This window comes from Cupressus sempervirens, chromosome 4 (genome assembly GCF_028749045.1).
Source record: "Cupressus sempervirens isolate cs-2001-9-10 chromosome 4, ASM2874904v1, whole genome shotgun sequence".
NCBI lineage: Eukaryota > Viridiplantae > Streptophyta > Pinopsida > Cupressales > Cupressaceae > Cupressus > Cupressus sempervirens.
This window is the reverse complement of record NC_143121.1, coordinates 373,830,121-373,902,209: the sequence shown is the minus strand read 5'-3', so window position 1 is coordinate 373,902,209 and position 72,089 is coordinate 373,830,121. Positions and strand designations below refer to the sequence as shown.

Sequence of the window (72,089 nt, the reverse complement as noted above, 5' to 3'; positions counted from 1 at the left end):
GGGAACGATGAAGTTGAGTTACTTACATCTTCTATCAGATCATGACCATCTTCTTAGCCTTGTCAGAGACTATTCAGATGCCTTGAGGAGGAAGGAGGAGGAAGTTGATAGGCTTTCTCGTGAGCTTGAGGACACTTGAGCTTCTTTGGTGAATACTCCATTGGCATTACAGGACTGGGAGCGACATGGGGATAGGCATGGCATGGAGTTGAGTTTAGTTTCATCTTGTACTCCTGATACTCATCTTTCTGTAGCACGTAAATCATATGTGGTCGTTGATAATGTTATGAATTCATCTTGCATTCACATCCAAGATACAGGGACAATGTCAGACAGGTATGTGGAGTTAGTTGGTATTGGTCATATTACTCAGCTGAGGAGTTTGCTTGAGTTACCAACTGATTCTAGTTTACGGATATGGACTCGAGATTGTTTCATTGGCGTTTGGGATTCAGTTGACCGGAGATCTTTAACACTTTTTGGTAACACTTTTTGGAGATCTTTAACACTTTTTGGGTGCTATCATGGATTTGACTAGCAGATTACACGGTGTTGTCTTTTCTTGTGCCAACAGCTCGTCCGATGTTGGTATTAGTTTTTATACACCGGTGTTGGGCTTTATTCATATCTCCAGTCAACCATTCTTGTTGGAATGTGTTGATGATCTTTCATATTTGGCAGTGTGCACAGATGAGTCCCAGGATCATATTGGCATTGATGACATCCAGGAGGATGCAGTGGGCAGTTTTGAAGACTTAGTTTCCTTGGCAGTTTCTTTTGGTACAGAGGAGTTGGATAGCGGTGCTACAGTTTTTGATACTCTGTATGTTGATATGAGCTTTGGAGTTGATTCGCAGGATATGGATGGTAATACTGTGGAGAACAGTAACTTTGAGGATACTCTTTTAGACAGTGCGTCAGAGGAGGTTGGTAGGACATAGTCTAGCCAGTACCATCATGTGTCTAGTCAGTTGAGAGTTAGTGAGCAAGACATTGCTATAGCTTGCCAGCATTTCGATGCTGCTCGTCAGATGTTAGCAGTTTATGGATGGGGTTCTCCTACTAGTGATGAGTAGGGAGGCAATTATCTTTCCTTGACAGAGATCCACTCTTTATGGGAGGCTATTCGGATTCTGAGACAAAATTATATGCAGTTGGTAGTCGACAGAGATTATCTTATGGAGTGGGGGAGTACATCATACGATGCATTATTGGCCAAGGAAGATGAGGTGAGTGAGCTTACTCAGCAGCTCGAGGTGACTTCTGAGATTCTTGAGAGTACACAGTTGGCTTTCGAGGAGTCACAGTTTCATTTGGCTAAGGTGAACATGGAGTTAGAGCGACTACAGTCTTTACCAGATTCTGTACAGTCACAAGCTGTGGTGTCTGGTGATCCGAGGATGTCCATGGTCGAGATTATCAGAGACAGTGGAGATGGGGATGCATCCATCCTTGATACTAACATTGGCATATCAGGTTCGTTCCCACTAGAGTCAAGTTCAGTTGAGTTGGGTGCTGCAGCAAATTGTTGTATGCCTGACATGGTGGTGGCCTCTAGTACTGATGGCACAGAGACTAGAGATGTTATATCAAAGATCATGTGTGATGTTGGTGAGCCAGTAGTTGGCATGGTTCCTGCTAGTAATACTACTCCCTTGGTGATATCTTCGGAGGTAGTAGTCAGTTCCAACATGGTTAATGATCGATTGCAGTTAGTTTCATTTGGATTGCAGTCTGAGCCACTGACTAAGATTGGCGCATTCTATCGGCATTACACTGTGAGGTATGCTCATCAATTTACCTTTGATGAGATGATGATACAGAGATGTACTTTGGTTCCTAGTGCTTGTCATCAGTTATGGGATGGTTTGATGCCTCGGGATGAGAGTTGTGATGGGCATGACACAGCGATAGGTTCTGTGGTTGATAGCTTGATAATACATGACTTAGAGCAGGAGTTTGAGAGTGATGCTTCAGCGGTTGTTGTTATTGATTCTACTCCTTTGGCTATGACATCTCCTGACTTAGCTGGTGATTTGTCACAGTGGGTTGTATCACTTGTTCATGGTGAGCTGTTGACTTAGGTTGGTTCTTTTTATCAACATTATACTGCAGGGTATGTACATCAGTTAGCATTTGATCCTTGTGTTAAGGAGTTGATGGCAAAAAAATTTGGTTTGGGTTCCATTTCTTGCTGTTTATCTTGTAATGTCTTTTCACCATCAGCAGTGCATGGGAGTTATGGTTATGAGATAGTGGTCGGTGATCTGTAGAGTTGTATTGACTGCAGGAGTTGTACAGTGTGTGGATTCTCCATACTTGGTACAGTTTCATTCGGGAGCGTTCACCATTGTTGTAGAGTTGGATTGTACATTCCGTATAGGCCAGTGGGATGCATTGATGGTATTTACTGTGTTGGCAGTTTGATTTGTCCACTTTACTTGGGTTTTGATTTTCTAAGAGTTTGTGTCTCATGGGTTTCTGACTGTGGCAGTTGTGATTTTGGAGTTTGGTTGAGCTGTAATTGTCAGTTTGATTATGGATTCCTCTTGGTTATATTGCAGAGGATATTACAGGAGCCTGTGTTAATTGACAGTAGTATAGTTCATGACGACATTTGGGATCCAGGTGGATTGATTGATTTATTGTTCAGCCATTGGTTGGGGACAAGCAATTTCAGGAAGGGCAGACTGTCATGTCCCCATTTTGGAGGCAATTTGATTTAATTAATTTAATTAATTAGGTTATCTAAAATAATGAATATTTTATGAGGATGACTAATTAATTATTTGAATTAAATAAATAAGTGGTATTAAGTTAATTATTTATAAAGTTATCAAATAAATAAATATTAAAAGGTAACTTTATATTTAATTAATTTAATAAAGTGACTTGAATTATAAAATATTTTATAAAGTCACTTAATAGATAAAATAAAATAATGTTCTAGAAGCTTCTGGAGAAAGTGGAGAAAAAAGAATAAATAGGCACCTCGGGCTTCATTCTAATCATCTAGTTGTTTATTTCTCTCTTGACATCAAATTGTGATTCAGTCACATAGTCTATTGTGGAGCTAAGTGGTTTTAGCTAGTCAGTTGATCTTTGGGAACGAAAACTCCCTTGGATTTGCATAACTGAGGAAGTGAAATATCTTTTGAAGGGTTGCACATTTGGAGGTGATACTTCGGTCACTTCAACTAGGGCATCATTGGGCCTAAAGCCATTTTCAACATTTCAGCATTTCAGGAGGCAATTTCGGCAGGGCCGAAATTATTGGAGGTCATTTCTAGCAGGTCTGAAATTATAGGAAGCTATTTTAAAGCAGAACCGAAAAAGCAGGCCGAAAAAGCAGAACCTAAAAAGCAGGCTGAAAAAGCAGTCCGAAAAAGAAGCTCCGAAAAAAGCAATCTGAAAAGAAGCAGTTCAAAAAAGCAGATCTGAAAAAGGAAGCGGATCTTAAAAAAAACAGTTTGAAAAAGCAAAACGAAAAAAGCAAATCCGAAAAAAGCAAGTGGAAAAAGCAGATCGAAGAAAAGCAAAGCAGAAGGGGCAACATTGAAGAAAATTATTACAGCCATCTACAATCAGGTTCTTCACTTCTCATTTGGCATATTTTCTGAGAAATGTAGGTTTTCAGCTGACTACAAAATATAGCTTCAGCACTTCACTATTTCACATTGTACTTGTCTTTGTTTGCCATTTAGCATTATTGGTATCAAAGGAAGGCTAGGATTTTGCATTTGAAAGAGCATTGTAATTTTTAGACTATCTATGTTGCAACCCTAGAGTTGATGATCAGCTTATTAGTTTGCATTCCAATTGTTTGACAAAATATCAATTGGCTGCAAGTTCTCTTTTTGGCATAAATAATGTTATAATTTTGCATATTAAGTGTTTATATTAATGACACTTGGTTGTAAATGCATTAATGTCATCTTAGGTTGCATCCAACGTATTTGTCATAATTACTAATTGTTGTAGCTCCATATTGCAAGTAGTTTAAGTCACATATTTGTATTGACTATTGTCAAAATTAGTTGCACATTCATGTTAGGTCATTGTTTAGACAATCTGGAGTCTTTTTGTAAGCATTCTCTTTGATGCAAATCGAAACAAGAGTCATTGCAGCAATCTGAAAAGTTATATCAGTCATATGACCCCTTGTATGCAAAGTGTTTGACAAAATTTTTCGAGCCTTCAATTAGCATTTTAAGGTCGGATTTGAGTAGAGTCATTACAGTGGTATCAAAGCTTGCTTGCAAAGTGTTTGACGAAATGTCAAACAACTGAAGTATAAAGATTTTTGGTGTTTGAAGGAGTTATAACCTATTGGGGTTATTACAAATGTTGGCTTCAGCACACAATGCCAAACTTCCAAACACTACCAGTGAATATACAGCCTTAGAAATTAATGGTGTCCTCCAACATTCAGATTTCACAAATCACAAGGAAAATCTGATCACCACAATTTTAGACGCCCACAACCAGTCTCTTGTTAGTCACAGGATTACAGTAGTAGACCAAGCACTATACAACAACAATTTGCCACAATACTCAGAGATGAATCCTAGAGTTATAACACCAATCTCCAAGACACAAATAATGACAGTTAGGAGATTTGACCAGTGAAGCCACTATACCTCAGTAGAGACTTCAAATATTAGAAACTCAGAGACCCTTATACTTCAACAAGGGCTCACAATTCAGACTTAAGGAAAATGCCACAAAGGCAACAAAAACAATTATATTTTCAAGCATTCTTTTCCAATGAAATGAACTCTCATTTATAATCTTTCATTGGCTAAATTTTCCTTAAAAACTCCACTTTAAAAATTGTATAAGTTTACTAAAAGAACTCAACACTTGAAACTTTCCAACACACTTTTTAGAAATATCTCTTAAAGTCATTATTATAATAATATAAATATTATTATAATAATGCAACTTAATAATTAATAAATAAGAGCTCATGCAATTATTAAAGTTATTTACTATAGGTGACAACCAATTGCCAAGCCACCCACTATATTGCCAAGAATAGTAGCTGCCGAAAATAGACTTACAAGAAATAACAATTCCACAAGTGAGACCCCAGAAATGCCTTGTCAACTCACAAGGGTCACTATAATGAGCTAACTCCATCAACTACGTAGACTTGCCAAAATGGGGACATTATAATCCTCCCTCCCCAAGATGGCTTGTCCTCAAGCAATCCGACATCATATGAAAACCTCCACAGGGATCCCATAAGAAGGAAGTGATGTCCCTATCCTCACTGAACCAACAGAATGCCAATACCATCAACAAAACCAATAACATGACCTGCAATATAAAACTGAACACTTGTGCCAAAGTGTCACCTGTAGTTAGATCCATAGGTCCCAGTATGTCCTCTGCACTAACGTAGTCATTTCGCTAATCATTGGACTTAGGTACAAACAATCTCTGCACAACATACAAATCCTGCAAAAATCTGAAGTAGTACAGACTCCCCATAAAATATACCTCACTACATTCCTCACTAGAATCCTGATCATCTCTAGTAACCCTTGTAAAAGATGAAGCCACAAGAGAGCTAGGTGTAGTATGTGGTTCTGTGTAGCTCTCAACAAATGCACTTGCCTCCATTGTATCCAAAATGCCCATGTCCTCATCATAATCGACAAATATACAAACACCACCAACTGCCACTATAGGAAATTGAATTGTATCTGTAGATGGTGTTAATTGAGCATAGCTCCACTTAGGTGAGTGATCATCATCAACCTCAAAATTAATAATTTGCATCTATCAACTGAACACACCTGAACATCTAAGGTACTACTACTAAGTGCCTCACTAGATGGCTCATTTATCACAGAAGTAGTTGTAGATATATTATCGCATAGACTTACCCCCATCACCACTGTATCCCTAGGCAAAGAAGTATGCCCTCTATGAGTATAATATCTACCTAGAATGGATCTTCTATCAGCATCCATAATGCCGGTAACCAAATCAGAAAATAAATTTGAAATTTTTCAAAGTCAGCACCGATCAAAATAATAACTGAGCCCAATTCTTGCAGGCTCGTAGGAAACCACTCTGATACCATTGTAAAAGCCCCTAGCCGGTTAAAGTTCAACAATTAAGCCTTGACACATCAACTACCTTAGCTAATTAGAAATTTGACATTTCGTCAAATAGTTGGCAGACAAACTATTAACAATCTATAAATAATGTTATAAATCTTAGCTACCATAACAGAAGTTGCACAACCACTCACAACTTTAGATTGATTTTGGCCTTACGTATCAACAACTTTAAGAAATTTAAAATGCCAATATGAGAAATTGGACTATAGTTGGAAATCAAAACCACATTGCGCTTTATTTAGTATTATCAGAATTACATATTATTAAATGAATCCTAGATTGTAATATATATTTGACAAGTCGTCTTATTGAATTTTGCTATCAACGTTAGCTCTTCTCTATCAACTCCTAGCTGTAGGCAATGATTGCTTCCTCACCTTGAATCACGCCACCAAAATCACTGCTCGATAGCCAAATGGAGAAATGCAGGTCAGCCACGTATACAAGTATTGAGTGCAGATGCGTGAGCCCTTGAATTTGCTGCCGTACGTGCCAATATGCAGGTCTTAAAGTAAGGCATCTATTGTTCCCTAGTGCAATGTTGGCTTCAACACACAATGCCAAAGCTTCCAAACACTACCAGTGAATATGCAACCTTAGAAATTAATGGCATCCTCCAACATTCAGATTTCGCAGATCACAAGGAAAATCCAATCACCACAATTGTAAATGCCCACAACTAGTCTCTCCTCAGTCACAAGATTATAGTAGGAGATCAAGTAAATTGCTATACAGAAGCAATAATTTGCCACAATACTTAGAGATGAATCCCAGAATTATAATGCCAATCTCCTAGACACAGATAATGACAGTTAGGAGATTTGACCAATGAAGCCACTATACTTCAGCAGAGACTTCAAACATCAGAAACTCAGAGACCCTTATACTTCAACAAGGGCTCACAACTCAGACTTCAAGAAAAAGCCAAAAAGGAAACAAAAGCAATTATATTTTCAAGCATTCCTTTCCCAATGAAATGAGCTCTCATTTATAATATTTCGTTGGTCAAAGTTTCCTAGAAAACTCCACTCCACAATTTGTGGAAGTTTCCCAAAAGAACTCAACACTTAAAACTTTCCAACACATTTTTTAGAAATATCTCTTAAAGTCATTATTATATATTATTATAATAATGCAACTTAATAATTAATAAATAAGAGCTCATGCAATTATTAAACTTATTTACTGTAGGTGGCGACCAACTGCCAAGCCACCCACCACACTGCCAAAAATAGCAACTGCTAAAAGTAGACTTATAAAAATAGTAAGTCCACAACTGAGAAGCCCAAAATGCCCTGTCCTCTATGAGGGTCACTATGATGCACTAACTCCATCAACTACGTAGACCTACCAAAATGGGGACATTACATCTCCATACTAGTTATATCAAACTTAGTACAAACAAAACTACATATCGGTAGTGAGTGTGTGTTCCATTGGTATCTTGATCTCATGGATACGGGTGTGTAGGTAGCCTGGAAGGTGAAGGATACCTCTAGAGCACAAATACCTTGGACATTGATTTTGTGGCTACTTACCCTTGTCAAGTTATTAATTTTTAAAACCAAATAAAACTTGAAGATGAAATTAAGGATTCTCTAAAAGGTACCTATACCTGGCCTGATGCCGAAATCTAAGAGGGGTTATAGGACTTAAGAAACTCTTGGTAGTCTTGCACCTGGCTGATAGCCCGAAAACCAAGGAATGGTGCAGATCTATGGGTAAAAATAATAAACCTTCCAAAGAACCTTAATTCAGTCTTGGCTAGACTGTGTAATTACTTGCAAGCCACTTGAACCCCGATTGGTCACAAAGGGTGAAAGACTCATATCAAAGTATGGTCTATTCTTGTCCCCTATAATAACCCATCTCAGTAAGATGGAGATACAGATTCTAGGTCACTTGTTATTGTTAGCCTACCCCGTATGGGTAGAGGTATGACCTAAGAAGGCCGCATATGTGTTCATCAGGTACTTATTCCCAGATGGATGGAGGTATAGAATCTCGGTCACTTGTTAGCCTACCCTGTATGGGTAGAGGTATGACCAAAGATAGCTGCTTAAAATGCTTAAGTACCTATCTAGGTAAGATAGAGCATTAGTCCAATAGACTAACTAGTTGGATCATGATAGAAGAGCCTAGATTGGCTAATTAATATTAAGTCCTATGTAGACAAAATGAAGATGAAAATCTCCTGAGCAATCTAGTAAGAAAAAAAAATGGCTTGTAAATTTGTGCTAATGAAATAGGTTAAATTTCTAAATGTTTTATATTTTATTTTAAGGATCAAATAATTCTTGCATGTGGTATCAGAGCCAGGTTCAAACACTTGGCCTGAAGGCTTACTACTTAGCTTTTGACTTCTTAAGCTCATGAAAATGAATGTACAAATGAAGAGAATTAATAATTGAATAAATATGATGTATTTAGAGGGACTTCTAACAATTTTTAAATAATGTCATAGAATGGCCGAAAAGGTATATGTGCGAAGGAGGAGAAAACCTCTACAGTTACAATACCCAAACCTTGAGTGCAACAAGAGGATGTCCCTTCACCACCACATATAGGCATTTTGGAAACAAATAAGAACAAGGGGGCTGAAGTAAGGCGGACACGAAGAGCAATAAAACCTTCTGCTATGTGGGATTTTCCATATGGAACAGGATGCAATGCCCCTACTATTAGTAAGGAAATAATGGAGCATTATGAACAAGTGCATCTAGGGAATGTGCTCGTTGTTTTCAACTCCAAGGAGGAACCAGAAGAGGAAGGGGAAGCAGAGTAGGTTCTCTATTGAGAAGACTTGTATAAATATGTAAAGTGTAAAGAGTTGTGTATAAAAATGTAAAGTGCAAAGAATTGTGTGCAATTTTAAAATACATAGCAGTGAAATCTATACCTATAACTTGTATCTTTGTAACATTTTGTATAAAAAAAATATAAAATAAAGATGACTCTACAAAAAGTTGTACTTTGTTGTTTACTTAACAAGTATGTTCCTTGGTAGTTGAAACATTCAATAGATAAAAGAGGGATTGAAAAGTTGAAATATTACATATTAATGGATAGTCGTTATTGGCATGTATATTTTAGAATACAGATGGCCCGAACTAGGGGTTTGCATGGTAGAAGGGGAGGTCGAGCTACAACCTCTACTCAGGAGCAAAATCCAAGTGAGCAAGTTGAAACGGGATAGAGATTCTCATCAACTTGTTAACGGAGCAACGAGATCAAATTCATAACCTCCAACAAACTATGAATGACCTTGTTAACCGACAAGGGCAGCTTGAGAATATTATGGAGAACTCGAAGATAAATGAGGAGCACCATCATCATAGAGTTGATCGGGAAATTACACCACTCACAAATGTTCCCCCTAAATAGAACACAAGCGACAAACCCAACAAATCCGGAATGGTATTTGATCCTTCCAAGAATATACAAAAGATCGCCCCGCCTAAATTTGATGGAAAACATGTTGGGGATGCTCCAAAAGATTGGTTGACAAAGATGGAGAAGTACTTTGAATTGAAAGATTACTCAGCTAGCATGAAGGCCATATGGGGAGCTTATCAACTTACATGTGAAGCAGCTAGTTGGTGGACCAATATTAAGGAGCAATTAAATTATACTAAAGTCACCTTGAGCTGGGAACAATTTGTAGAGCACTTTCAAGAATGATTGCTTCCTCAGCTTTACTATGATGAAAAAATGATAGAATTCATGAACCTGAGGCAGGGTTAGTTGTCCGTGAAACAATATTGGGATGGATTTGCTAAATTGATGAAGTTTGTCATCATTTATCAGAAGGATGAACAAGCTCAAGCAGGAAAGTTCATTTTGGGTTTGAACACGGAGATTGGAGCTGAAGTGGATATGTTTATTCTTAAAGGGATGAATCAAGTGTTAGAAAAGGCTTGCAAGTAGGAAAGTAAACTTCAATCTTTAGTAGCTGCTAGGTGCTCTCTCCAGGATAAGAAACCTTCCTTCAAAAGTAGAGTAGAACACAGGGACTTTGGAGGACAAAATGATAGCAACAAGAGAGGGTTTACAGGGCCAACACCAAATTGGAATCAAGGAAGTAATTATAATGGGAATGCACAGTAGAATAGGACAAACATATAACCCCAAGCTCCTACCCGACCTACTAGAGGATGCACTACATGCGGGGGAGACCATTTTGCTAGGGACTATCCAGGGGATCGAGAGCAGCTCCTAAGCCATTACCTTTACAACACCAAATCTATGCTGCAGTAAGAAACCGCCAAATCCGCCATCAAAATACACCCTTGGAGGCCACAGGTACACTTTTTGATAAACCTATTTGCATCTTGATAGATATTAGTTTGTCAGAAAATTTTATTTCTCCAGAATTAGTTAAAAGGATATTATTACCAGTAACAAAAATGGAGGCATCATGGACAATCCAATATGAGCATAAGGTTGTGAGGACAGTTGAAATGTCTAAAGGATGCACTGGTTGAGTTTCCTAGGATAAGCACTAGGGTGGATTTATATGTTTCCCCCTTGGGAACCTATGATGTGATCCTAGGAATTAACTAGCGAATTGAGCATAAAGCCATAGTAGATTGTCTCCATAAGATAGTATATTGTGTAGATGATGAAGGGTACTAGATTTATGGCACATATAAACCCATAATCATAGGGACTATTTCTGCTATGCAATTGAAGAAGGCAAAGCTGAAAAGGGGAAACCAAATTTTTATGGTGACCTTAAACAAAAATGAGGAGAAGGAAACTCCTACTTTTGAAAATAACCCCTTCCTCCTTGAGTATGGGGATGTATTCCCTGATGAATTACTAGGGATGCCACCTAAAAGAGAATTTGATTTCTACATACAATTAATGCCAGGAACAGCTCTAGTATCTAAAGTCCCTTATAGAATGAATACTACAGAGCTGCAGGAACTAAAAATACAATTGCAAGAACTATTGGATAAAGGGCTCATTAGACCCAGTGTATCCCCATGGGGTGTTCCATTAATATTCGTTAGAAAGAAAGACGAAACCTTGAGACTATGCATTGATTATAGAATGCTGAATAAGGGTACCATCAAGAATAGGTATTCTTTACCCCGAATCAATGACTTGTTTGATCAAATGAAAGAGGCGATGGTGTTCTCAAAAATTGATTTGCAATCAAGATGCCATCAATTAAGAATAAAGGATGAAGAGATACCGAAGACAACATTCCGAACTAGATATGGCCACTATGAATTCACAGTAGTGCCTTTTGGGCTAACTCATGCATCTACTACCTTTATGAATCTAATGAATAGTGTATTTCATGATTACCTAGATAAATTTGTGATAGTATTTCTAGATGACATTTTGATTTACTCTAGAAGTGAAGAAAATTTAGTCCACCTGCAATTAGTAATGCGAAGGCTTCATAAACATCAGTTATATGGGAAGTTATCCAAGTGTGCCTTCTTTGAAAAGAAGATCCATTACCTAGGGCACATTATATCTGCCGAAGGCATCTTTGTGGATCCCGATAAGGTCAAAGTTATAACAGAATGACCGATTCCCAAGAATGTATCTAAAGTAAGGAGTTTTATGGGTTTAGCTGGGTATTATAGAAGGTTTGTCAAGGACTTCTCGAGAAAAGCCAATCCTATCACCGCATTGCAAAAGAAGAATAAAAGATTTATGTGAACAGAAAAATGTGAAAGAGCATTCCAAATTTTAAAAGAAAGATTAACGTCATCACCTATTCTGATGCTATCTGACCCTAATGGCCACTTTACGGTAGTCACAGACACATCTATTGAAGGTTTTGGGGTAGTCCTGATGCAAGATGAAGGTGTAGTTGCTTATGAATCTCGAAAGCTGAAAATTCATGAAGTAAACTACGCTCCACATGATCTTGAATTGGCTGCCATAGTGCATGCTCAACAAAAATGGAAGCAATTTTTGTTGGGAAAACTTTTGTGAGTTGAAAACTGACGATCAAGGATTACAGTACATTTTTACTCAACCTCACTTAAATGCAAGGCAAAGAAGATGGTTAGAATTTTTAAGTGAGTATGATTTTGAAATTGAGTATATCAAGGAGAAAGAAAAATGGGTAGTTGATGCTCTCAGTAGAATAGGGCATATATTGATGATCTCTACCTTACAAGTAGAAATGGAGCAAGTTAAGGATCCATGGTATCTATTGAGTATCGTAAGAAGCTCATTGTATGGGGAGGGGTCAGAAGGAAGGGATGAACTTATGCTGCAAAAAGAGTCTTCTTTTTTATACAGGTTAAGGATGCACTTGAAAATTCTATTGAACCCAAGTACGAAGGATACACATTGGAACCTTATGGGATGATGAAATATCAAAGCTGGATATATGTTCCCAATCTTAGAGGATTAAGAGAAACTATTTTAATTGAAGCCCATAGTGCTCCCTACTTGGGACACCTTGGAGTGAACAAGATGTATGTTGATCTTAAGAAACTCTACTATTGACCAGGTATGAAAAAGGACATAGTCACAACAACTAAATGTCTTGAATGTCAATGGATAAAAGCTGAACACCTACACCTTGCAGGATTACTTTAAACACATAGTGTGCCACAATATAAATGGGAAGTTATCAACATGGATTTTGTTTAGGGGTTACCTATGACATCCCATAGACATAATTGCATTCTGGTAATTGTAGACAAGCTTACCAAGGCATCCCATTTTATCGCAGGAAATTTGACAGATGATTCTCTAGCTATAGCTCAAAAATTTATTAAAGGAATTTTTAGGCTACATGGCATACCATAAAAGATTATTTCAGATAGGGATGCTAAATTCACATTCAAGTTCTGGACCACCTTACAAGATGCCTTGGGAACACAACTAAACTTTAGTACATCATACCATCCAGAAACTGATGGGCAAATTGAGAAAACTAATCAAGTTTTAGAAGATCTACTCCCTATGTATTGTATGGATCAGCAGACCAACTGGGAGGAATATTTACCATTAGTGGAATTTGCCTATAATAATTCCTTTTAGGCTACTATTGGTATTTCTCCCATTTGAAGCACTTTATGGAAAGAAGAGTCAGACACCCTTAAGTTGGGACAAATTGGAGGATAGAGTCGTAATTGGGCCTGAGATGTTGCAGGACATGGATAATCAAGTACAACTAATCAGGCATAGAATGAAGGAAGCAACTGACAAGCAGAAAAGTTATGCAGATAAAAATAGAACTTGGTGGAATTTTCAGATCGGTGAGAAAGTGTTTCTGTAATGACCCTGCTCAAATCTGATCTTAAAATGTTGTTTGAAGGCTCAAAGAATTTTGTCAAACACTTCACATACAAGGGTCATATGACTGATATAACATTTTAGTTTGCTTTAATGACTCTTTTCTTCAATTAGCATCAATGAGAATGTTTACAAATGACTATAAATTGACTAAACAATGACTTAACATGAATATGCAACTTATTTTGACTATATTCAATGCATATATGTGACTGAAACTACTTGCAATATGCAGCTACAAAAACTAGTAATTATGAGAAACATTTTGGATGCAACCTAAGATGACATTTATGCACTTACAGCCAAGTGGTATTTTAACAAACATTTGGTATGCATAATTATAACATTATTTATGCCAAAAAAGAGAACCTACAACCAATTGACATTTTGACAAACAATTGGCATGCAAACTAATAAGTTGATCATGAATGGCAATAACATATTCAATTACAATAGTAGTTGACCAACAACTTATATCTCCTTCTTTGCAATAAAATGTCTACTACAATGATGCTATGAATTGGTCAAGACTCTTGGCTTACAATTGTTTGACAATAGTGTCAAATTTGATTTTCAGAGTATTTACTTACAGTAGCAATTAAAATGCCTATGATGACAATGCAAACTAGTTAGTGAATGCAAGAAGAACCTGGTAATGATGACACCTAGTGTTGTAGATGAAGAAACAATAAAAATCAATGTGATAAGCACCTTCCAAGCTCAAATCGAAATACTCAAGTTGCTGCCTCTGTTCTTATCTGGCAAAAGTTTAGATAATTAATTGCAGCACCAAATGCCTTCTAATTTGCCCCTAAAACAATTGTCTTGACAATAGGAATTGAATGCAACAATACCCAGAATGATTGGCCTCCTCAATCGAAAGGTATGAGCAAAGACATGAGACTCACATAAGCTGATCAACCTCCATGACAGCAGATTATGAAGATCTATAATGATCTTTCTCAATAACATAATCAATCTAAGCAATACATCAGCTACTGAAGTAACTTCTCCATCAAATGCAACAATACATCAGCTACTGAAGTAACTTCTCCATCAAATGCAACAATACATCAGCTGTTGCAAGTACAATAATACATCACCTATTGTACTCAAATAATCTCTACCGTGAAGCACAAGATTGGACTTCTGAAGTAAAGCCCACAATCTGCAATAATTCAGTTGGTATCTCATAGCCTCAAAATTGCGTAACCAATGAGGGTTTTCATCCTCAAAGGGTCCTCCAATGGCTGAAACCCTAGCTAGCTTCTCCACCACCAAAAATTCATCAATTCAAACAACAATTCCTGGATGATGAGAATGAGGTCCATGATGTCTATTTATACATTTTCCTCAAAAGGTTGGCCCAAAATCTAGAAGCTTCCAGAAATTATTTTATTTTTATTAAGTGACTTTATGATATATTATTTTATTTAAGTCACTTTATTAAATTAATTAAATATAAAGTTACCTTTTAATATTTATTTATTTGATAACTTTATAAATAATTAACTTAATACCACTTATTTATTTAATTAAAATAATTAATTAGTCATCCTCATAAAATATTCATTATTTTGGACAACTTAATTAATTTAATTAATTAAATCAAATTACCTCCAAAATGGGGACATTATAGTTTCTTGGAGTTCGTCCTCATAAGAGCTCCATGTCTTTTGGAAGGAAATCCAAATTAGCCCCACGCTTTGTTGGACCTTTTGAAGTTCTAGAAGAGATTAATCTAGTGGCTTATCGCTTAGCTTTGCCTCCGACATTGAGCTGTATTCATGATGTGTTCCATGTATCCTTGCTAAAAAGGTATAAACCTGATCCTAAACACATTTTGAACTAGAATGCACTGTAGGTAGAAGAACCAGGAACTATAACAATCCAACCATACCAAATCATAGAGAGGCGATAGTACCAGTCGTGCAACAGAATGGTGGATCAATGTAAAGTCCAATGGGATCAGTATTCAACAAAAAATGCAACCTCGGAAGATACCGCAAAAATGGAGAAACATTACCCATTTTTATTTTGAGAACTAAAAACAAGTTATAAACTTACCAATTTTGATGTTATTTTGGATAAACTCCACGAAGGCTTAAATATTTTGTTAGTTGATATTTTGATACACTTTACGAGGAATTGATGCTTGTTAGCATAGAAATTGACATTTGATATAAGATGTTTTGAACACTTTATGAGGAATGTCAACAGGATTGGTAGGATTTGACTCTAAAGATAATTGAATGATTTTATGCATAAAATTAGTTACTTTTTGTAGATCACTAATGACTTTATATGCACAAATTTGATATGCATACCTTGTTTATGATGTTGTCTCTAGATATCAAGGATGATTTAACAAGTGTGACATGTTACATTCATATCATTTTGTCTTACATAAGGTTAATTTCTTAAAGGAAATCTATTTTAATATTTCATGAGTATGTAAATTATTTTATTTTTTCTAAGGTTATTAAAAGCATTCGAGCAAATTGTCTTATTTGAGTTTATTTTAACTTCTTAGAAGTTATCTAATTAATTATCTTGCGATTATTTAACTTGTGTATTGGTTCCTTGAGCATTGTTATTATTTATTTTATTTTTATAAAAAAATGTGTAAGTCCTAATGTGATTTTTGGATATGTTTTTATCTAAATGTTTTGTGATAATTTAGTAAGTCTCTTAACCATTATTTAGTTATCCCTCTATTAGTAAATTCATAAATATAAACAAATTTAAAATTCTTGCAATAACATTAATTTATAAGATTTAATGTTCGCTAGATATTTAAAAACATGAGAATTTTATTATTAAAAAAAAAACTTGACTAGAATGTTCACCAAATATTTAAGGCATGAGAATTCAACTATTAAAATTTAACTAGTCATGTAGCCAATAGGAAGAAAATTAAAATACAATAATAAAAAAATATTACATCTCATGATTTTAATAAATATCCCATGATATATATATATTGATGCATCTTATAAAAATGTTTCTTGTGCCACCCAAGCAAATAAATACAGACCAAAACCATATGAATGGCAAATAAAAAAAATTGGAGTAGAATTCGCAAAAACAAGTCTAGCTCTGAATGGAGAAGTAACGGTAGGCAAAGACATGGCTGGAGGAGAAGAGATTGGTGATGTGCAGACCTGTGTGGAGGAATTGTAACACAATAAAATCAGATCCTTTCCTTGAGTCACAAGCGAGCTATGAAATACAATATTTTTTTCTTTGGCACCGCCTGGGGCTGCATATATAGGGGTTTCTCCATTCATTGTGCAGGGGAGTGTGGACTGTGAAATCCTCTCTTGTAAAAAGAGCTATTAGCACCCAAAGCCTTCCTATTTTTTGTTAGTCCAGGACGAATTTGCAGCAGGGTTATAAATTTGGGCACATTCCACAAATCACAGGCTATCCAGGCAAAGTCATTGCCAATCTTTCCAAGTATTTTACCAAGACCAGGTATGTACCTGTTGCACCTGTTCATAATAGTCTCTATTAATAGCAAAAAAAAAATGTAAGAGAAGTAAAGGACTCATGTATACTTTCTGGAAATGTTTGAAATTTTATGTTATATTATGATCTGGAATTCTACTTTAGGAAATAAAACTTGAATGGAATAGTGAAGTCAAAATTTTAATTAGATAAATTTGGAATCTGTGTTCCCTTACAGTTGAAAATGAGGGGATATATGCATTGATGTATGGTTTTCCTTTGTTAAGTTTAAGAAAATAAGGGTTAGCAATTTTCAGTTGTTATTAGCTCTAATGGGAGCCTGTAATGTTCTTAAAAATAAGTGTCAATTTCAGAACTAAGTTAAATGGGTTAAAACTTCCACTCTTACACAATCTATTGCTATGAAAGTTTGGCTGGAAGTTATGAATATTACCCTGTGCACTTCTATACCTTTATCTGTTCTGAACTAGCTTGCTAGAAACATCCTGCATCCGGTCACCCTTGAGAAAGGATTGATATAGAATGGGAGATAATATGCTTGCTGCTGTAAGCTATTTGCTGGGAGCTATTAAAACAAAAACTGGGCATCCCTACCCCATTCATTCAGTAAACCTGCTAGTTAGGAGTGATTTAAGACTGAATTTTGCGGTCCTATACCCTTGCTGTTATGAATCTGGTTGCTGGGAAAAGTTTAAACATTAACACAAAAAAAAGAGGCCCTCAAAAGATGTTTGTTATAAATTTTTCAATAAGGACTATGGTCACAGAATAGAAATCAGTCTGAAAGAAAAAATCAAAACAAAACATAAGTCTGCTAAAGTCCAATGATAATACTTATAAAATTTCATTTTGGTGGTGCTATGGTTTCTTTTCTTTACTCTGTTTATAGGTTGTACAAGATATGAGTCTGATTTTGGTTAATGCTTTATCAGTTTGTAATATATATCAAACTAGTTCTGGATATAACCTCTCATATAGGAAATTTAAGGAAAATCTCGAAAGAAACTCTTTAGAATGAATAGAATATTAGTTTGTTTTCAGACTTTAGTATTATTGAACCTATGATCAGTATGACACTGAATGGATAAAGCTTTCCACTTGGATCAAAATAACATATATTGTCTTACCTTAAGCATAACAAAAACTGTCATTCGTTAAACTTTGAATAACCATTTACTAAACATGATGTTGAACTACTAAGTAAATTTAGGAAAGAATAAGTTTTGAGAAAAGATAATGGAGAGGAGTAGGTCATGTGCACATAGGTAAACTCTTCACACAAGTTTAACTATTTTTTCAGAAAACCAGAGTTTAGCTAAAGCTAGAGAAGATAGTATGGGTTACTACCTCATTTGCCCAAGTGAGTTTATGATGATAAAAACTACTTGGAAACAAAACAAGCCCCAAGGGGCTGTCTCCGCATAGTTACATCAAACTTAGTACAAATAGAACTACATATCGCTAAAGAGTGTGTGTTCCATTGGTATCTTGATCATGTGAATATTGGTATGTAGGCAGCATGGAAGGTGAAGGATACCTCTAGAGCACAAGTACCGTGGACATAGATTTTGTGGCTGCTTGCCCTCATCAAGTTATAAATTTCTAAAACCAAAGAAAACTTGAAGACAAAATTAAGGATTCTCTGGAAGGTACATATACTTGGCCAGATGCCGAAATCTGAGAGGGGGTATAGGACTTAAGAAACTCTCGGTAGTCTTTCTCCTGGCTGATAGCCCGAAAACCAAGGAAGAGTGTAGATCTATGGGTAAAAATAATAAACCTTGCAAAGAACCTTGGCTTAGTCTTAGGTAGACTGTGTAATTTCTTACAAGCCACCTAGACTTGGATTGGTCTCAAAGGGTGAAAGACTCCAATCAAAACATTGTCTATTCCTGTCTCCTATAATAATCCATCTCGATAAGATTGAGGTACAGATTCCAGGTCATTTACTTGTTATTGTTAGCCTATCCCATATGGGTAGAGGTATGACTTGAGAAGGCCGCTTATGTGTTCATCGCGTACCCATCCTGAATGGATGGAGGTACGGAATCTCGGTCAGTTACTTGTTAGCCTACCCCGTATGGGTAGAGATATGACCAAAGATGGCCGCTTAAAATGCTTAAGTACCTATCTCGATAAGATAGAGCATTAGTCCAATAGACTGACTAGGTGGCCCATGACAGAAGAGCCTGGATTGGCTAATTAATATTTCCTGTGCGGACAACATGAAGATGAAAATCTCTGGAACAATCTAGTAAGAAAAAAATGGCTTGTAAATTGTGCTAATGAGATGGGATAACTTTCTAAATGTTTCATATTTTATTTTAAGGATCAGATGGTCCTTACATTGGAGTAGCACGATTGTGCTGAACAACACGGGTACACAGAACAATTTGGGTACTCAAAACAACGCAGGTGTGCAACAAGTACAAAAAACAAGGAAGAAGTTAACAATGGAAGTGCCAAAAGAAAAACTACCAAAATTCAATGGCAATGGGACAGTCGCTCCAGTTCGACATTATAAAATGTGTGAAAGAATATGACTGCGAATGGTGTAACAGACTAAGATTACTGAATCCAATAGTTTCTAGCTACCCTACATGGTGTAGCCATCGATTGGTTTTTAGATATCGACCCGAAGAAGCTAACTACATGGGCGGAGGTCAAGAAAAAATTTATAGCAGATGTCCGACTACATAGGGATCACAATGATATCGTAGCAAAAAAAATTTATAGTACAAGGCAAGGGAAGAATGAAACAATCGACATATATGCAAGGAGACTGAAGGAGCTGGTAGGAAAGATGGAAAGCCCACCTGCAAACAAGTTGAAGAAAAAATGGTTTGTCGAAGGGCTATGACCGACACTAAGGAAATAGATTAAAATAGTACCTCCAACATCATTCATTGATGCATATAGCTGCAAAATGGACGTAGAGAAGGAACACAAAATTGACAAAAAGAGGAAAGATAGATTTTTAGATTCTAAAGACTCATCCTCCAAAAGCAACGATGAGGAATCAAGTAAAAAGGTATAGGCATTATAGAAAGATATGCTATGTATGATGAAAGAATTTGAAAATATAAAAAGGAGCCTTGGCCAAAACAGGGAAGGGGAACTATGGTGTATAGATTGCAAGGAAGAGGGTGATGCAAAGGGCTCTTGCCCTAAGAACCAATTTTGTGATATCTGCCAGATTGTGGGACATTCCATCAAGGAATGCCCATTCAATATGAAAATAAAAGGACACGAGCAAGTACTACTAATGCAAAAAGTGTCCACCTTGGGATCAGGAACAAATACGAATAATAACGTGGAAAATTTAGGAGGATATTGAAACAACTAACATGGAAGAGGCGGAAACAACAATATTGACAACAATAAACGGGGCTATAGCTGGACACAATACGATCCAACCAGACAACCAATGATACAATGTTGTGCATGCAACCTTTGGGACTTCACCAGAGATTGTACTACGAAGGGAACACTGTAACTATTGTATAGATGGTGTGGTACTGGAGACCATGATGACTCGAAATGCCCTAAGCCCAGGGTGAACCTGTAGACCATAGAAAGATGTGTGAAAGAAATATTAGCAATCACTCACACACAAGCAAACAAGGCATCATACCAGATCCAGAAAAGGAAAAGAAAAGGACGCAATAGGCAAAAAAAAAAATAGAAAAAGAGATGGGGGCCAAAAAAAATGCAAATGAAGGACATTATTGGTGCCTCAAGGAGGAACCAGGCAGAACAAAGCATCATATCGCAAGTAATGCAAGTTGAGGTGCCTATGAAACTAAACGACCTTCTTGCAATGCCTCAGTTACGGAAAACAATCTTAAACATGACACCATCTTTGAATGCAGTGGACGAGCCAGGGAAGACTACACATGGTAGAAGAAGAACTACGACGTTAGACCTAATGCTACTCATGCTGAATACAGGAAGACACCCTACAGTAGTTGAGATGGGTATTCTTGGAAACATCCTCACAGACACCATCGTGGATGGAGGGTCGGGCACGAATGTATTGCCTAAGGAAATGTGGAAGAAATTGGGACAATCAACCCTATGGCCATCTATATTCCAACAGCTTGCCACTGATCAACATGGAATCAAACCCCTCGGAACTCTAATGGCGCAGACCGTAATGATCAGGACACAACCCTTCTTACTCGACTTTGTGGTTATTCCATTGAAAAGGAAAGGTTACAACACCATGCTCGAAAGGGCTTGGCTGGTAATAGAAAAAGGTGAAACATGATTGGAAAAGGAACCTTCTATCCACGGAAAGAGGAGGTCGTAGGTTCATAGTTGACCTACACACCTAGACGGTAGGGGAAGAGGTGGCATCCTTAGAATCCAAAGTTGAGGAAGGAGAAGATGAAGGGACAAAAGAAATGGAACCAAACAAAGAAAGCATCCTAAAACTAGGAGGATCTGACGATGACAACTTGGACTCAGTAAACAGCCTACTCCTTTGGCAAATGGAGTACTATGAACTCTTTTCGAGTTGCCACATATTAGGGATGGAAGAAGATGAAAAGAACGACTTTCCAACAGAATATAGCGAAGTCAAAGAAGGGGAGGCGACAAAAGATGAAACACCTGTGCATATATTCAGCAATGAGAAACCTATTAAATATGAGGAACCCATAGTGAAGATAGTGAACTTAGGAGACAAGGGAAACCCTAAGAATATTCTTGTAGGAGATGATTGGAATTCGGTACTTAAAGCGGCAACATTTAAGATATTTATGGAGTGTAAGGACGTTTTCGTGTGGACATACAAAGACTTTGAAAGGGGTGCTGCCTGAATTGTGTGTCCACTGCATCCCATTCATACAAGGAGCAGTACCCATATGAGAATGACCATACTGCATGAATAAAAAGTATGTCGCACGAGTCACAAACAAGATTAATCAGAGGCTTGATGCAGGCATTATCTTTCAGGTACAAACAAGTGAGTGAGCATCCTGAATTGTGATATCACTTAATTAGGACAACATTTAAATAAGAATATGCATAGATTTTCGCTCTCTGAATGCAGTAACAGTTAAAGATCTATTTCCAATACCATTTTGACAATATTTTGGAGGACGTGACCTGGCATGAAATAGATTCATTCTTGGATGGATTTTTCAGCTACAATCAAATATCCATTGCTGAAGAAGATAAGCTCAAAACAACCTTTGTGGTGGAAGATGGAGTCTATGCCTGCAACAGGATGCCATTCAGTTTGTGCAACACCTTGGCATAGTTTTAGAGAATCATCCTGCACGTCTTTGACAAGATATCAGTACAAAACTTTAAAGCCTTCTTGGACGATTGATCATTTTTCAGTGCAGAGGAGAAGCATTTGACTGCACTCAAGGAGTGTATTGAAAGATGTAGACAAGAACGATTAGCACTAAACCCTAAGAAGTGCAGATTCATGGTACCCCAGGGAAAACTATTAGGACACATTGTTGCAAGATAGGGTTGAAGGCAGATCTAGATAAAGTCCAAGTGATTCTAGAAATGCCACCTTTAACAAATGTGACTGAAGTGAAATTATTCCTAGGACACATAGGGTACTACCGGAGGTTTATCAAAAACTTTGCCAAAATATCATATCCTCTCGATAAGCTAACTTGCAAAGGAGAACCCTACAAATGGGAAACAACACAAGATGAAGCCTTTCATGGATTGAAAACATGACTAGCCACAACACCTATTCTAGTTTACCCAAACTGAGACAAGAAGTTCCATGTACATGTTAATGCATCAAATTTCGCAATCGGAGCAACACTGACGCAAACAGGTGATCATGGATTGAACCACCTGATGTACTTTGCAAGTAGACTATTGTCAAAAGCAGAAAAGAAGTATAGCATGACAGAGCAGGAGGCTCTCGGAATGGTATATGTTGTATAGAAGTTCAAGCACTACCTACTGGCGACCCCATTCGTGTTCTACGTAGACCATTAGGCCTTTGTATATCTGGTGAATAAACCGATCATTCAAGGACAGATAAGAAGATGGTTACTTCTCTTGCAAGAGTTCACATTTAAAATTGTGGTATGGCCCGAGAAAAGCCACGTGAGCGCAGATCATCTATCTAGGATCAAGTTGGGAGAACCTCCAAAGGGAGTCAATGAAAACATTCCAGACAATTATTTTAGATCGCCGAACTACCTCGTTGGTACACGAGTATCGAAGAGTATCTTTCAACAAGGCAACTCCCTAGGGAGATGCAACCAAATGAGAGGAAACTTATGCTAAGAAGTCAAACGTTCCAGTTGATCAACAGGCTATTGCACAAGATGGGACCTGATCAAATTCTACAACAGTGTGTTCTTAAAGAAGAAATACCCAAAGTACTTAAGGAAGCACACGACGGGCCTACAGGCGAACATATGGTTCCAGACACAATTGTGTCAAAGGTATTGCTTGTAGGGCTATGGTGGTCGACAATGTACAATGATGTCAGGGAGTGGGTCATTGGATGTGATACATGCCAAAGGGTCGAGAAATCATTGAAGAGGGATTTTATGCCCTTTAACCCTTCACAAGTGTATGAACATTTGAAATGATGGGGGATGGACTTTGTTAGACCTCTGAAGGCAAGCAAAGCCTGGAGATGTAGATACATTGTTGTAGCAACTGAGTAACTTACAATGTGGGTACAGGCACAAGCCTTATTGGATAACTCTACATTGAGTACAACAAAATTTATTTATGAATAGATCATTACAAGGTACGAAATCTCAATACAACTGACAAGCAACCGTGGAGGACATTTTGTCAGCCATGTCATTTGAATACTCACCACAAAATTCAATATCTACCATTCCCTATCGAGCTCGTACTACCTGAGAGCAAATAGGCAGGCAAAATCTACAAATGAAATCTTAGTTGTAGTAATTTATAAATCTTGCACAGTAAAAGGTGAAGATTGGGAAGAAAAGTTTCCATTAGGTTATGAGCTTACCATACTTCATACAAAGTCACTACTGGACACACTCCATTTTAGTTGGTGTATGGTCAAGAGGCCTTAGTGCCAATAGAATTCATGGTACCGAGCTTATGAATAGCCATCGAGAACAAATTAGGAGACATGCAGAGTCCTAGGGAAAGGTTGTACAATTTGAACAAGCTCGAGGAGAGAAGATTATAAGCACAATTGGCTATAGAGGTTTCACAACTTAGGCGAAAGGTCTGACATGGCAAACACTTGAAGCTAAACAACTTCTGACCAGTGCAATTGGTATTGAAATATAACTGATGGAATGAGATCAAGCCTGAGAAATTCAAAGTAAAGTGGGTTGGACCATACAAGATTCATGAAGTGGGTGATAACAAAACAATCAAATTGTGGATGTTGGACAAGAAGGAGGTGACCGATGCACTAAATGGGTCAAAATTAAAAATCTAATATCAGAGGAATGGAAACTGAGAAGATTATGGCACTGGAATGAATGATTAACAAAGAAACAAAAAGATAAAAAATAAAAAATATATATACATATAATAAAATTTTAAAATTAATTAATTTTATTAGTATGTAATTGACAATGACTATAGGCATCAGGAGAATCATTGAATTCATGTGATGTTAATATTAGTCTATGGAAGGATTATTAAAGGAAATTAAAATGTAGTTTGTAAATAGTACATCACAATCAATTCATTTGACGAACCTCTTTAATAATATAATGAAAATGTAATGAACCGAATTAATAAATGAACTTAGTAGTAGATCGTATGGCCTACCAGGAGGTAAGCATCATATCGTACGGTATCCTCGCCACAATCTAAACAATGTTGCTACCATACGATTTAGAAAAGGAAAGAAATGCAAGTTTTTTGTACTGTACAACGTCCCAGACAATGACTCATCGGAGCAGTTACCACACGAAGAATATAGGGAAGCACATTGCCAAGTAATCCCGCCGTGTGATCATATGGAATAAAAGGAAGATAAACCAAAAAAAATAACACCGTACAATTTTTGGGAGAATGCAATACTGTGCGGTAGCGAAAGAAAACAAAGGAACAATACTAATCGATAGCTATTCGGAGCAACAATGGTACCGTACAGGCATGGCACCACCATAAAATTATAATGTGGAGGAACTTGTTCATCACGAGCAGAACTGTGCTCCAAATCAACATTTTCTAGAATGGGATTATAGTGGAGGATGTGGCATCAAGTTGCCGAGTATAAGGAAGGCGATCATCCGTCACACCTGGAGGATCATGGAAAAGGTCTCTTGTTGGATTGATAGGGAATCCAAGCCATCAGATTTGGCTGAAAGGAGCTATAAGGAACTGTACGAAGGAGTTGCAATTGGAGCAGAAGAAAATTCATTGTGTACGAACAGGCCCTAGGTATGGTAGTTTTGAAACGGTTTCAACCATTCATGGCAAAAAGAGGGAGAGTTATGGAGACGGTAGGGAGGAGAGCTTGGAAGAAAAAGTTAGATGAAGATTCAGCTATCAGTAAGAGAATGCATCGAAATGTGAAGACATTGCCTTCATGCATTCGTGTTGCAAGAGGGCCAACCACGAATAAAAAGAAGGGTAAACAACTAGCATAGGCAGCAGCTGCACCAGTGTAGCTCACACCAAAAAAAATCCTTTCAAAGACTTGAATGGAGTCGAGTGCTATATACACCCGAAGACCATCCAATGAAGAATAGCATTCGAAAGTGTAAAAACCCTCAACAGGCTATATCCTTAACAAACATCAATTTGCTTTTGCTAATCAACAATTTGATATTTTGTCAAACATTTGGTAGGCAAATTAATATCGATTTTAAATTCATAGTCATCTGCTCACAATTTTAATTGATTAAGTCTTTATCAATTTGGACAAATTAACACCACTAAACAATTCAGAAGTAATTCTATAATTGATGGCAATGCTACTAATATCCAATTTAAAAAATTGACTTCTGAAAATTTACAAGAATGCAATAATGAATCTGGAAATTGACTTCTAATAGATGAAATATGGATTGCAGCTCTCAAGAAATAATCCAATTTACTCGCAGGTTTAGAAATACATGCTCCTCGCTTATGATTGCAGGTGCTCTAAAACTCGATTGCTGCCCTCCAATAATTGATTGCAGCCTTCCACAATGTCTGAAATTGCTGCCAAATATAGGGATGATAGCCACAATACATTCCTCTTTAACCACACCAAACAACAAACAATAATGGCGTTCCAAATCACAAATTCTCCAGCCACAATGAAATTTTCAGGTACAGTACATAACAGTTGGGAAATACTATAATTTAATTAAGAAAATTCTTAGAATTAATTCACAATACCTCAACTATGAATTACCAGGCACTTCTTAATTCCAAACTCTTATACTTCAGCAAGGGCAAAGAAATTGGTAAACTTAGAAACTCATCATAGGCAACAAAAGAAAATAATCAATCTGATGCTTTACTCATCAAATGGGCTCATATTTATAATCTCCAAATGGCACAAAGTTTCTCAAATGAACTTCACTTAAGAAGCGTCCCACACACAACATTAAAATACAATAAAGTGCAATTATAATATGATTTATTAATTGCTTTTGGCTCCGAAATTGACCTTTTCCACCATAACTTAAAATTCTGACACGTAAGGCCATTGTTTCTTGTTCTCATGATTTAAAACTTTTCCTCCTGGCTCCAACAAACTATGATACTAAAGTGACCAACCAACAACACTATCAAAAATAGCAATCTTAGTATATTTATATGAATAATAATAATTCACCTGTCTTGCGAAAATAACTTAAGAGGCATCAAAATCAAAATCTGACAACACCAAATTGATCTTGATGATGAATGAAATTGATGGGATGACTTACTATAAATTGACGCTCCCTCCAAGATTCTTGGAGCTCAAACTAGAAGCTCGAAAAAAATGAGAGTATCCTCTAACTCAACTGAGCTCATTAGAAACAACAAATTGACTTACTATAAATAGTAAGTCCCTCAAATAGAGCCAAAACACACCATAGGCTGTTGGAAAGCCTATAACCACACAACTAAGACCCTCAAATCCCATTGTTAGCTCACGAGGGTCGTGATGGTGAATTGACCTAGCCAACTGTAGGAACCTGCTAAAAATGGGGACATTACAGTCCTCCCTCCCTAAGATTGCTTGTCCCCAAGCAATCGCAGAGAAAAATGTACATCACAATCCCCCTGGATCCCAAAGGTAGAACTTTGTACTATCCCTGCTGTGTACAAGAACCTCGTATAGCATCAACACCCAGGTAATTGATATGAATGACAAAATCATCTGAAAACTGACAATAGATGCTGATGGTGATGACAACTCATCGAAACTCAATCCAACTGAAATACCAACTCTGTCCACACCCAAGTCCCCATTAAACTGATACTCACGCCCAACTGCACTGTGGCGATGGTAACAACCATAGGTACCTGAAACACTACCACCAAGTCCAACCTCTACCAAACTGTCCTGGGTGTGGAGATAGTGCAAGGGGTTTAATTTGCAATTGTCAATCCCATCTGCAAAAGATGGTGCTAACAATCCATCCTATAATGGATGGTATAAAACTGGAGCCAACCCACATCGACGTGAAACCAAATCCTCTACCTGTGGGTCAAAATAAAAGTGATGAGCACTCCTCATAGTGTAATGTCGATAAAAACTCTCAATCTTTATCAAGGGCTCATCAGTATCAGTTTGGGAATCAAAAGATGGCTCCAATCTTTGACTTTGAACTATTGGTCGGGTAGGATCTTGGGCAATCCTCTCAACAAACCCAACCTCGAAATCCCTGTGGGGAAACATAGTAGATAGAGTCTCTACAATCTTTCCCACCAACCTCTAAATGGCACAAAAGCCTCGGATGAGAGTACCCTCAGACACTCTATATGAATTCTCCTACATTTCTGAACTCTCCAAAAGATACTCCATGAAAGATTGTGTGCAATAGAAATTATGTGGAAGCATCAACCTGCTTCCCAATGACCCACAACTGATCCCACTAAAAATGTGGCACTACTATCTATCAAATGGTGCCAACTGTATGAAATGAAGAAATAGATCTGCTTCCGGTAGAAGAAAGAAAATCACCATGAGAGCTCATCTTCATTGATGCTATAATGTCCCCTTTCAAGATATCTATTTATTTTTCTTTTTATTCGTATGATTCTTATAATATCTCTAACTACCCCCTTTTCATTATATGATATCATATATATATATATGTGTGTGTATCTCCAAGAGTCATGCCCTTTCATTATTAATATTAATTATATTATATATTATTATATTAAATATGATTATATATTATATTAATTATATAAATCATATTCCTTGTAATTAATAATACTATTTTTTATAAGTAATTAAGATGTAATTGTCAGTAGTTGATTTATGTGTATATATATTAATTATTTATATTTAATAATATAGTATTTTAATATATATTAAGTATGTATATTGTATACATGTATAGTTATATGATAATATTTATGATAATTTATATTTTCAATTTATATACATTACTAATCATTTTAATAATATATAATACTTATTTATTATTAAATTATATCAAAATGGGGATATCACGGTCCTCCCCTCTTGGATTTGCTTGTCCTAAAGCAATTGATTTGATCCTCATTAATTCATAGTCTGGATCCATTCTCTTTCCTAGATATGTGTTAGACACTTTGCAAAGTAAACATGTTAGTATATAATAGCATGTACAAGAACATATGAATGAAGACACAAAGTAGACACATTGATACATGAAGACTTGATGCAAACATGAGGTAGACACACGAATGTATGAAGACACGAAGCAGGCATATTAATGCATGAAGATACGATGTAGACACATAGTATACATGTTATAATCTTGCTTACAATTTGAAATAAGAAAAAGGTAAAGAAATGTTTTACCACTTTGATCATGAATGTCGTGCTTCTTTCCCCTGTCTCAAAAACAAAAGTTTTTGAAGATGCATATTTTTAACAACTTTCCTATAGCTAGTAATATAATAGGGTGTATAATTCCATAGTGGATGGTAGGTTTGCTACTACTTGAGTTTGGACACGCTCAGCTTGGGGCTCCCTTAGATCTTAATCCATATTGAGATTCTCTTGCCCCAAGGCAACCGATTTACTCCTGCCTTGGTGCACACTCCCTACCCACGGAACATGTTTGATTTTGATGTGGATGGTAGATTTACTGCTCCTCGAGTATGGACACATCAGCTTGAGGCTCCCTCAGATTCTAATCCATATTGGGATTTTCTTGCCCCAACACAACTGATTTACTCCTCACCTTGTGCACACTCCCTACCCACTATGTACATGTTTTGTTTCATTATGGATGGAAGGTTTATTGCTGCTCAAGTTTGGACATGCTCAACTTGGGGCTCCTTCAGATCTTAAAATCCATATTGGGATCCCTATACCCCAATGCAACCGATCTATTCCTCCCCCTATGCGCACTCCTTATCCACTATACATTTGGTGAGAAAATAAAGATATCCTTTAAAAGTTACCTTCCAAAAAGGTACTCTCCACATATCAAAATGACTCTTTCTTTGCAAGACTTTATCATTTTTCTAATTGTTGTTCTTCCTATATTCCATGGTCGATATCATATACAGTGGAACTGTTTCAATATCTTATTTCTATTAGCCTTGTCTTGCTGGATAGTAGCGTATTTGATTACAAAAAAAAATCTTCACACTGATTTGCTTTGTGCGTAAATCCTTCAGTGCGCCTCTATTTTTATTGGTCATTGTTCCCTTCACTATTATTTTTAATGGTTGATATTCATATTCTTCAGCAACAATATATTATGTTGGAGTTTCCCTTTATTGGCTCGCTTAAGAGTTATGCAATTTTATACCTTCAATTCCAATAACATAATTCTTCCTATTTTCGATGCCTACCTTCAAGTCAGACCCATTATATTTACCTCTGACCATAATTGATGACTCACTTGGTCAGTATAGGGTTTCCTTACGACTCACATTTCAAGGTATCCATGTGAGTAGTCGTGTCAAGATGGGTAACTCCATTCAAAGCATCTTTATAGATGGATCTCATTGTCACTTTTAATACCTTTACCTCTCTTTCCATATGGGAATTACCGATCTAGATCATAGATTTTTTGGCTAGCAATCTATTATGCAAGGATGACTATATTATCGAGGATGACCATATTACCAATTTTCATTATCCCTCGTCAAATGCCTTCACTGTCACTTATAGTGATAATAGGATGATGCTATGTCTGATATAAATGATGTTTGTGTAGCCAGCTCATATGTCATAAATGATTTGGTCTAACTCATATGCCAACTCAAATATGAAAATATATTGGTACGGCTAAGAATTATTGTTTCATATCAATACAACTTTCGATTTTGTCCTTTGTGATTGGTCTTCGATTTACATGATCAAGATGTCCTCTCGGTCCAATGTATAGCTTGCAAACAGTCTTTTTAAATGGTGCCCAACATATAATTGCAAATCCATATCATGCCAATAAAATAGCATAAATCACAAAATTAATACATCATCTTTGCATTACATGAACAGTTGCAGCCAATATTGTCAATGTGAAGAGAAATACGTTGGAAAAATTATATCTAGAACTTCATGGTACAAAACCCGCCATATTCAATGCAAAAAAAAGATGATGATTTACTGAAAAGGTATGATGGTAATGATTCGCTGATCTTGGCAGATTAATGCTTATTGATTACTATAAAATTTGGTAGGTAAAGTACAACATGCAATTGTTGAATACTAAAAGAAAATACAACACATGACATTAAATCTTCTTGCATTCACTCAGCGTTAAGCTCTGAAAACAATTTTGATGTCCGCTTTGAGAAAGAAGGTGAGCCAATTGAATGAGAGGATTGATGTTGCCTTGTACAAGAAATGGTGCCAGGACGACATGTAGAGAATCTGAAATTTAGCCGTTATGTTATTAAATTATTATATCAAAATGGGGATATCATAAATACTTTCACCTCCTCTACACCTACTGCACCCATATACTAGACGGATGTGTCGGCTACATCATCATGTCCCTCATCCCCAACCGTGGAAGCAAACTCACCACCAACCACAATATGTAACTGAACAGGGTCTAGGGTTGGTGTCGACTATACCCACTCCAACTCCAGGATAACCTCATCCAATTGTGACTGTGACTCTTGAAGAGCCAACTAAATATACTGAAGAGAGTGCACAGTTACCTCAAGCTCCTAGGTAAGCTCAACTACCTCCTCTTTCCCTAACAATGTCTCATAACAGGTGCTACCCCACTCCAAAAGGTAATCCCTGTCAGCAACTAAGTGAGAGTAACTATGCTTCAAGATCCTGATAGCCTCTTGAAAAATATGAACCTCTACTAGGGAAAGACTACTATCACCGTGCTCATCTAACACAGGAGCACCCAAACTAGATGTAGCTAGCATCTAACGAATGGCATCATAATGATCAAGAGCTGAAGAAATGCCACTATCACTCACCTTCAGCTGATAAATTACATGATGCCTTTGTAACCCTTACCTCCTATGCGAGCTCTCTGTCTCACTAACTGAATTGTGATAGGAAACTAAATCAGAACTGCCCACCACAAGATCACTCATTGCATGTGTGTTATTGACCTTGCACAACTTTGCATTCGAGATACAACTACTATGTACCCCAATCAACTCCTCATCTAAAGAAATGGAAGTCCTCACAATATCAATGTCCCCACATGTCTCACCTTCCACCTCAAAGGATAGATCCTGTAAACACAAATCCTGGGACCCAACCAAAACCTCCTTGGAGTCAACAACTGATACCTGGCAAGGGATATCATATCCGGTACAACTCATAGCATCATCAAATGTATCATCAGATGTGTCCATACTATCTGCAACCACATCTCTTAATAAAGCCTCAATTGCTGACACTTGACTCTACACACATGACTCAACGTCAACCTGTGAATCAATAATGCTAGAGTATGAACCCACATCTACTGACTCCATTGTATCACCCAAATCACCAACATCAAAGCTAGGTAACTTCATACATGCATCAGTCCCACCTGAGGAAGCAGCTGCCTCTTGCACTAGAGCAACACTATGACAGCTCACATACAAATTTCCAATAATAATCCCCTCCTCAAGAGAGTGTGAAGTATCAGTAGTAACAATTGCATCAATGGTCTCTATACTAACTGCAACAACAACTCTAGGAGCCTCAACCTGTTGAAGCTTAGTGCTGCTGTCCTCTGCTACTGACACAACCACATGTCCTTGTGAAATAAGTCCCTCATCAACACTGTGGATAGGACTAGTAGGTGTCGTACTAAATAGAGGTCCATCTGCATCATGGACACCTATTGGGGAAAACTCACGCCTCCTTCCCATTGACCTTCTATAGGCGGAAACCATATATCTCGCAGCTCTCTCAACTATCTTAGGATCCGACAAGCTTTCTGCCAACCTTTGCTGATGAAGCTTAAGTTTGTCCATACTCTCTCTCAAGGCATTTAAGTTTTTGCTATCTTCCTCACTACTCTACCAGCTCCTAGAACTACTAGGCCTCATTTATCTGTCCATAGTTGGAAATAACAAGAGTGCTGATCACTCCAATCACAACAACAAATCTAAAATAAATAATATTTTCCTCTCGCACAAGATGGCAGGAAACTGCTCTGATACCACTGTAAAAACCCTCAACAAGCTATATCCTTAACAAACATCAATTTGCTTTTGCTAAACAACAATTTGATATTTTGTCAAACATTTGGCAGGCAAATTAATATCGCTTTAAATTCATAGCCAACTGCTCACAATTTTAATTGATTAAGTCTTTATCAATTTGGATAAATGAACACCATTAAACAATTCAGAAGTAATTCTATAATTGATAGCAATACTACTAATATCCAATTTAAACATTGACTTCTAGAAATTTACAAGAATGCAATAATGAACCTAGAAATTGACTTCTAATAGATGAAATATGGATTGCACAAGAAATAATCTAATTTACTCGCAGGTTCAAAAATACACGCTCGTCGCTTATAATTGTAGGTGCTCTAAAACTTGATTGCTTCCCTCCAATAATTGATTGCAGCCTTCCACAAAGTCTGAAATCACTGCCAAATATAGGGACGATAGCCGCAATACATTCCTCTTTAACCACACTAAACGATAGACAATAATGGCATTCCAAATCACAAATTCTCCAGCCACAATGAAATTCCTAGGTACAGTACATAACGGTTGGGAAATTCTATAATTTAATTAAGACAATTTTTAGAATTAATTCACAATACCTCAATTGTGAATTACTAGGCACTTCTTAATTCCAAACCCTTAGACTTTAGCAAGGGCAAAGAAATCGGCAAACTCAAGAGACTCTTCACAGACAACAAAAGAAAATAATCAATCAAATGCTTTACTCATCAAATGGGCTCATCTTTATAATCTCCAAATGGCACAAAGTTTCCCAAGTGAACTTCACTTAAGAAGCTTCCCACACACAACATTAAAATATAATAAAGTGTCATTATGATCTAATTTATTAATTACTTTTGGCTCCGAAATGACTTTTTCCACCATAGCTTAAAATTCTGACACGTAAGGCCACTGTTTCTTGTTCCCATGATTCAAGATTTTTTGTCCTAGTTCCAGTGAGCTATGATACTAAGGTGATCAACTAACACCACTATCAAAAATAGCAACCTCAGCATATTTATATAAATAATACTAATAATTCACCCATCTTGCGAAAACAACTGAAGATGCATTAGAATCAAAATCTGACTACACCAAAGTGATCCTGATGATGAAAGATGATGAATGAACCTGACGAGGTTGACTTACTATAAATAGATGCTCCCTCCAAGATTCTTGGAGCTTAAATTGGAAGCCCGAAATAAAAACTAAGAGCATCCTCCAACTCCTCTAACTCAACTAAGCTCATCAAAAACAACAGATTGACTTACTATAAATAGTAAATCCCTCAAACAGAGCCAAAACACACCATAGGCTACTAGAAAGCCTATAACCACACAACTGAGACCCTCAAATCCCATTGTCAGCTCACCAGGGTCGCAATGGTGAACTAACTTGGCCAATTGCAAGAACCTGCTAAAAATAGGGGCATTACATAAAGGCACAAGTAGAGTGGGCAATCCGTATGCCAGTTTTTTGAATTCATGATTATGAGGGTTTCTTGCACATGATGGTAGAGACCTATGATCGGTTTTCCAAAACCAGCCTGTTTTCCTACCTAGAGAGGGACTTGGTTATTTCTTTTAGGGCATCAGACTTCATGAGGGTATTTGGCATACCTGGCCATGCATAGGGAGTTAACAGAATTGATAACAAACCAAAGAAATTAAGCCAAGAGGAGAAGGCATTCTTGATAGAACTTGTGTGTGGTGACCTGTCTCAGTCGGAAAAGGAAGTATTGATGGACACCTCGAAAGGCAAAGGACTGAAGAAGTCTAATATTCAGGAAGGGCATCGGCATTGTCTCATGGACCTGGTTAAGACTAGGCTCACATGATTGAATCATGCATCCGATATCTCCTTCCCATAGGTGGCTACGATGAATGGGATAATGAATGGGAAGGTGTACAACTAGGTTGTGTTACTTGCAAAACGCATGTATGAGTTCATGACGCTGTAGCACAAGACATTCTACATGCCCCATTTCTCTATTGGCTTATTCCTTGATGCAATAGCACAAATAATTCCCCTAGATTGGCTAGAGGTCAAGCCTAGTCCACTCGCACTAGGTAAGCCCCCCATCATGTAGTGGATACACTTAGACACACCAGGTGGGCAAAAGGCTACAGTCAGGCAGAAAAGATCTAGTTAGGAGTTGGGTGTAGGCTCAAAACATGGGAATACAGATAGTGGCCGATATGAGACATCATCCGATGACACTAGTGAGACGCATGAGGAGGAAGAGGATATGGAGGATGACAAAGACGTGGAAGTCATTATGGAGACACCTTTGCTATTCCCACTACCTGCACTCTCGATGACAACACATTTGACCCCTATGGGTGCTCACAGTGCACAAATTCCAAGTTTTGGACAGTTCATACAGCCCATAGTGATGACCCTTGTCACAGTTGTGGCTCAGCCAGTACTTGTAGGGACCCCAACCATTTCAAAGGTCGTAGTAGCAGTTTAGACATATTCCCACCTGTCACCGCCTACAATCTTGCCAAACAAGGTGATGGAGATACCAACACAGAAGGTTCCTGAGAATTTGAGGGCACCTCAGGTTAGATTGGAGGTAGTTGGATCCGATGCAGTGGTCACTATAGATAATGTATTATTGTCTACCAATGAGGGTACTGCAGCACGGGACTTGAGTGAGCAGGACTTGAGTGCGTACATGAGTAGGAGATTCACCATTAGACCAGTTGTACTGACATCTAGCACTCTCCCACCTATGAGAGAAGTATCTCAGAAGATGGATCCTCTAGCTCTACTAGAAGAGAGTCATCCCATTGTTGTAATTGAGCTACCACATCCACCTTCGATGGGAAGTACTATTGAGAGGATGTTAGAGGAAGAAGAGTCAGCAATGGCCACGGAGCACCATACATCATTAGGCCCCTCGATAGCTACGGGGGAGGATGTCGAGACGTACTTGGTAGAGATGGTGACTCGAGGTCGCCAAGTAGTGATTTCAACATAGACACATGCACTAGAGACACTGATGTAGGAGTTGGAGCAGGTTTTGTCCTTCATGCGAGTTGGTTGCCCAACGGCCTTTTCAGTATGCTTCGAGGCACAAGGATGGCCAAAGACAGAGACTCTAGAGATGCAGCAGGAGTGGATTGCTAAGGAGCTTGTAGTAGAGAGCGGAGTTGAGAACCTGACTCGAGAGATAGTATAGCTGTATCGAGATGCGTACTATTCTCTACGGAGAAGTCAGGCTGATCGGGTAGCAGCAGAGAGGGCTCAAGAGGAGACAACTACCAGATTAGTTGCAGTGGCTACGTAGTAGTCAGCTTGGGAGTCAGAACGAGCAACACTCATGGCCCAGTTGGATGCCATGAAGTAGGAAGGGGAAACTGAGAACACATTTTTGTCTTAGATAGAGGAAGTAAAGCAAGCCAACGACAGGCTACACACAGAGTCGAATGCAAAAGAGGTGGAGATTCGAAACATAGTTGAGATGATGAAGAGAGCCTTACAGATTTAGATGCAAGCTAAGGCAGATTTGAACACTGTTGTGAGCTTTTCACACATCGCCCCAAATCTTGGGGACCTCCTTTTTCTTTTAATCACCTTGGCAAATTTTTGGATTGCCCAAAATTTTTTTTGAGTTTCGAGAATTTCACGGCTTGGCACCTTCAGGACAAATTTGGGAGGCTTAGCTTACTTTCACCCAGTTTCAACTTGATTTTCCAGAGCTATCAATTTTATCCTTAGGCCGAATAATTTTCTAAGTTAATTTCAACTTGGCAGGATAAAGTTGTGAATTTTGTACTTAGACGTTTTCTTTTGAAATTTTGGTTTTAACTCTGTAAATTTGGATAATTCTCAAAAGAGAAATTTTAATTAGACTTAACTTTTTGGAAAATCTCAAATTTTTCTTTGGTAAAATTTTTTTAATTTTGTTGAGGAAAAGTGCAAAAAATCTATTTTTGGTTCTAAATGCAATTTTTTTAAAAAAAAAATTAGCTTGGCAAAATCGATTTGGTAGAAAATTGCAAAAAAATTGGCTTTAATTGGATTAATTGCCTTGAAAACTTTTAAGTTTTTAATGAATTTAGTAATTTAATATTGAAAAAATGGCTTTTGGTTAGCCAAAATCTAACTTTAATGACGTATTAATTACTAAACCCTCATTAAATGGAAATATTTAACACCCTCAAGGCCATTTAATTTCGTGTTGCAATTGGAGCTAATTGGTAAATTTAAAAGTGCAATTTTCTTTTGGCAAAATTAATATTTTTGAGCTAAGAATTTAATTGTGGGCCTTAACTTGAATTTAATTTTTGTTTTTTTGTTTTCTCCTAGACCATTTAGGCCAGCTTTATGGAGAAAGAAAATTGGCTATAAAGGAAGTCTCCTCCCCAATTCATTTTCACAAATCACTTTTCTTCCTCTTCATGTGGGCAAATTTTGTGGAGGAGCAGATTTTTTCCAGACTTGGACGAATTTTGTGGAGGCAAATTTAGTGGAAGGCAGTTTTTTGCATGCTTGGGCAATTTTTGCTTGCATTTCTCCATTTTCAGACCTTGGCGATTTTTCTTGTGGGCAGATTTTTGCAGATTTTGGTGGTTTTTTTCTCCATTTGTGGGCTGCGATTTGTGCCCTAGGTAGCATTTTGGGCAGATTTCAGACTTCATGCTTGGGCGGATTTGAGACAAAGGCAAAATTTTCCATTCTTGGCATTTTATTGAGGCAGGTCTGATTCTGATTTTTGGGCAATTTGTGATGAAGGTCTGATTTTTCTCCTATTTAGGACTGCATTTTTTATATCAGATTTTGGCAATTTTGTTGGGAGAAGAGATACATATGAAAGTTTGATTTTTGCATAGAAGGCAAGTGTTGGATAGTTTTAGGAGTGTAAATTTCTAATTTGCAAAGGGATTTGAACTTCTTGAAACTCAAATCCTAGGTTCTGAAAAGTCACTGTAAGTTTATCGGTTAAGGTGAATTTTCATCATCTACAGTTGCAAGGAGTGCTTAAGCTGACATCCATCTTTCGTTCTAGTCTAAGGATTACTCTGCTTGGTTCTTCTTGTCTTTTGGTCCACCATTCTACCATCTCGTAATACGGCGACGAGCATGGAGGATGATAGTGCAAGTAAGAATCCCAAGCGGACGAACAGTAAGAAAGACAGAGGATATGACGCCCAAAACTTCCTTCTTCTCGAAAATGAAGTGAATAACCGACACCAATATCTGTACAGTGGACATGATACGGATGAGGGACAGACTGAAGGAAGGACAATTCCCCTTGGCAAAGAAGATGTCAACGAGACAGATTTTGGATTGAAGCTGTATGAGTTGGGAAAGATTGCTATCAAGAAAAAGCATTTGGGCACCCTTTCCTCTCTTAATGCTTTTATTGGATTTGACAAAGAATATAAGAAGGATCACGAAAGGATACTACAAGCAGCAAGTGGCGTGGCGAAGTCAGCGAAACTCAGGGCAAAGCACACCCCTTGTCCTCCTATGGGAGAAGTTAATGAAAGGCTAGTTAAGTTCATTGCCTTAGCTAAGAAAATGAAAGAAAAGGGAAGATTTATATTAGAAGATCATTTGATGTAAGCCCAAGTGGCAATTTTCCTTTCTTCTAGAATAGGACAAGTGTCTATTTCTGATTGGCCACCATTTTGGTGCCTTCTCATTGGTTGCCACTTTTTGCACTTTTTTCATTGGTCCATTGATGAGGTGGCAGCTTCTCATTGGCTGATGGGGTGGCAACCCTAATTAGGGTTTTGAGGATCCAATCTGGATCGTTGATCTTGTTTTGATCTCCACTGTCCATTGTATTTTTGGCCCCTATAAAAGGTCATTTGCTCTCATTTGTAAAGTGTCGGAGAAATTGTTGCGAAAATAATGCCGAAATTGCTCTCTTTTTCATTGTTGCGATTGGCATATTGATCAAGAACATTGGGTGTTATTGCATGTTTTCTACTTCTATTTAGAATTTTCTTTCAAGTTGTTAAAGTTGGTTGCATTTGAAGTTGTTCAAGTGAAGTTAAAGTAGATGAATAGTTGTATGGTAGTATTGGTAAATGTTTGATAGGGATCAATACTATACCACTAGAATCCTAGCGACTGGTTGGGAAGCTTTGTGTGGTAAGCTAGTTTATTTTTCCTTTGAATCATTGCACCTATGGAAGTGAGGCCACTGGTCAGCTCTCATTAGGTTCGATCCCTGTCCATTTGCTAACCTTCCATTCATAGTAGGAGTAGAATAGTAAGTAGCTGGGTAGTCGAAGCTTAGAGAAGCAAGTTAGAGGAGTAAGTTAAGTATTGGAGCACATCCATTCACCTTCCACAACCATCGCTTTCCCATCAACATCATCACTGGCAAACACATCCTTCATCACCACCACCATCAACATTATCTACTTCCGTACATTTCACAAACCGAGCCACCCTTACCTTCATCCCATCAAAGTCCAAGTCATCCTCAACAATTTACGTAAGGCCGCCTACGTGATTACCAGCAAATCACATCGATAAAACTGAGTGAGTGTCCACAAGAGTAAGGAACATTGGAGTTATTCTCATATCCCATGAGCAATAACTTTTCAAGAGAGGAATTGTATGCTTGATACTCCGTATCGAATATTCAAATCCTAATATGTTATGTAAGTGATACAAAACTCACATCAACATTATCTGGCTCTAGAAGCAGGCCCCGAAATTTTTATTTTGAGGATTTGTTGGCATTTAATTATGAAGAAGAATGGTGCTCCCTAGATCAAATCAGCCTAGAGCAACTTGGGGAACACTTCAAGATCACATTTTAGCAAGTTTGTGCTCAATTGCGTAGGAGGAAAGTGAGAACACTAGAGAGTACCTTGACACCGTTGACGTGTTAAATCAAGAGGAAAGAAAAGCAAGAGCTATTGAAAGGAGAATTCAAAGGAGGATAGAACGTCAAAGAGAATTGGGAAGGAAGCTTGAGAGAGAAAGGAAAGCACAAAGACAAGCTCAAGCTATTGTTGAAGAGAACTCAAATTAGAGACAATCGGGTTGGGATCATTTTCAAGCTGGATAGAAAGATTGGGTCTTTTCCCCTAAAAGATTTGAAAGACTGATATCTGATAGGAGGCAAAGGATATTGAGAAATACACCACACCAAGAGGAAGACTTACTTGTGTTAGAATCTTCCAAGAAACCAAGAAATTGTCGGGTGGCTGACACCTCAAACTTAGCTAGCCCCTCAAGTAGTCTACTAGTCCAAGCTTCAAGCAGTCTACCAATTCAAGCTCCAAGTAGTCCACCAGTTCAAGTACAAGTTAACCCACCAATTCAGACCCTAGTCAATCAGCCAGTTCGAGCTTAGATCAATCAACCAACAATGGCTCAACCACCATGGATCCAAAACAATGCCTCACCACTCTTATTCCAACAATACCATGATCTACCAAAGAATCCGGTGGTATTCTGCACCAAGTTTTTTGTCAATGATCCTAATTGTACAGCGGATGAGCATATCAAGGTATTCCAAGAGGCATTGTGTAATAGAAGAATTCGGGAGGAAGATGTCGCGTGTAGACTTTTTCCTTATTCACTAAGTGAAGAACTGTATTACTGGTTTTTCAACTTACCAGCATCATCAATAACAGGATGGGTTCAACTCAAGGACGCCTTTCTCGCAAAGTTTGGTATGCCCATCACACCACTGGAGTTACATAGAAGGTTTGTGGACATAAGGAGGCATGATGCAGAGATGATAAGTTCCTTCAATGATCGTTTCCATAAGGCTTACACAAGATTGCAAGCCCCTTACACAATGACAGAGGTTGGTGCATTGGAAGCATACTACAGTGCCTTGGACAACCAGACGGCTATGTTCACAAGAATGGAAAATCTTGCTCCCACAACATTAACTGAGGCCTACACTAAAGCAATTGAGATAGGAATGCAATTAGGCCAACAAGGAATGGAACCCCAAGGTGCAAGATACCCAAACAATCTGGTTCCACAGCTTGCATACCAGGTGCTTGCAAATCAGTTAGTAGTACACCCGGGGGCTCCATTATCTCAGGCACCACCATCAGTACTAGTTTATCTACAAGGAGCGAGTTCCTCCACGAGGACGCAAGAAGAAAAGGATGAGATGAAAGAATTGATTGACCAAGTCAAGAAGCTATCTATGGAAGTCACCCATTTGAGAAACCAGAACAACCAACTCCAAAGTTCCCAAAGAAACAATCAAGGGAATAATTACCCGAATAAAGGTGGAGGTTATCAAGGAGGCTATCAAAGAAATTACCAAGACAGAGATTACCAAAGGAATAACCAAGGTGGTGGCTACCAAAGGAACCACCAAAACAATAACTATCAAGGTAATAACCAGTCACAAGACCAAGGATACAACAATCAGTCCAATCAGAGGAGAACTTGGAACACAGGTCCAAACAATGGAAATGTGGTGTCGTCACTTGATAATCAAGCTTCAACAGATAATAGACCAGTGGACCGAATATTCTTGGCTGAGTCTGCCATGTCCAAGTATTGCAGATTCCATGAGACGGATCAACATTCGGAGTTAGCATGTGCAGAATTCAACAGAGCATCTAACCTATTCCAAAACATAATAGATGAATCAAGTAACCAGCAAGATGTTAATGTTACAGGGTATGAGATTGTCCGTTCCTTGGGATATGATCAATGTCTAACTTTCGAGGAGTTTTCATTCCCACCAGAATTTGAGGCCTATGAAGAACCCCAAGGGAGATTTCCTCCTAAGTCAGCAAATGGACCAGTTGATGAGGTAGTAGATCAGAAAGGGTATGACAATGGGTCGGATTTTTCTTTCCCACCTTTCTAAGATACTGTTTTAGTTCAAGGAATAGGAGGGAACAAAACATTTCAACAACCGATTAGCAATGCTAGGTTTTATCAGAGAAACAACAAGAAAAATGACGGACCTTTCACATCTTCCATACCCCCAAACAATTTCAATATGCCTCCACACTCAGATGCGAGTAATATACCGAATCCTTCGAGGGATGCACTTGAATACAGATAAGGCAACCTTGGCGGTGGGAATGGACAACTGAGCTTTCAACAAAACACACAGCAAAACAATCAAGGTACTCAAAGAATGCAACCAGTCGACACAAGAAACAAGTAAAGGAAGGACTGGAAACAATGTCGTGAACAATGAAGAGTTGAAGAGATTAGGACAAAGCGTGACAGAGGAGATGAAGAAGATTAAAATCAGTCTCCCTTTGTTCGAATTATTGAAGGTAGCAGAGATTAGAGACACGTTCCTTGATAGTTTGAAGGATAATAAATCACAAGGATTCCGCACTCAAGGTGCAACAACGCAGACTCAAGGGAGGTCTCCTCCTAATCTGGTGCATGTAATCCAGGATGCTCCAGGAGTGAATATGACAAATTCGCCTCAAGACATTCCATCTAGAGAAATAGAAAGTTCTACATAGGAAATTGCATATGGTGACATCAATGAATTCAACAGACAGCCGAGACCTCAACCAGTTTACGTGGCTCAAGGATCAACACCTGTAGAACAACAAACTCAAAGGCATCAAGACTCGATAAACAATAAAGAAAAAGTGAAGAAAGAAGAGGCTGCTCAGCCAACAAATTTTGGAGTGAAGCCAAAACAAGTACATAAGACACCCGTAGTGTATTACCAAGGAAAAGATGAGCCAACCCCATTTTTGCTATCAGTAATGATGTTCGGGAAATTGCTTCACAATTGCTTAATAGATTTAGGGGCATCAAGTAACGTTATGCCTTTAAACATTTGCAAAAGATTAGGAGTTACGCCTTTAGGCTCCAATAGAAGAGTTACTCAATTGGATAAAACAGAAGTACCAGTAGTAGGTGAGCTACATAACATACATATGCAGTTGGCATCTGATCCAAGAATGGAACACATGGTACACATTTTCATGGTAGATGTGGCCGATACCTATGGATTGATCCTAGGTAGAGATTGGGCTAGAAGATTAAATGGATATATGGCAACGGACTTTTCTCACATGTGGCTCCCATGGAGGGGACTAGCCAATCAAATCAGAATCGACAGTACCCCAAGGTTGAGATTGACGATCACAGAAAAGGATGAATCAAATGAAATATTGTTCATGGAAACAAATATGAGCACCTACGAACCAAAGAAAGTAGAAGTATTGACTATGAACATCATGAGCAAAGGAAAGGATTCCACCGAGATCCTGATTGAGTCAAATCCAGATGCTTCGTCCGATGAGGGCGAAGGCATGTTTGAAAACTTCAAGAATTTCGTGACTAGAACTGTGCAACAAAGGATGGAGTTGGGTGACCAAATGCCAGTAAGAGACTTATTATTACCCAACTTGTGCAGAATTTACAATGCATTCCACTCAAAATTATCTTGCTCTTTGTGTACAGTGGCATTAGAACAAGCGGAAAAGAGGATCCCAGGGGCCCTAAAACATGAGAATCAACATGGCAAACAGAAAGATGAGATTCAACGAGTAGAGGAAGCTGAAAGTAGCATGATGGGAGAAAAGAAGAACCAAGTTACACCGCCAGATGAAGAAATGAGAGAAAATGATGAATCAGATAAGTCAAAGAATTTACAAGAGGAAAAGTATTTAGAAAGAAACCGAGTATGGACTCTAAGGTTCGATGGCTCCAAAACCAAGCAAGGAGCCGGAGCCGGGTTCGAGTTAGTCAGCCCAACAGGGGCAACATATTTGGAGGCACACAGATTGTGATTCCCATGCACCAAGAACATGGCAGAATATGAAGCATTGATTCTAGGCTTGTTGTGTGCTATTAAGAAAGGTGCCAAAATACTTCACGTACTAGGGGACTCATCTAATAATTGAACAGATAAAGCAAAATTTTGCTTGCCATGACAAGAGGTTGAAGAATTATAGAAATCGAGTCTAGGATCTGATAGAAAGCTTTGATGCCTTCAACATCAAGTTCAGCTATAGAGCATACAATCAGGTGGCAAATGCCCTCGCACAGACTGCAAGCTCACTAGCACCAATAAAGTTGGATGGCTTGAAGAAGTTTAGAGTGGAATTGGCATCGGTTCCATCAGTACCAAACAACGTCAAGAATTTCCAAGTGTTCGAAGATGATAGGCATATTCTTAAATTCTTGACCAATTCAGATATCTTCACAGCACAAATCATAGATGGCAAAGTGGATGAAGAAGCAGAGATTGACACCGAAGGAATTATGAGCCTAAAGACCAACACTATTCCAAAAGGAATGATTGAACAAGAAAGAATATTCGACATGGACCAATTCCACAAAATGCAGTATCAACCTACAGGAGGTGATGAGTGTGAAAAGGTTAATTTGGGAACAGAGGATTGTCCCAAGATTGTCCACATTGGAAAAGTTTGTACACCTAAGGAGAAAGCAGACATCTTCAATTTGATGAGGGAATTCCCTGACGTGATTGCTTGGGGATATGAGGATTTGAAGACATATGACCCCACCATCATTACACACACGATTCCACTAAAGGAAGGGAGTAAGCCATTCAGGCAGAAACAAAGGCCGGTCAACCCTTTGTTAGAACCATTGATATATCAAGAAGTGAAAAAGCTGCTCGATGCACGAATCATCTTCCCGATGAGACACTTAACGTGGGTCACCAATCTTGTCCCAGTCAAAAAGAAGAACAGAGAAATAAGGTTGTGTGTGGATTTCAGAAACTTGAATAGAGCATCAAAAAAGTACAATTACCCATTGCCATCATTAGATGAGGTTTTGCAGATTGTAAACAGAGCTAAAATGATGTCATTTATGGATGGATACTCGGGATACAATCAAGTGATAGTTGAAGAAGAAGACAGATTGAAAACAGCATTCACCACGAAATGGGAAACATTTGCATATAGAAGGATGCCTTTTGGCTTGATCAATGCCGGTGCAACATTTCAAAGAGCTATGGACTATGCCTTCAAGGACTTAAAAGATAAATGCATTATCATTTACATGGATGACATAACGGTATTTTCAAAGAATAGAGAGGATCACATAATGGACTTAAGGAAAGTTTTCACAAGATGTAAAAGGTTTGGGATCTCTTTGAATCCAAAGAAATGTATGTTTGGAGTTACCGAAGGGAAGCTTCTGGGACATGTGATTTCAGAAAAGGGTATAATGATAGATCCAAAAAGGGTGGAAGCAATTTCCAAACTTGGCGTACCAGGTAGCAAGAAAGAGCTCAAATCTTTCTTTGGAAAGATCAACTTCGTAAGGAAGTTCATATCTGCATTTGTTGAGATTGTGAAACCGATGAATGACATGTTGAAGAAGGATGCAAAAGTAGATTGGACTCCAGCAGCGAAAAGGGCATTTGAGGAAATAAAACATGCTATTATCAATGCACCAATCCTGGTAAGCCCGGATTACGAGAGGCCATTCAACATATATTCTTTTGTCTTTGATCACGCATGTGCGGCCATTCTAACACAGAAGAATAAGGAACGTGAAGAGCATCTAATTGCCTTCATGAGTGCACCTTTCAGGGAGGCCAAATTGAACTACCCAAATGTGGAGAAACAAGCCTATGCCTTGGTGAAAGCGGTAAAGAAATTCAGGCATTACATCTTGAGAAGCAAAGTACATGCAATCGTGCTAGACACAGTAGTAAAGACTTTGTTAATGCAAAGTGAACTTGGAGAAAGAAGAGGCAAGTGGGTTGCCATTATTCAAGAATATGACATAGAGATCCAACCAATGAAACTAGTCAGAGGACAACAATTAGCGCAGACCATGGCATCAAAAGGACCTAGACTAGTACAGCAAGTTTATGAGTTGGAGGAGGTGCATCCCGATGAATGGTACCAAGACATAATCAACTATCTTTTAAATCACAGATGTCCTTCACATTTGAACCCAATGCAAAAATGGGCGCTGAGATTTAAGAGCAGAAAATACATGCTACAAGGAGTAGTGTTGTACAAGAGGAATCATGAGGGAGTATATTTGAGATGCGTTGGAAAGGAAGAAGCAAAGAACATTTTAGAACATTTTCATGACAAATGGGGAACAGGACATAGATCAGATTTGGTCACAGCACATTGGATACTAAGAGCCGGATACTATTGGCCAACTTTGTTTAAGGACACGAGCATGTGAAGGCTTGTCATGTTTGCCAAACTGTGGTGAAGAGACAAAGAAACCCAGCGATGCCTTTGCGGCCAATCATTGAGGTGAGACCTTTCGCAATGTGGGGATTTGACTTCATTGGTCCCATCAATCCACCTTCCTCAGCACAACACAGGTATATTCTAACCGCAACTGACTACTGTACTCGGTGGTCAGAAGCCCAAGCTTTCAAGAATTGTATTGCTGAGATCGTCATTAAGTTCTTAGAGGAAAAGATCACCACTAGGTTTGGTTGTCCTTCTGCTTTTGTATGTGATAATGGTTATGCTTTTACTTCTTTGAAATTTCATACTTGGAAATTTGACCATGGGGTTATTTTAAAATTTTCATCAGGATATTATCCCCAGGGTAATGGCCTAGCAAAATCTACAAATAAGAACCTTTTGACCGTGATTGGAAAACTCTTAGACAGGAATCCAAAAGATTGGCACACGCAACTGAGATACACCTTGTGGGCGGATAGAACTAAAGTGAAAGAGTCCATAGGAAACACACCTTATCATTTGGTTTATGGACAAGATCCTATATTCCCGATCCAATTGAAAATTCCAACTTTGAGGTTCATACAGGAGCACTATGATGAGAATGAAGACCGAGCCCAGGCTAGGTTGACTCAACTGATGCAATTGGATGAGAAGAGAGATGAAGCCCTAGATAAATTTGCAAAACATCAAGGGGTAGTGAAACGTTGGTTCGATAGGACAGCACAAAATAAGGCCTTTAGGATTTCAGACTTGGTCTTATATTGGGACAAAGCCCATAAAAGGAAGGGACAACATGACAAATTCGACAAACTATGGAAGGATCCCTTCCAAATATCCGAGATCATCGGAGATAATGCATTTAGACTAAAGACACTCACTGGCGAGGATGTCCCATTGCCCGTCAATGGACAATTCCTCAAGCATTATTTCCAAGCCTAGGACTCCACCCGGAGCCCTTTTGTACATAGTTAGAATAGGTTTTCTTTCAGTTAGTAGTTTAGTTTTCTTTCAGTTCTTTAGAATAGAGTTTGTCTTGGACCATTTGGCCCAAGTGTTTAGAGTAGTTTCCCTTCTAGTTTTTAGGGTAGTTTTCTTTTCAGTTGTTTAGTTTAGATGTTGTAAGGGAGCTCGAGTTTGATTTGCATCAAGTCATTTGACTTGAAATCTTTTACTTTTCCCTTAGTTAGCAATTTTGGTTTTGGGCCTTTGCAAGCGCAAAAAGGGGGTCCATGTTATCTCTTGTGGGCGAGGTGTGTAGATTTTACATTTTTGGTGACAAAACGGAGTCCGTCTTGTTCATTTCTCGAATACATTTAACAAGGTTCAGAGGTTAAAGGATGTGCTTAGTCATTGGTCTATGGTAGGACTTTTACTAAATTTGGGTTTAACTTGATAGAGGTTCTTGAGCTATCTTTGACATGGTTACAACATTCTACTCACACTTAATTGCTCTGAGTTCTTGATGTCTCAAAGAGAAATTGACTTAGTGAAAATCATACGCCTGCTTCAGCGCCACTGTGGTCTTCCAAACCCTCCGCAAGCTTTATTGCTTGCAAACCAAACAAAAGATTGAAAAGAAAAGGAAAAAGAGAAAATATCATGAGAAAGGAGAAAAAGCAGTATCAAAGTGAAAATAAAGATGAAATTTGGTTCAAGGGTGTGCAATCATCTCTACCGGTGCTATAAAAATAATCACTAAAGGTAGAACCTTGATTGTGGTGCCGCAGCGATAACTCCGTCGAGGCTATAGGCGCCTGACTGGCAGCAGGGCTCTATCCAGGTTGCTTTTGAAGTAAGAATATTATAATAGCTAAGTTCAAAGGATCTAAGAGATTATCGAGTTCTTATTGAGTGGGGAATAAATCATTTGCACACGCTTGAGTAACTTATGGTCAAAGAACTTAGGTTCAACTTGAGAGTTCTTTCCCTCGTTGAGTGCTAGTCCTTAAGTAGGTTTTTGGATAAACCATCCTGAGATTTTTTGTTGTAAGTTGTTTTATTCTTGAAACTTTCAGGAACATTTCACCTGTGGAGTCACCAGATGTTGTGAGGTTTTCACACATCGCCCCAAATCTTGGGGACCCCCTTTTTCTTTTAATCACCTCGGAAAATTTTTGGATTGCCCAAAATTTTTTTTGAGTTTTGAGAATTTCACGCCTTGGCACCTTCAGGACAAATTTGGGAGGCTTAGCTTATTTTCACCCAATTTCAACTTGATTTTCCAGAGCTATCAATTTTATCCTTAGGCCAAATAATTTTTTCAGTTAATTTCAACTTGGCAGGATAAAGTTGTGAATTTTGTACTTAGACGTTTTCTTTTGAAATTTTGGTTTTAACTCTGTAAATTTGGATAATTCTCAAAAGAGAAATTTTAATCAGACTTAAGTTTTTGGAAAATCTCAAATTTTTCTTTGGTGAAATTTTTTTAATCTTGTTGAGGAAAAGTGCAAAAAATCGATTTTTAGTTCTAAATGCAATTTAAATTTTTTTTTTTTTAGCTTGGCAAAATCGATTTGGTAGAAAATTGCAAAAAAATTGGCTTTAATTGGATTAATTGCCTTGAAAACTTTTAAGTTTTTAATGAATTTGGTAATTTAATATTGAAAAAAATGGCTTTTGGTTAGCCAAAATTCAAATTTAATGACGTATTAATTACTAAACCCTCATTAAATGAAAATATTTAACACCCTCAAGGCCATTTAATTTCGTTTTGCAATTGGAGCTAATTGGTAAATTTAAAAGTGCAATTTTCTTTTGGCAAAATTAATTTTTTTGAGCTAAGTATTTAATTGTGGGCCTTAACTTGAATTTAATTTTTGTTTTTTGTTTTCTCCTAGACCATGTAGGCCAACTTTATGGAGAAAGAAAATTGGCTATAAAGGGAGTCTCCTCCCCATTTCATTTTCACAAATCACTTTTCTTCCTCTCCATGTGGGCAAATTTTGTGGAGGAGCAGATTTTTTCCAGACTTGGGGGCGAATTTTGTGGAAGCGAATTTAGTGGAAGGCAGTTTTTTGCATGCTTGGGCAATTTTTGCTTGCATTTCTCCATTTTTAGACCTTGGCGATTTTTCTTGTGGGCAGATTTTTGCAGATTTTGGTGGTTTTTTCCTCCATTTGTGGGCTGCGATTTGTGCCCTAAGTAGCATTTTGGGCAGATTTCAGACTTCATGCTTGGGCGGATTTGAGACAAAGGCAAAATTTTCCATTCTTGGCATTTTATTGAGGCAGGTCTGATTCTGATTTTTGGGAAATTTGTGGTGAAGGTCTAATTTTTCTCCTATTTAGGATTGCATTTTTTATATCAGATTTTGGCAATTTTGTTGGGAGAAGAGATACATATGAAAGTTTGATTTTTGCATAGAAGGCAAGTGTTGGATAGTTTTAGGAGTGTAAATTTCTAAGTTGCAAAGGGATTTGAACTTCTTGAAAGTCATATCCTAGGTTCCAAAAAGTCACTATAAGTTTATCGGTTAAGGTGAATTTTCATCAGCTAGAGTTGCAAGGAGTGCTTAAGTCGACATCCATCTTTCATTCTATTCTAAGGATTGCTCTGCTTGGTTCTTCTTGTCTTTTGGTCCACTACTCTACCATCCTGTAATAGGGCGACGAGCATGGAGGATGATAGTGCAAGTAAGAATCCCAAGCGGGCGAACACTAAGAAAGACAAAGAGGATATGACGCCAAAACTTCTTTCTTCTCAAAAATGAAGTGAATAACCGACAGCAATATCTGTACAATGGACATGATACGGATGAGAGACAGACTGAAGGAAGGACAATCCCCCTTGGCAAAGAAGATGTAAACGAGACAAATTTTGGATCGAAGTTGGATGAGTTGGGAAAGGTTGCTATCAAGAAAAAGCATTTGGGCACCCTTTCCTCTCTCAATGCTTTTATTGGATTTGAGAAAGAATATGAGAAGGATCACGAAAGGATACTACAAGCAGCAAGTGGCGTGGCGAAGTCAGCGAAACTCAGGGCAAAGCACACCCCTTGTCCTCCTATGGGAGAAGTTAATGAAAGGCTAGCTAAGTTCATTGCCTTAGCTAAGAAAATGAAAGAAAAGGGAAGATTTATATTAGAAGATCATTTGATGTAAGCCCAAGTGGCAATTTTCCTTTCTTCTAGAATAGGACAAGTGTCTATTTCTGATTGGCCACCATTTTGGTGCCTTCTCATTGGTTGCCACTTTTTGCACTTTTTTCATTGGTCCATTGATGAGGTGGTAGCTTCTCATTGGCTGATGGGGTGGCAACCCTAATTAAGGTTTTGAGGATCCAATCTGGATCATTGATCTTGTTTTGATCTCCAGCGTCCATTGTATTTTTGGCCCCTATAAAAGGTCATTTGCTCTCATTTGTAAAGTGTTGGAGAAATTGTTGTGAAAATAATACCAAAATTGCTCTCTTTTTCATTGTTGCGATTGGCATATTGATCAAGAACATTGGGTGTTATTGCATGTTTTCTACTTCTATTTAGAATTTTCTTTCAAGTTGTTAAAGTTGGTTGCATTTGAAGTTGTTCAAGTGAAGTTAAAGTAGATGAATAGTTGTATGGTAGCATTGGTAAATGTTTGATAGGGATCAATACTAGACCACTAGCATCCTAGCGGCTGGTTGGGAAGCTTTGTGTGGTAAGCTAGTTTATTTTTCCTTTGAATCATTGCACCTGTGGAAGTGAGGCTGCTGGTCAGCTCTCATTAAGTTCGATCCCCGTCCATTTGCTAGCCTTCTATTCATAGGAGTAGGAGTAGAATAGTAAGTGGCTGGGTAGTCAAAGCTTAGAGAAGCAAGTTAGAGGAGTAAGTTAAGTATTAGAGCACATCCATTCACCTTCCACAACCATCGCTTTCCCACCAACATCATCACTAGCAAACACATCCTTCATCAGCACCACCATCAACATTATCTGCCTTGGCACATTTCACAAACTGAGCCACCCTCACCTTCATCCCATCAATGTCCAAGTCATCCTAAACAATTTACGTAAGGCCGCCTACATGATTATCAACAAATCACATCGATAAAACTGAGTGAGTGTCCACAAGATTAAGGAACATTGGAGTTATTCTCATATCCCATGAGCAATAACTTTTCAAGAGAGGAATTGTATGCTTGATACTCCGTGTCGAATATTCAAATCCTAATATGTTATGTAAGTTATACAAAACTCACATCAACAAACACCCAAACACAACAAGTGCACAAGTTACAGGCACAAAAGATGGCTAGTACACCCACTCCACTAGGGACGCAACCTTCTTCTTAGTCTTGTTTTGTTTTGATGTACTTAGTTGTTTAGTTGTCTCTATTTTATCATCCGAAGACGACTTTTCTTTTGGGGTGACGAGATTAGTTAGTGTCCAAAAGGTTGCCTAACAGTTGAGTCACCCCTTTGGGAGATATGTGTACATCGTCTGAATTGAACTTCGAAGGATCATTGTACTCGTGATTGTATACTCTGCTTATATGAATAAAGTACTATCTCATTCTTTCTTATATTCTGTAATGACCCTCCTCAAATCTACTCTCAAAAATGCTGATGAAAGCTCAAGGAATTTCATCAAACAATTCACATGCAAGGGACGTATGACTGATATAGTATTTTAGCTGGCTTTAAATGACTCTTTCTTCAATTTGCATCAATGAGAATCTTGTGCTAGAAGACTCCAAATGGACTACACAATGACCTAACATGAGTGTGCTACTAATTTTGACAATATTCAGTGCATATATATGATCTAAGCATGAGAAATGAATACCTACAGCCAACTGACATTTTTACAAACAGTTGGTATGCAAACTAACTAACTGATAAATAATGATATTGAATTGCTTAAATGACACCAGCAACTATTATCTCCTTAATTGCAATTAAATTTCTAATACAATGCTTATGAAATATGGCCAAGACTTTTGGCATTTACATGGATTACAAAATGATAATGCTGGTATAATGCACACTTACAGCTGAAACTTATAATGCCTTAAAAACAATACTAACAAGGGAACCTGGTTGTAGATGGCTGTAATAATTTCCTTCAATGCTGCCCTTTCTACTTTGCTTTTCCGATTTGCTTTTTCGAACTGCTTTTTTGGATCTGCTTTTTGAACTGCTCTTACGGACTGCTTTTTCAGCCTGCTTTTTTGGACTACTTTTACGGACTACTTTTTCAGCGTGCTTTTTCGGTTCCGCTTTTTCGGACTGCTTTTTCGTATCTTCTTTTTCGGACTGGTACCATGTTAAATATCAAGACCATATCTTTCAATGGTGTCAAGATTTCCAGCTTGAAGGGATTTCGTCTTTCAAACTATTGAGACATAATCTCCAAAAAAATTTCCAATTTCTTTGATATTTCCAAGCATACTAAAAAGAAGCTCTTTCCTTTCTTTTATAGTGTTCTCACAAGAGCTCAATCCTTCGTTTTCTCCATGTGGGATAAAACATCACTCCCTTTGTGCAACTTATGTCTCCAATGTGTTATAAAATAAAGAGGACTCTTTTAATTTAAATATTTCTCACAAACTATAGTCTATGCATTAATAAAGTTAAATATTTAAATTTAACTTTATAAAATAGCTTTATCAATGCATAATAAATCTTATCAATGATAAACAAGTCTTCTTGTTGATTTTAAACAATTACCATCGACATACCGCTACCACTGAATGTCTGACCATATCCAAGATGACTTACTATAAATAGTAAGTATGCCCAAAGTTGCCTCAAAACCCCACAGAAAGACTTGCAGCTGAAACTATCTAGGCCAAATGGCCTCTAAGTCCCTTTAATGTCCTAGTTAGCCTACGGGACTGTGGGGAAATAGGCTAACAACAACATCATGCTATAAATGCTAAAAAGGGGACATTACAGTCCGCCCTTCCCAAAATTGCTTGTCCCCAAGCAATGGTCGAACAACAACCCAATCAGTCTGCCTGGATCCCAAATGTAGTCATGAACTATACTTCTGTTAGTCAACATAGGCTCCTGCAACAACCTCTGAAAATTAACCAAGAGGAATCCATAATCAAATTGGCGAATACAACTCACCCAAACTCCAAAGTCAGGAACCCATGAGAAACAAGCTCTCGGAATATTAAAACCCAAGTAGAGTAGATAACCCAAACTGCCAACATAGTAAATACCATCAACACATCCCACTAGCCTATGTGGAATGTACAATACAATTTTGCAACAACGATGAATACTCCCGCATGAAACTGCACCAAATACAGAGAATCCACCTACTGCAATTAACACAACTCTGCAGATCACCGGTCACTGTCTCATAACCATAACACCCATGCATTGTTGATGGTGAATAGTCATTACATGGTATATAGCAAAAACGAGAGCCCAAACCAAACCTGTCTGCCATCAACTCCTCAACACATGGATCAAAAGAAAACCGATGAACATATCCTACAGTATGATGCCGGTAAAAAGAACCAATCCCAGTCAAGGACTCATCCTGCAGACATGATACAACCAACTGTGACTGATCATCAACTAAGTCAGAGGATGATATAGCCAAGAGTGTAGAATCAACAACAACATCACTAGTCTTTGTGCCCTCCAAGTCAAACATATCACAATGCTCAACTGCAGCACCCAACTCAGTTGAACCTACCTCTAGTGGAAACGGACCAAATATGCCAATACTAGTGTCGTGGACAGATATATCCTCATCTCCACTACCTCTATCAACCCCGACCATGGACATCCGCAGATCACCAGACGCCATGGTTCATGATTGTACAAAATCCGGTAAAGACTGCAGTTGCTCTAACTCCATAGTCACCTTAGCCAAATGAAACTGTGACTCCTTGAAAGCCAACTGTGTACTCTCAAGAATCTCAGAAGTCACCTCGAGCTACTGAGTAAGCTCACTCACCTCATTTCCTTGGCCAATAATGCATCGTATGCTGTACTCCCCCACTCCATAAGATAATCTCTGTCGGCTACCAACTGCATATAATTCTGTCTCAGAATCCGAATAGCCTCCCATAAAGAGTAGATCTCTATCAAGGAAAGGTAACTACCTCCCTGCTCATCACTAGTAGGAGAACCTCATCCATAAACTGCTAACAACTGATGAGCAGCGTCGAAATGCTGACAAGCGATAGAAATGTCTCGCTCACTAACTAGACACATGATGGCACTGGCTAGACTATCTCTTGCAAACCTCCTCTGACGCACTGTCTAAAGGAGTATCCTCAAAGTTACTGGTCTCTAGAGTATTACCATCCATATCCTGCGAATCAACTCCAAAGCTTATATCAACATACAGAGTATCAAAAACTGTAGCACTACTATCCAACTCCTCTGTACCAAAAGAAACTGCCAAGGAAACTAAGTCTTCAAAACTACCCACTGCATCCTCCTAGATGTCATCAATGCCAATATGATCCTGGGACTCATCTGTACACACTGCCAAGTATGAAAGATCATCAACACATTCCAGCAAGAATGGTCGACTGGATATATGAACAAAGCCCAACACCGATGTATAAAAACTAATACCAACATTGGACAAACTGTTGGCACAAGAAAAGACAACACTGTGCAATCTGCTAATCAAATCCATGATAGCACCCAAACAATCACTGCTACCAAAAAGTGATAAAGATCTCCAGTCAACTGAATCCCAAACGCCAATACAACAATCTTGAGTCCATATCCGTAAACTAGAACCAGCTGGTAACTCAAGCAAACTCCTCACCTGGGTAATATGACCAATACCATCTAATTCCACATACCTGTCTGACATTGTCCCTATATCCTGGATGTGAATGCAAGATGAACTCGCAACATTATCAACAACCACATATGATCTGCCTGCCGCAGAAAGCTGAGTATCAGGAGTGCAAGATGAAACTAAACTCAACTCCATGCCATGTTTATCCCTATGTCTCTCCCAATCCTGTAATGCCAATGGAATATTCACCAAAGAAGCTCTAGTGTCCTCAAGCTCGCAAGAAAGCTTGTCAACTTCCTCCTCCTTTCTCCTCAAGGCATCTGAATAGTCTCCGACAAGGCTAAGAAGATGGTCACGATTTGATAGAAGATGTAAATAACTCAACTTCATCGTTCCCATTCCTTCCCTAATTGCTTGTAAGTCAACACAAGAAGGCTTTTCCTGAACTCCCTTATGTCTACCCTGTAACTCAATCATCTGAATGTGATCCTCTATCATATCCCGCATCCTGTCATGATGAGATAATGAAGTCACAATACTGTCTTTGCTCACCTTCAGCTGGCTGGACAAATCATGAGGAGTTCTACCAGCCTCAACCTCATGTGACGAAGCATCTAACTGTGCCTGGTATTCTTTCTCAGCAAAGTCATGAATGCTCACTTTCTAATCAACTGTACTATCCTCAAACATGACAATATCCTCAATTGCAGTAACTCCATCCAGCCCAACTGTACTGGAATCACTATCTGTGTCAATCACGCAATCTGTTGTGTCTGTGATATCACCTTCTGATGCAACTGGCTCAACCTACACAACATCTGTAACCCCTTTTGCCTGTGAAGATGATGCAGATAAACCATTACTTGAAGATGTGCTAATGTCTCCTTGTATCGAATTCGCATGTCTGTTAAACTCCTCATACAAGTTTCTGCCTGTCATAGGGAAGGTACGATCCTTAGGCCTATCAATCAGGCTCTTTGACCATGTACATGCCATAGGTGACAAATTCCTCTCTTTTGTCCAAACATACCATAAGTCTTCTGCCAAAAGTTTAGAAATTTCATCCTCCCCCTCAAACAAGATTGTGAACATGATGGAGTGCATCGATGCCAATACTCTCCTGGGATGAAACTCGTCCATAATATTCCAAAATGTATTAAACATCCTGCGAATGTCACTAATACAACCAATTGCCAGCATAATATTTTCAAATCTACACCTTGCAAATACTTCAAGTAATCTTGCCCTCTTTGTGAAATAAGGGTCTCGAATGTTGTCCAACTTTTCAAAGCTTTTTACCATGGCATGAAGTACCTCTTTCATAATTTGATCGTCATAAGAATCAAGGCCAGCTATTATTCTCATGATTTCACTAATGCAAGAGAGAGTTGTAAGTCTTATTACCTCATCATGATGTCTCAATAATCGAGGCTCAACCAATGAACAAAATGCTGGAGATAAAGTTGTTTGCATAGCATCGGGTATTGACTGATCAAACTTGCCTAAATAAGTTTCCAACTCCTCCGAAGTTCTTAGAAGGTCCTCTGTTTGCTGAAATGGACAATCTAATTTCTTCTTTACATTGTGCATTCTTTCTTCCAAATCCTTGTCTCCTGTTAAAGCCATACTGATAATTGAATTCAATCTAAAATAACCCAATCAGGCTGGCAGGAAACTGCTCTGATACCACTGTAATGACCCTCCTCAAATCTGCTCTCAAAAATCCTGATGAAAGCTCAAGGAATTTTATCAAACAATTCACATGCAAGGGACGTATGACTGATATAGTATTTTAGCTGGCTTTAAATGACTCTTTCTTCAATTTGCATCAATGAGAATCTTGTGTTAGAAGACTCCAAATGGACTACACAATGACCTAACATGAGTTTGCTACTAATTTTGACAATATTTAGTGCATATATATGATCTAAGCATGAGAAATGAATACCTACAGCCAACTGGCATTTTTACAAACAGTTGGTATGCAAACTAACTAGCTGATAAATAATGCTATTGAATTGCTTAAATGACACTAGCAACTATTATCTTCTTAATTGCAATGAAATTTCTAATACAATGCTCATGAAATATGGCCAAGACTTTTGGCATTTACATGGATTAAAAAATGATAATGCTGGCATAATGCACACTTACAGCTGAAACTTATAATGCCCTAAAAATAATACTAACAAGGGAACCTAGTTGTAGATGGCTGTAATAATTTCCTTCAATGTTGCCTCTTCTGCTTTGCTTTTCCGATTTGCTTTTTCGAACTGCTTTTTCGGATCTGCTTTTTGAATTGCTCTTACGGACTGCTTTTTCGGTTCCTCTTTTTCGGACTGCTTTTACGGACTACTTTTTCAGCCTAATTTTTCGGTTCCGCTTTTTCGGAATGCTTTTTTCGTATCTGCTTTTTCGGACTGGTACCATATTAAATATCAAGACCATATCTTTCAATGGTGTCAAAATTTCCAACTTGAAGGGATTTCCTCCTTCAAACTATTGAGACATAATCTCCAAAAAAATTTCCAATTTTTTTGATATTTCCAAGCATACTAAAAAGAAGCTCTTCTCTTTCTTTTATAGTGTTCTCACAAGAGCTCAATCCTTCGTTTTCTCCATGTGGGATAAAACATCACTCCCTTTATGCAACTTATGTCTCCAATGTGTTATAAAATAAAGGGGACTCTTTTAATTTAAATATTTCCCACAAACTATAGTCTATGCATTAATAAAGTTAAATATTTAAATTTAACTTTATAAAATAGCTTTATCAATGCATAACAAATCTTATCAATGATAAACAAGTCTTCTTGTCGATTTTAAACAATTACCATCGACATACCGCTACCATTGGATGTCCGACCATATCCAAGATGACTTACTATAAATAGTAAGTATGCCCAAAGTTGCCTCAAAACCTCACAAAAAGACTTGCAGCTGAAACTATCTAGGCCAAATGGCCTCTAAGTCCCTTTAATGTCCTAGTTAGCCTATGGGACCGTGGGGAAATAGGCTAACAACAACATCATGCTATAAATGCTAAAAATGGGACATTACATATTCTAGTATCTGAATGCAATAACTATTCATTTACCCTGTATGGTAAACAAGAGTGTGTCAGAGACTTCAGATGATAACATGATAGCCACCTTGTCATTTTACACAACTCAATCAAACATGGAGCTTGAAGCATACGATGTCATTGATGACATCCTTGATGAGTCATGTATTTTCTGTGACAACTCATTTATACATAATAATAAATTAGTGGAACAATTAAAAATAGAATATCAAGATGACGGTGTTAGAGGTGACCAATTAGAAAATACATGCCAAAGTGACAATGAAACTTTGAAAAACCAGCTGAAAGTTGATGAAGAGATGATTGTTTTAGCCTTGGTTTATTATGATGATACTCACATGATCATTGAAGATATCTACAAGAAGGCACATATAGAAGAGAGACTAAAGGGAATGGAAAGTAACTCTATTGTTGCTGATTTACAAAATGTTAAAGTAGCCTTAGAATCTTTGAAGTCATATTATTTGTGTTTGATTTCAAACAGGGATTGTAGTTTAAAGGTTGCTGAATTATATGCTGGTCAACAAAGGAAAAAAAAGGATGAGGTTAATAAGCTCAATAGGGAGCTTAAGATTGCTCAAGAGAAATTGAATAATACACGAGTTGCTCTTCATGAAGCAAAAAATCAGATTGTTGTCACCAAACAATTTAGGGAGCAGGAGGATAAAAGAAGGCAGGAGTTTTTCCTAGAAGTGATTAAGGAATTAAGTAACAAAACTTTGGACCATTTTCAGCTAGTAGAAAATTCCTTGTTTGAGGTGGATGCTGATGGGACATTTGATAATCCACTTTTTGAGCTGGGTACAAAAGATCTTTCATATTCTCATGATGAGGATGATCCTGACCAGAGGATGTGGGACCCGATTGCAGTTCCTAGTGGTGGGTTTGGTTCACAGGATTGGTGTGTTGATCTAATTTTTTGATTTAGCACTATTTCTCATTCTCCGATCATCTTACACATGGTTTCAATTTTTTACTCAGACATGAGTTGTATAGATTCCTTGCTTAACCAGCTGAATGAATCATGGTTGAGAATTGATGGGAGTTAACATTTGATCATATGGCATGGATATTTAGTTATTTCTTTACTCATGACAGTGATGTACCCAGTTGTATTTCAGATTGATGATGAAATGTATGACCTCTCTGAACCTTTGGTATTGATTTCAGCTATTGAACAATTCGATTCCTTCATTAGTAGTTCAGGATGGATAGTTATTATGGACTTAAGTATGCATTTCCACGAAATATCACTCATAGATGGAGAGTTGTCCATTGTTATTAGTTCCTCGAGACATTTATATATTCTCATATTTAATGGTCATTGTAGTATAGTAGTGTGGGATCTCGGTATTGGTATGGTTGATGCCTTACTTCAGTAGCGTATTGATGAGTGGTTACACAATTTCGGGCATGGAGCGGTTTTAATCAGAGTAGCACAGTAGTGATTTTCAAGGTGATATGGGATCTATGTATCCTATGGACAGATGAGTTGCACTTATACCCCTTGCTACACACTATGAGGGGATGTTATCTCAATGATGTCAAGATGGGCTACAAAGCTACTTGTAGATTTATATGGGATCCTAGTACCAATTGCTTGAGGAAAAGCAATCTCGAGGAGGGAGGACTTGTAATGTCCCTTTTTAAGGACATTAGGAAATTAAGGGCATATCCATTTAATATTAAAATTGACCTACGAGAGCATAACACAAATTTATAAGAAGGGGGTCAATTTAATATTATTAAGTGGGCAATTAAAAGTGACAAGAGAAGGAAACTAAAATGTCATAGTTTTGGGCAATAAGAAAAGGATGGCTTCAATCATTTGGGCGTGCTTGGATATTGATTTGGTCTAAGATTTTCTCTTGGAGAAATTAGGAAGCTTCAACTTCATTTCAGGAATCCAAAGACACAAACCCTCAAGTTCTTCTTGGGTGGATGGGACGTGGCCCCAATTCATCTGTTGTGATGAATTCATGATGAAGTTCACGATTGCATTACAAGTTCTTTTTTAGTTTTCCAATATGACTTTAATACTTTGTTTAAGATTTGATTTTGATATCTGGTTATTGTATTGCTAATGTATAATGCAATAATATGCTTTTTTGAAGAATTTATATGAGCAATTACTAGTTAAATTTGTTGGGTTTTATTTTCATATTCTATCTGTTATATTCTGATTTTTATTTGAGGAAAACTTGGAAAGGGATATCTGGGTAGGATATTACACCACCTTAGTGGGTGTCCCATGGCTGCCTAGTTATGGGACCCAAAATGGGAATCATGGACCAAAAGTGGGTCCCATGGCCTAAAATGGGAGTTGAGGACCAAAAGGGGTTTCAGGACCAATTACTAGTACTAGGACCAGAACTGGGCTTCAAGAGTGAGAAAAATATCATATTGATTTGGGTTTCTGCTTCTCATTCAAAGAAATATATAATATATGCGTGGCTTTCAAAAAACATGACACCTATGTAACTTGTCCCTATGAATGAAATTGGATCCAAAGATAAAGAAGTGAGCAATTCCTTAGAAATACTTGATTGGAATATTTCACTTGTTTGTTAATATTGATATACATTGAATTTCTTGGATATCTTTCGCATTAATAATGCAGATGCCTTTGGCTGGTGCAGAGGAAAGGAGATTCAGGTATTGATTGACAAACAACTGAGAATGGATGCAACAAGGCTGATAATATGTGTGTTATGGGTGTGTGCGTTGCTTAACGGAGTAATGGAGATGAGATTAGTATATTATGTTTGTTGTATCGGTGGGGATAGATTACCACCTAAGACACAAAGTATGGCCTGTTTATTTCCAAGCTAACCGTACTACTGGGTTGTAAATCATTGTTTCTTCTTTGTTGGTGGTTATTCAAAATTTCAAATATAATTCTGCATGTTGCATTCATGCATATCACTAATTTATGTGGAGGTTTGATCTTTGAATAAATGATTAGAATGTTTTTTTAGAAGTCATCCAACATAAAAGAATTTGTAGATTATCCTCAACATACCAGTAGCTTATGTGGAGGTTTGTTACATTTAAATGAAGCCGATTTTCTTTCTGTTAGAAATCACTCAATATAAAGTATCTGTACAATGTATTCAGTATTAAGCTGTTTATGTGGAGGTTTGAGTTTTTAGTAAACAACTCACATGTTTCCCATCTGTCAAAAAACATCCAACATAAAGAACTACATTTTGTATTAAGCTTACAGCTATTTACATGGAGGTTTGATCCACTGATACATTTCCTGTTTGTTGGAAGACACTTAATATTAAGTATGCACCTTGTAGTCATTTTCCATCTGTGAGAAGTTGTCCAACATAAAGATGCTGCAGATTATACTAAATGAATCAATTGCACATGAAGTTGGCTTTATGTTTTTAGTGATGTTTAGTGCTGTGTTTTGCTGCTCTTTGTAGCTCTGTTTTGTTGTCCTGCTGGCAGTTTCATTTTTGGTGTTCTATTGTGATTAAAGCTTAATTTTTTCTATTTCTACAAGAGACACTGAACTTGCAGGGAAGGTAATTGCATTTTTGAAAAGATTGAACCAGTTTCATATTCCAATGCCAAGCGGAGCACAGATATTTGAGGGTGTTAATGAAAAGTTGGGTACTTAGTGAGAGTTGTGCCTTCCAAATTGGAAATTTCTGTTTTATAGTTTATGACAATTAGCATAAAGTGTTATTGTAGTGCTTTTGATATTAAAAGCAACAAAACAAAAGGTGCTGTCCCTACATATGTTACCGTAGAGTTATATTTATACTGATTAGAGAATATTCTTTCAGAAACTATTATATTTATAATTGTATACGAGTGTTACAAAGATCCATTATCTGATTTGTCATTTTTCCTGAAAATTTTGGTGTATGTAAAATATTGTGTAACATTGGGTAAGTTTTAATGCATTTTCATTAAATTTATATCTCAGTTTTATTTGAAGTATTAAATATTTAATTATTGTAAATTATAATCTTAGGAAATTGATTTAAATTTCGATAATGATTGATGTTGAGAGTTTAAATTGCAGTATTTATAAACGTTTGGAAGCTTGAATGGGTCACAGTTAAAGTCAATCAATGGATGTAATATTTAAAGTTCAGGAAAAATATCAGGAGTCTTGAATATAATATTTAGGAGTATATACTAAAAACAAATTCTTACCATATATTTGGGTCAAATATGTAATATTTATATTGCACCGCTCAAACTTCAACATCTACCACATCCGAATGCAAACAAAGATTTTTAATTCATGACAATCATACTCTAAGATTGAGAGCTGCTTGAATAATCTTTTGTTAATATCCCAGGAGGCAACAACTTGCCATCAACTGGAATCATCGAATGAAAAGAATATGATTGAATATATAGTATTTTATGTGGTCTGAAAGTAATATAAGGTTCATAGCTGTGACATTCAAACCATCCAGGTGACTTGAGAGGAATAATTATAAAAATGTCATAATGCTGAGCCAAGAGTTCATTGGAGTTTTTAAAGAGAGTCATCGAATTTTATAGATGCAAAAGTGCATTTGAACTTTGTTTCTATCGATATAGTGATAAGGGAGAGACAACATTAGTCATCTTGGAGATATAATCTACTAATTCATCTATTAGGCGATAGGAAATATTTTGGTTAAGAAAACATGGAACAAATATAACCAATCATAAACAATCAATTCACTTGCTGGTGATTGGCAAGATGGTTAACATTATTCACCACCCAAAAGTAGAGGAGCCAACAATGTAAAGTTAGCAGAATGAGAAGGTGCTACATTCAGATTTTAATTTTGAGAAAAATAACATGCCAGGATTTCCAAGCAAATGCACATCGCAAGTGTAGAACCAAGTCTGTGAGCCATGCTCATGTAATGATGCACGATGGAGTTTGGATGTGAAAGAACATACCAGATGCATCGACTATAGGGAAAATTGCCTCATATCTATACCGTTTCACGGGATGCATTCATTGAATATACACAAAATAGATTTGTTGAAAAGAGTTTCAGAAGAACTCAGATAAATAGGCATGAGCTAAAGTTGGAGATCCACAATATTTGGCAATATCTCCTTTGCCTATGTGTGGTGGAGCTAGTGACAAGTTAGAGGAAAATGATACGCTAATAGTTTCCTTTTTGCTGTCCATAGTAAGTAAACACAAACTGAATTTTAAGGGTCAAATATTACATTGTGATATACCAAAAATGCATAAAAGAAGCATAAAAAATGTTTTGGCATAATATTTACAATGTTAATATGGATGAGTTTAGCATGTCTAGAGTTAAGAAATAATTGGTCTGTTATATACCCATGAACTATATCAATGATGCTGGAGTGATTCCCTTTTTATTATGACCTTCCTATTACATTTAAGATACCATTAGCTTGTTTGGATGTCTACGCTGGCAAATGGCTGCTCCCTTTCTAGTTGCTAAAGGACAAGAAGGAATGTTTCAAGAGTAATTTGCAAACAGGAAGATAGAGAAGCAAATTGCATGAGGAAGGATGATAATTAGCATTCATTCCAGAACAATGATATAAGTATTTCTTTTTTGGGTTATTATCTCTCTAGTATTACCGTTACCTGCTTGTTGTAGTCAGTCTCTTATTTATATCCCTATATGTACTATGAGTTATTTTCCTTGTTATGCTCTTGGTCTTTTCTTTGGTCCCCAAGAGTGGGCTTTGCAAGAAAAGAAGAATGATGAATTAAGAATGTTGCTGAAGCTTTTATGTAGGTCATGCATCAAGGATTACAAAGCAAAGTTGAGTCAAGAGGGCTCTCCCAATTAGAGAGCAAACTACAAGGGTTTTTTCTCTAATATTAGGATGACCATTTAATAATAGGCCAAGGCAGTCTTGGATCTAGCATTTTCATTTGTATGTGAATCATGCCAAAAGATGAGAGTCCCTTGGTGCAAGATATTTTTCATAATTGGGATCATATGTGCATTGTATGCTTTTGTGACTAGAGGAGCAGCTAGAGGATTTTCTTCAGTTGACATATGAGAATATTGGTCATATTGGTTCAAAGGGTGTAAGCCATGTCAAGAGGACAATGATTCATAGGACAGAGTCTCATGTATAAAGGACGAAAGGCCTTTATGGAGATGCCTAGGTTGTGATATTCTTGGATAGATGGATACTTGGTTGAAGAATGTAGACCCAACTTGCTACCATAGGACTAAGTTGGTAGCACATAACTGGAGGCATCTCTTGAAGAGGACCACCCTGGAGCTTATCTATTTCTTCAAAGAGGAGGAATTAGCATTTAGAGGGAGTCTGACTAACCTACAAACACTGAAAAGGTTAGAGCTATTGTCCTGCATTTTGTCAACACAAAATGTTGGTAACACAAAACTTTTTCAAGTTAGTTTTGCGTATCTCTAAGTTTGAATTTGATATTCAATTGCTTAACGTTGATCAATCAATCAATTTCAATTCATATATCAAATCATTTTACTGAAGGCTTTCGTCAAGTCTTTTTCATTTTTGCTTTATGTCGAGTCTTTGCTTGATTTTTGAGGCCTTCATCATTCTTTTCTTTGTTTTTGAATTTGCGTTTGTTGGTTTTTAGTCCTTTGGTTTTGCTCATTTCATACCTTTCGCTTTCCCCTTCAATTTGATCTAACTTGGAGCTCAATCAAAGTTGTCAGTCAAAAGATATGGTCATTTTAGTGCCTCAAAAGTGGACATTTTTGGTGCAACAACACGAATTAAAAATATCATGTTATATTTTCAATTTGACTTTCACTTTTTAAAAAATATAACTTAAAGTTATTTTTTGTTATGTTTTTGTGTTACTTTATCTTTTAAATTTTCACTTAAAGTGACTAGAGTGCACTTTATGTTATAAATTTATGTTGAGTTACTTTCTGATTTTTCACTTAAAGTGACTATATAACTATATCGTTCCATTTTTATTTTTTATTTTTAAAATCAAATGCTCATTTAAATGTTACTTTTTAAATGATATTTGTGTGTTGTATTTTTAAATATGATATATAAATGTTGTTTATAACCAATTTAGTAACATTTTTATGAAATTAAGTTGATTAAATGACTTTAAGTTATCAAAAGTGGACCTTTTATATGCAATTACATGTAAAATCCATCAAAGTGGACATTTTACATGTCATTGCATATAAAGTTCAACTTGTAAACATAAGTGAACCTTTTTTATGTCATAACATGAAAAGGTAAGTTTTTATGTCTTTGCATCAAAACTGTGAGATACAACTTAAAATGTGCTAGTCACCCCAAAAGGTGCGATTTTGATCACTTGCATATTTTAAAACATTTTATGCACCCAAAAAGGTCTGATCCTAAATAAAAGCATGTTTTAAAATGTGTATTGTCCTCCAAAAGGTCTGATTTTCAAGAAATGCATGCATTTTCCTTCCAAGAACCTGATTTTGATCATTGAGAGAGATTTTCATGGTAGATTTACTTGAAATATTCTCCATTGAAGGTGTTTTTGCTTGGCAATGAGTTTTTCTGCATCAAGAATGGATTTACTATGGTAAAAATCATTTTTGGAAGCTCTATTCTAGGGCACGTTTATGAAGAAAACTCTAAATGAATCCATTTTTTTATCAACGTTTTGAATCAATTTGGTGTTTTATGGTGATTGCATTGCATCATGATACATATCTCCACCTTTAAACTCCAAATCAATTTGATCTTTCTCCTTGGTGAAAATGGTTTTTCACTAAAAATGTCCCATTGCATGTGCTTTCAAAAATGTTGGATCTTGGAGCATTTTTAGGGCACGTTTTGGCATCTAGCACACGAAACACCTTGTTTTCTACTCTTTCCTATTCGAATTTGCAAAGTTGAAAAAACTCTTAACATTTTTGGAGAATTTTTCAACATTGGAGCATCTTTTTCCTTCATTTTTGGCACTTAATCTTCATGTAAGTGGACTTAGTCTTTCTTGCTATTTAATTTGTGCTTATCTTGCTGATTTTATGCACATAATTGCTTGATGATTGCCACTTGTTGAAATCTATGACATGGAAAGTGCATTTTTTCTTTAAAAATGAAGAGTTCGTTTATGTTCATGTTTTTGGTTCTTTCTGAAGATCCAATTTCGAATTTGTGTGTTGAAGTGCTTTGCATCTTGGCATATTTGAGTCACTTTCCAAATATACGTTTTTCTTTTGTGTTTTTGTGTTTTATCCTTGCTTGTATCATCACATTTCACTTCCATTTTCCATGTCACAACACTTTGTATCTCATCCGAAAAATGCGATTACATATTTTTCATCTCATTTACCATCCATTTGGATGCATGTAATCTCATTTTACGCTTCTATTATCACTCATCTCACTTTTTGCATCCATTTGTATGACACGGTTACACGAAATGCCTCACGTATAACAACATCCAAAAGGTCTGATTTTGATTAAAAGTCACTTATTGAAAATTCAAAAAGATGTCATTTTCATCTTTCATGTATTTTGACTTCACCTTTTGACCAACGATGACTATAAAACTCATTGTCTCTTTTCCATTTTCCATTTCCATCTCTCCATATGCATTTGCACCTTTATGAGAAAATACATGTTTTCGCATTTTTTCATGCTTTCCATCTCATCCTTTATTCGCACTTGCATGTAGAGTGCATCCATCATCCACATTTGCTTCTCATCTCAACTTTCATCTCCCAATACATGTTGCACTTACATGTACTCATTTTTCATGCAATAATGCCTTGAAAACCGTAAGTCATGTTTGAAAATCAACAATCTTCATTTGCACGCATTCCACTTTTACATGTTCTCATTTCATTCTATTTCATTGCATCTTCCATTTTCCACCATGACACTTCATTCCACATTTCGTTCATTTCATTTTCATTCACTGCATATGCATACGATTTCTTTTTGAGATCATTTCATTGGATCTACTAAGTCTCCAATCTGTTTCCAAACCCTTGTTGATCGCAAATCAACTTGTATGGTGATTCCTTCTGACGATGTGTTTATGTTTTGGGATTTTTGTGTTGTAGCACAAATGCAAGAGATGTCCTCACCATCAAAATCCAAAGGAAAGATGAAATATCAATATGATAAAGAGTTGGCTCATGCAACCCCATCGTTAGTTGCATCCGTTCTTGACAATGTGATGGATACAAAGATTGGTCACGTGAATGTGGTTGATTTTCTACAAATGATAGAAAATCATGTTGGTCATGAGATGAAGCACATAGAAAGAAGTAACATTCAACTTGGTGTCTACTTTTCCTATGGAAGCCATAGAACCTAATTTTGTTCTTGCATGTGCATGGTGTTTTACTCCAAAAACAAAGACTATTAAGGATGTTGGCGACAAGGTTATCATTAGCCCTGATCCATAAGTTATTGAGTAGATCTTTAAAGTTCCACATAAAATAGAATGTGCAGATTTAACCAAAGAATCATCTTTGGCATGCTGAAATGGGCAAAAGGGTGATTATCATAAATTTATCAACCTATACTAGTTAGACAATAAAATGAGCAACTTCTCCATATCGCCAAAGATCATTCATTAGTCTAACTTCAAACAAGAATATAAGGATCTCATCATCCTTCTTAGTAGAATTTGTGATCTCAAAGATTCTACTGATTTCGAGCCACAGATGTAAAAGTTATCTTTCAAATCATGGAAAACAAAGAACACAATTTTAGGGGAGAGCTCATCAGCACTGCGCTTTGCCAGTAGATAGGCAATGTGGGAACTTCAACATCCTTCTACATGAGCTCTTACCTTTTTTACATTGTTGCTATCATGAGATCTTTCTTTCGTCTCTCAACCAAGGGAGATCGCCTTTAAGTTCCTATTTGGGATTACTATGACCAGCTCACTTTGGCAAATAGTAAATTTCACTATAGAAGTGTCCAAGATGCCTTCTTTGGACATTGTCGGTGCTTATTTGATATATAGTTATATGTCAAAAGAGTGTTTGATGTAGCATGGGACAAGGTGAATCATTACGGCTCTATTTTCATTTAATTTACAATTTTTGCATACTTAAGAGTTGGATATTTCAAAGGCGAGTTGTATACCTTACCTATGTATGTTACAGATCAGATCATCTTGATGGAGCTAGTTAGACAACTCATGGACATGCAAAGTGATCAACATACTATGCATAAGCTTGGTTTCAGTATTACCTTAGCTATACCCTTGGATATTGACAACTATTCAATAAATTTTGTGCCCAAAGTGAATAAAATGGAAGTAGAGTTGCAAGGCCAAATTTTACTTTGATTACCGAGAGACGAATTCTCAGATGAAAAGAGCTTTCACACATATTCATCGCATTGAGGATATTTGGATTGATATGAGAACAGAGCTTGACATCATGAAGATGGACTACTACATATTAACCCTGGAGAAAATAATTGATCTCAACATGTTGGAAATCCCTCCAAATTTCCAAGTTGAAAATAACGACATTCTTGATCCGGAGTTTCATTAGGCCGACTTTGATAAGGAGTGCCCTTTTCCCTATTCAGTGGCAACAGAAAGAAGGAACATCTATCATGGATAGATTTCAATTCATCTTGGCAAACACTAACAAATGGATGAAAAATAAAGACCTTAAAAGGGTTAATCCTAAGATGGGATTGGATTGTGGAAGGTTTGGTCCTCCTGATAGAAAGTCACAGCTAGAAATCATAGGGAAAGATGGTGCCTCATCTTCTGATGCTAAGGGTTCCCTTAAATTTAAATTGAAGGGTGGAAAAGGTTCTAAGTCTTCTTAGATTTCTGAACCAATTCAAGAGTTAGAGGAAAAATTAGAAGAGGAACCAGACACAGAATCAGATAAGGAAGATACAGATGAAGAAGGGGAAGTCATGATCATATCTCCCCCAAAGTCTGCACAAACTTATGCACCGTCTATTCATGAAGCACCTTTTATGGATGAGGTAGATGACAATGTGGATTCATTCTCCACGGTTTCACTCCTTGTATTCCAGTCTCAGAGGTCAATACAATGGCCCTTCCTATTTCATTTGTTGCTCCTCTCATCCCTACCAATGAACAATTTGAGCATTTGGCAAATGTGTTTGAGGATTTTCCAACTCTCACAAATGGTCAAGTTACCCAACTTGACATGTCTTTGACAGGATTTGAACTTTTCATGATAGAATCTTCTCAACATGTTCCTATGCCTTCAGCTATGCAGAGTGAATTATGTTCATTCATGACAAAGATACAATTAGGATCAATGTCAATGGTCTCCACTGTACTTGCTTCCATAGAAGAAAGTTTCAGAACTTGCTTGTGTGGTTGAGTAGAATCACAACGAAGAGGAGAAAAATGGTTGTTCCTTTGGAAAATCTCCCCATTAAGAAGACCAAATCCAAATCTTTGAAAAATAAGGTTTCAAGGATTTTGGTTGATTCAGATAAAACCAAATTTGTTAAAGTTGTTGAGCCCTTGGTGGACAAACCAGTTGAAGAAGTTAATTGTTCTATTTTCAAATTTAGTAAGGTTGAAATTAGGAAGAAATTACTTTTGAGTTGTTTCCAAGATGCTCAAGATGCATTGGCTAATGTATCAAAGAGCAATCATGAGCTATGGGAGAAGAAAAATCAACTGATATAGGACGTCTCTTGCCTAAATGAGGTCATTCGAAAACAATCTTCTCAGAGTGTTGTTGTTATGTCTCAAACATTTAAGGAGAGAAACTTGATTGAAGCTGTCAAGTCTTGGATACATTAAATCTTTTCTAAAGGAGTTTGAGCCATCACAGAGACATTTGAAGTTCTTAGGCGCATCAAAGAGATGCATGAAATGGAGCGAAACTTAATCTCTTCTTTGACTCAAGAAGTGGATAATTTGAAGGAAATCCTTGATGATTGGGATGAAATGGTAAGATTTGATTTGGATACCTTGATCTCATGTGACATTCTTCCATCATGTGAAATGTTCTTCAAATTTCAAGGGCTCACTGGTTACAAAGAAGAAACATTGAGGAAGTTGATCTCAAAGTTGCAGGTGGCATTTGGAGATTGTCAAGTAGTTGAAACAAGTGTTACTTGTGATTTGGAACAGATGGGATACCATATTATTGATGAATCTAGTAATTTCATTGCAATAGTAAGTGTACAATTAGAATATACAATCAGGATCAATGCAAATGTATATTTTGAAGACTTTGGGTTGCACACAATGAACAAGTTTGTGTTTTATAAATCCTTAACAAAACACTTGTTAGATACTATGGCAGAAAATTTCAAAGTTGTGCAAGTAGCACATGCAAATGCAGTGAGAGTAGAAGCCATATTAAAGACCATAGAAATTGTTGATCTTCCCATAGTGCGTGACATCATCGTCAAATTCAAGGTACTGAGAAACAATCTTTGAGATTGTTGTTTTTGTTTTTATTTCATTTTAGTAGTTTTAAAAGGATGCATTACATGAAAACATGTAATTACATGTAATGTGAGTTACATGTATGTAAAAAGATGTAATGTGAGTTGCATGTAACCCTATAATTTCTCTTCTAGTTAGACTAAGTCAAAGTTGGTTGAGTTGCTCCCACTTTTTCCTCCATCTTTTTCTCAACTCCTATGCCTCTATAAAGGAGTGCCCCCCTCATTGTAAAATCATCATTATCTCTATGAAAGAGAGCTTTGGAGAAATTGTGTCACCAGAACTTTGTTTGTGTAGCACTATTTTGAGAGAAAGCGAATACAAAGGAGCATTTGAGACTTAACTTTGATTGAGTGAAATTGTTACTTGTGTGAGTTATAAGCTTTGTTTATAATTCATCTAAGTTATCTTTGATTCATGTTATCTTGTGTTCTTGGTAATTGTATCTTGTGAATTGAATAGAAAAAGAGTCAAGAAGCAATTGGAGCTGAAGCTTTGACTAGGAGCAATTGTCAAATTATATAGCTAGAAGCTTTGTCTGTAGCTTATACTTCTCTCTTAATTTGCAAAATAGTTAATTTATTCTTACTTTTAAGAGTCTTTGTGCCGTAATTGTAAAAAAATTTAATATTAAAGTACGACCAGACTTAGAGCCAAACTAGTACATTTTCAGCTAGCCTTTGAGTTAGTTAAGGTTTATCGATATCACTATTTTCAGTTCTTGATAGAAGTGTAGTTGGAGATTCACCCTGCCCATTACTCACTTCAAGAGTAAGTGTTTTCTTTTTTGAAAGATAAGAAGAAAGGATATTGGTAACACCCATTTTATAAAATCTCTCGACTTCTTACTTACCTTGAGTTTATCTAAGGAGCAATGAGAAGGGGGAGCCTTCCCTTTAAGGTAAGAGAAACTCTATATCACACACTGTGGCCAGTCATCCTATTTTGTGACTGAATTTTTATCCAAAGCTATCATTTGCAAAATATCCACCCAACAGTTTTTTGGCATCTCTACTAGGGAGCGAATGCATTTGGAAACCTCTTGCTTTTGTTTGAAGTTTAGTTCCTTGTTTTAATTGGCATTATCGGTTATCACACTGGCAAGTTTTGAGCATGTGTATTCCCAAAGAAAGAAGGGTGAAAGTTCATCAAGTTCTACCAGATCAATTTGGGCTCAACAACCTCATTTTGATTTACTTACCAAAATTCCTTCTCTCTCCCGTACAAGAAGTTATGCTCCTAAAAGGAAGATTGCTATACCCAATGAAGATTCCCAATTTTTCCTCAAACCCCTTGTGTCTACAACGAAATGGCATCTTGCTACTACTAATCCTCTAGTCATCAATATGGTTGTTGGTCCCTAGGGAGCAGCTTTTGCTCTATTAAATCTTGTTATACTGTTGCATGCATTACCTCAAGGTTCTCGTAAGAATTTTCCCAAATTCTATGGGGATGGTAAGCATCACCCAGATGAACACATTAAAGCCTTCTACATTGTTGTGGTAGTCTTTGGTGTTGAACATGAAGACATATCTATAAGGCTCTTTATCAAGACTTTACAAGGTATAGCAATTGATTGGTTCTATAATCTGGAACCTAATTCTATCACAGACTGGGTGTCTCCGCACGATAAGTTTCTTGAAAGATTCAAGCTTGCAAAAGATGAGCATGCTCTCCTAGCACAACTCATCCAAATGAAGAAGGAAGTAAATAATTGAATGCAGGAGTTTATTGCTAAATTCAATAAATTAGCTAATAGAATTCCTACTGCTTCTCAGTGCACTGCCACGAATTTGAAGTGTTTCTTCATTGACACTCAACTTCCTAAAGTCAGCTTTTTGTTGAGAAGGTTTGCCCTTGCAACATTGGCTCTTGCACAATCTTTGGCAACTGAGATTGAAGATGATCTGATACTTGCAAGAAAGATTCATAAAGATGCTAGCCAATTTAAAAACAATTACTTCCTGGAATCTTCTTCATCGAGTACCTCTAATTCACTAGTTCAGAATGGAAAATGAGCTTCTTGCTCTCAAGAAGAAGACATCTAAAGGTTCATATGCAACACTATACAAGGATATTCCAAGGCAGCCTTATCCTAATGTTGCAAATAATTATGCAACCAAGAATCAGAATAAGCTTCCTCCTCCCTCAGAGAGGCTTGTGCTT

The 72,089-nt window shown here is 37.3% G+C and overlaps 1 long non-coding RNA gene across 1 annotated transcript; it reads left to right on the top strand.

Moving 5' to 3' along the window:
• Positions 1 to 16,410: 16,410 nt before the first annotated feature.
• On the top strand, positions 16,411 to 60,518 carry LOC149561631 (uncharacterized). Its single transcript, XR_016363454.1, has 2 exons — positions 16,411 to 16,886; positions 60,178 to 60,518. It is a non-coding gene; the product is annotated as an uncharacterized LOC149561631 (long non-coding RNA).
• The last annotated feature ends 11,571 nt before the right edge of the window (positions 60,519 to 72,089 follow it).